This window comes from Coregonus clupeaformis, chromosome 37 (genome assembly GCF_020615455.1).
Source record: "Coregonus clupeaformis isolate EN_2021a chromosome 37, ASM2061545v1, whole genome shotgun sequence".
Taxonomy (NCBI): domain Eukaryota; kingdom Metazoa; phylum Chordata; class Actinopteri; order Salmoniformes; family Salmonidae; genus Coregonus; species Coregonus clupeaformis.
In genome coordinates, this window is record NC_059228.1 from 16,200,540 (window position 1) to 16,261,487 (window position 60,948).

The 60,948-nt window shown below is 47.9% G+C and overlaps 5 protein-coding genes across 5 annotated transcripts; all 5 read left to right on the top strand.

The window, feature by feature from the left end:
* Positions 1 to 13,773: 13,773 nt before the first annotated feature.
* On the top strand, positions 13,774 to 18,356 carry LOC121553353 (neurofilament medium polypeptide-like). The gene is made up of 4 exons (XM_045211471.1): positions 13,774 to 13,777; positions 15,649 to 16,490; positions 16,759 to 16,883; positions 17,408 to 18,356. The coding sequence occupies exons 1-4, from the start codon at positions 13,774 to 13,776 to the stop codon at positions 18,354 to 18,356; spliced, it is 1,920 nt and encodes a 639-aa protein (XP_045067406.1).
* Positions 18,357 to 26,504: 8,148 nt separating this feature from the next.
* LOC121563082 (neurofilament medium polypeptide-like) lies at positions 26,505 to 28,723 on the top strand. The gene is made up of 3 exons (XM_045211472.1): positions 26,505 to 27,398; positions 27,665 to 27,789; positions 28,315 to 28,723. The coding sequence occupies exons 1-3, from the start codon at positions 26,505 to 26,507 to the stop codon at positions 28,721 to 28,723; spliced, it is 1,428 nt and encodes a 475-aa protein (XP_045067407.1).
* Positions 28,724 to 36,261: 7,538 nt separating this feature from the next.
* Positions 36,262 to 39,120, top strand: LOC121563083 (neurofilament medium polypeptide-like). Its single transcript, XM_045211473.1, has 3 exons — positions 36,262 to 37,282; positions 37,549 to 37,673; positions 38,199 to 39,120. Exons 1-3 carry the CDS (start codon positions 36,263 to 36,265, stop codon positions 39,118 to 39,120), a joined length of 2,067 nt encoding a protein of 688 aa, XP_045067408.1. The 5' UTR covers position 36,262.
* Positions 39,121 to 39,150: 30 nt separating this feature from the next.
* On the top strand, positions 39,151 to 42,686 carry LOC123482751 (proteoglycan 4-like). Its single transcript, XM_045211474.1, has 3 exons — positions 39,151 to 40,254; positions 41,465 to 41,472; positions 41,586 to 42,686. The coding sequence occupies exons 1-3, from the start codon at positions 39,151 to 39,153 to the stop codon at positions 42,367 to 42,369; spliced, it is 1,896 nt and encodes a 631-aa protein (XP_045067409.1). The 3' UTR covers positions 42,370 to 42,686.
* Positions 42,687 to 51,825: 9,139 nt separating this feature from the next.
* On the top strand, positions 51,826 to 60,464 carry LOC123482752 (neurofilament medium polypeptide-like). Its single transcript, XM_045211475.1, has 3 exons — positions 51,826 to 52,854; positions 59,298 to 59,422; positions 59,948 to 60,464. Exons 1-3 carry the CDS (start codon positions 51,826 to 51,828, stop codon positions 60,462 to 60,464), a joined length of 1,671 nt encoding a protein of 556 aa, XP_045067410.1.
* Positions 60,465 to 60,948: the final 484 nt, after the last annotated feature.

The window sequence follows — 60,948 nt, forward strand, 5'->3', positions numbered from 1 at the left end:
TTCTTACGAAGCCACTCCTTCGTTGCCTGGGCGGTGTGTTTGGGATCATTGTCATGCTGAAAGACCCAGCCACGTTTCATCTTCAATGCCCTTGCTGATGGAAGGAGGTTTTCACTCAAAATCTCACGATACATGGCCCCATTCATTCTTTCCTTCAGTCGTCCTGGTCCCTTTGCAGAAAAACAGCCCCAAAGCATGATGTTTCCACCCCCATGCTTCACAGTAGGTATGGTGTTCTTTGGATGCAACTCAGCATTCTTTGTCCTCCAAACACGACGATTTGAGTTTTTACCAAAAAGTTATATTTTGGTTTCATCTGACCATATGACATTCTCCCAATCATCTTCTGGATCATCCAAATGCACTCTAGCAAACTTCAGACGGGCCTGGACATGTACTGGCTTAAGCAGGGGGACACGTCTGGCACTGCAGTATTTGAGTCCCTGGCGGCATAGTGTGTTACTGATGGTAGGCTTTGTTACTTTGGTCCCAGCTCTCTGCAGGTCATTCACTAGGTTCCCCTGTGTGGTTCTGGGATTTTTGCTCACCGTTCTTGTGATCATTTTGACCCCACGGGGTGAGATCTTGCGTGGAGCCCCAGATCGAGGGAGATTATCAGTGGTCTTGTATGTCTTCCATTTCCTAATAATTGCTCCCACAGTTGATTTCTTCAAACCAAGCTGCTTACCTATTGCAGATTCAGTCTTCCCAGCCTGGTGCAGGTCTACAATTTTGTTTCTGGTGTCCTTTGACAGCTCTTTGGTCTTGGCCATAGTGGAGTTTGGAGTGTGACTGTTTGAGGTTGTGGACAGGTGTCTTTTATACTGATAACAAGTTCAAACAGGTGCCATTAATACAGGTAACGAGTGGAGGACAGAGGAGCCTCTTAGAGAAGAAGTTACAGGTCTGTGAGAGCCAGAAATCTTGCTTGTTTGTAGGTGACCAAATACTTATTTTCCATCATAATTTGCAAATAAATTCATTAAAAATCCTACAATATGATTTTCAGGATTTTTTTTCCTCAATTTGTCTGTCATAGTTGACGTGTACCTATGATGAAAATTACAGGCCTCTCTCATCTTTTTAAGTGAGAGAAACTGCACAATTGGTGGCTGACTAAATAATTTTTTTCCCCACTGTATGTTGTGAAATTGTATATATTACTTGTTAGATATTACTGCACTGTCGGAGCTAGAAGCACAACCATTTCGTTACACCCGCAATAACATCTGCTAAACACGTGTATGTGACATAAACATTTTAATTTGATTTGGTTTGAGTTGTAAGTAAGAATTTCACTGTAAGGTCTACACCTGTTGTGTTCGGTTCATGTAGCAAATAAAATTAGATTTGATTTGATTTATCATGCTGAAACATGAAGTGATGGCTGCGGATGAATGGCATGACAATGGGCCTCAGGATCTCGTCACGTTATCTCTGTGCATTCAAATTGCCATCGATAAAATGCAATTGTGTTCATTCTCCGTAGCTTATGCCTGCCCATACTATAACCCCACCGCCACCATGGGACACTCTGTTCACAAAATGGACATCAGCAAACCGCTCGCCCCCAAGACGCCACACACGTGGTCTGCGGTTGTGAGGCCAGTTGGCCAAATTCTCTAAAACGACGTTGGAGGCGGCTTATGATAGAGAAATTAATATAACATTCTCTGGCAACAGCTCTGGTGTGCATTCCTGCAGTCATCATGCCAACTGCACGCTCCCTCAAAACTTGAGACATCTGTGGCATTGTGTTGCGTGACAAAACTGCACATTTTAGAGTGGCCTTTTGTTGTCCCCAGCACAAGGTGCACCTGTGTAATGACCATGCTGTTTAATCAGCTTCTTGATATGCCTCACCTGTCAGGTGGGTGCATTATCTTGGCAAAGAAGAAATGCTCACTAACAGGGATGTAAACATATTTGTGCACAGAATATGAGAGAAATACGCTTTTTGTGCCTATGGAAAATGTCTGTGATCTTTTATTTCAGCTCATAAAACATGAGACCAACACTTTACTTTTTGCATTTATATATTTTTTAGTTTTGTCAGACACCAGACAACACAATGACACAGATGTCTCAAGTTTTGAGGGATCTTGCAACTGGCATGCTGATTACAGGAATGTCCACCAGAGCTGTTGCCAGAAGTCGTTTTAGAGAACTTGGCAGTATGTCCAACCGGCCTCACAACTGCAGACCACGTGTAACAATGCCAGCCCAGGACTTCCACCTCCTGCTTCTTCACCTGCAGGATCGTCTGAGACCAGTCACCCCGACAGCGGATGAAACTGAGGAGTATTTCTGTCTGTAATAAAGTCCTTTTGTGGGAAAAAACTCATTCTGATTGACTGGCTCTGGCTCCTAAGTGGGTGTGCCTATGCCCTCCCATGGCTGCGCCCCTTCCCTGTCATGTGAAATCCATAGATTAGGGCATTATTTCAATTGACTGCTTTCCTTATATGAACTGTAACTCAGTAAAATCGTTGAAATTGTTGCATGTTCCGTATATATATTTGTTCAGTATATTATGAAAATATTAAAATTCAGAATAATTCTATGAGTAGCACCTTTCAAAGTGCAATTTGCAGAAACCGACTTGCTTTCAATGAGAATTACAGATCTATAAATCCAATCCAATTTTATTTGTCACATGCGCCGAATACAACAGGTATAGACCTTACCGTGAAATGCTTACTAACAAGCCCTTAACCAACAAGGCAGTTTTAAGTGTCACGGTTTCGGCCGAGGCTGCTCCTTCTCCTTGTTCGGGCAGGCTTCGGCGGTCGTCGTCTCCGGAGTACTAGCTGCCACCGTTCTATGTTTCTATGTTTGATTGGTTTTGTCTGTTTTCCTACACCTGTTCCTTATTAGTGTTTAATTAGGCGTCCTATTTAGTTCTCTTGTGTTTGGTCAGGTGTTGTGTTTAATTGTTCCTTGTCACGTTGTGTGTTAGTTCGTTTATTCTGTTCTCTCTGACTTTTGTGTTTTGAGAGAGAGTTCCGAACTTTGTGCGCCTTAGCTTACTTTACTGTTGTGCGTAAAGTTCGCCTGTAGCCTGTTGCCGTGTGTGGCTCGTTTTTTGGACTTTACTAAAGACGCTGTTCGAAACCTCTGTGTGTCCTGCGCCTGATTCTACACCACCTCTACACTCAACCCTGACATAATTACACACCAGTTATGGAATCAGCAGGAGCTACCGCACCCAGTGAAATAATCGAGGAGCGTCTTCGTGGACAGGAGGACAGGATTAATCAAATCGGACACGCTCTGGATAGAGTTATGAACACCCTCCATCGATGGGAGACCAGCGGGGTACCCACGCCCCCACCTACCACACCAGCACCATCGATCAGTCCGCCTGTCCAACTTCCGGAACCCAGTGGGATTCGGCTCTCGCTCCCGAGGGCGTACGACGGCACCGCTGCCGGGTGTCAAGGGTTCCTGCTGCAAGTTGAACTCTACCTCGCCACCGTACACCTGGCGCCCTCGGGACACGAGAGCGTTTCCGCCCTCATCTCCTGTCTCACCGGCAAGGCGTTGGAGTGGGCCAACGCCGAATGGAGGAGAATAGACGCCGCTACTATCACCTATGCGGAGTTCTCCCGCCGCTTCCGTGCAGTGTTTGACCATCCACCAGAGGGGAAGGCGGCGGGGGAGCGTCTATTCTACCTCCGGCAGGGGATGAGGAGCGCTCAGGAGTTTGCACTGGAGTTCCGGACTCTAGCGGCAGATGCAGGGTGGAATGAGCGAGCCCTCATAGATCACTTCCGCTGCAGCCTCCGGGAGGACGTCCAGAGAGAGTTGGCGTGTAGGGATACCACGCTGTCGTTTGACCAATTGGTGGACATGGCCATTCGGCTGGACACCCTGCTCGCCACTCGCGGGCGTCCCGGATGGGGGTCGCCCATTCCACCCTCCAGCACCTCCGAGCCGAGTCCTATGGAGCTCGGAGGTGCTGGTGCTAGAGAACGGAGGAGAAGGAGCCCGAGGGGGGCCGTCCCCTGCACCAACTGTGGCCGTGGAGGGCACACCGCGGCTAGGTGCTGGGGAGGGTCTCCTGGTGGAGGAGAAGGCAAGCCACGCATTGGGGAGTCCTCCCAGGTGAGTAGGCGCCCCACTTACCCAGAGCTTTCTGTCGTACACATAACTATACCTGTTTGTTTTCCACAGGTTGCACCTCGTTCCCAGCATAAGGCGCTAGTAGATTCAGGCGCAGCTGGGAATTTTGTAGATCGTAAATTCTGTGTAGAGTTAGGGATCCCTCTCCTTTCGGTAAATAATCCTTTCCCGGTACATGCCCTAGATAGCCGTCCGTTAGGATCCGGGTTGATTAGGGAGGTCACAGTGCCACTTAGGATGGAGACGCAGGGGGTCATGAGGAGACGATTCAGCTCTATCTGATCGACTCTCCTGCGTATCCGGTGGTACTGGGGCTTCCCTGGTTGATTACCCATGATCCTACTATTTCGTGGCAGAGAAGGCTCTTAAGGGGTGGTCTGCCCAGTGTGAGGGGCTATGTCTGGGTGTTTCCGTAGGGGCGACCTCGGTGGAGAGTCCGAACCAAATGCCCGCACTGCACATTCCCCCGAGTATGAGGATTTGGCACTCGTGTTTAGCAAGACGAGAGGCGGCGCGGTTGCCGCCTCATAGACAGGGGGATTGTGCGATAGACCTCCAGGCAGGAGCTGCGCTCCCGCGGAGCCATGTGTATCCTTTGTCACAAGAGGAGAAGAGGGCGATGGAGACATACATTGCTGAGTCTCTGAGACAGGGATACATACGGCCTTCCACTTCGCCCGCGTCCTCGAGCTTCTTTTTTGTGAAGAAGAAGGATGGAGGTTTGCGCCCGTGTATTGATTACCGCGGTCTCAATCAGATTACTGTAAAATATAGTTATCCTCTCCCTCTGATTGCGACTATGACGGAGTCATTACACGGGGCACGGTTCTTCACAAAATTGGACCTCAGGAGTGCATATAACTTGGTGCGCATTAGAGAGGGCGATGAATGGAAGACAGCATTTAGTACTACCTCCGGTCATTACGAGTATCTCGTCATGCCATACGGGTTAATGAATGCTCCATCAGTCTTCCAATCCTTTGTAGATGAGATTTTCCGGGACATGCAGGGGCAGGGAGTAGTCGTGTACATAGACGATATTCTGGTGTACAGTTCTACCCGAGCCGAGCATGTAGCCCTGGTGCGCCGAGTGTTGAGGAGGTTGTTGGAGCATGACCTGTATGTCAAGGCAGAGAAATGTCTGTTCTTCCAGGAGTCGGTCTCCTTTTTGGGTTATCAGTTGTCTGCGTCAGGGGTGAAGATGGAGGTTGACCGTGTGTCAGCCGTGCGTAATTGGCAAACCCCAACCACGGTTAAAGAGGTGCAGCAGTTCTTGGGTTTTGCGAATTACTACCGGAGGTTTATCCGGGGCTTTGGACAGGTGGCAGCTCCCATAACGTCCCTTCTGAAGAGGTGTCCGGTGCGCTTGCGGTGGTCAGCTGAGGCGGACAGGGCTTTTGGGAGACTGAAGGACCTGTTTACCTCGGCTCCGGTGTTGGCGCACCCGGATCCCGCTTTACCATTCCAAGTGGAGGTGGACGCGTCTGAAGCCGGTATCGGGGCCGTTCTCTCACAACGGTCCGGCACACCACCTAAACTCCGCCCCTGTGCTTTTTATTCGAAGAAGCTCAGTCCGGCGGAGCGTAATTATGACGTAGGGGACAGGGAGCTGTTAGCCGTGGTACAAGCCCTAAAGGTGTGGAGGCATTGGCTTGAGGGGGCTCAACACCCTTTTCTCATTTTGACTGATTGTCTCCGTGCTGCTCTGCTGTTTGTTGCTACTTGGCTACCTAACAAACTATTCACGTTTTACTTTTAATAAACGTTTAATCAATCTCTGTGTTCAACAAATTTACCAACTTTTTAGTTTTGTCCTCACTCATCTTTTTTCGTTAAACTTTTTCACCCCGGACGTTTATCCCGAGACAGAAGAGTCAGAAGAGTCTTTTTCCTGTGCGTTTTAGCTGCCAACTTTACGTTATTTTCCTTTTTCCATCGCAACTTTTTTCCCTTATTCAACTTTTTCACTCCGGACGCTTTATCTGGACATGGTTCATCAACATCTTCAACAGCCGAAGCTAAGTAGTAACATTAACATGATGTCTTCTAATTGCAGTCGCTGTACTCATAATATACAGGAGAATTCTCGCCTTCACGGCGAGAATAGCTGTGCTACAAGCCCAGCTTCAGACGCAATCGTTAGGCAAGGGTAATATCAGTGTAGGAAAGGAAGAAACAGCGTCTGTGCCACCAGTAAGTACAGACAGTAATGTTAGTATAAATCCCCCGCACAGTCCCACGGCCGGACAACTTTCTCATGGCTTCTGGAGGGAAATACTGTTGGAATGCTCAACCGGTGTCGCTCATTCAGCCGACAGAAACCTTCAACCGGTTTTCCCCATTATGTAGCGAGTCGGAGTCTGAGTCTGAGTCTTCTCTAGTCTCTACTCCTCCCGTTACGGGGTCTGAGACTCCGAAGGCTCCCACCATTAGCTCTGACAAATTGAAAACCCTAGTCATCGGCGACTCCATTACCCGCAGTATTAGACTTAAAACGAATCACCCAGCGATCATACACTGTTTACCAGGGGGCAGGGCTACCGACGTTAAGGCTAATCTAAAGATGGTGCTGGCTAAAGCTAAAACTGGCGAGTGTAGAGAGTATAGAGATATTGTTATCCACGTCGGCACCAACGATGTTAGGATGAAACAGTCAGAGGTCACCAAGTGCAACATAGCTTCAGCGTGTAAATCAGCTAGAAAGATGTGTCGGCATCGAGTAATTGTCTCTGGCCCCCTCCCAGTTAGGGGGAAGTGATGAGCTCTACAGCAGAGTCTCAGCACTCAATCGCTGGTTGAAAACTGTTTTCTGCCCCTCCCAAAAGATAACATTTGTGGATAATTGGCCCTCTTTCTGGGACTCACCCACAAACAGGATCAAGCCTGACCTGCTGAGGAGTGACGGACTCCATCCTAACTGGAGGGGTGCTCTCCTCTTATCTACCAACATAGATAGGGCTCTAACTCCTCTAGCCCCACAGTGAAATAGGGTGCAGGCCAGGCAGCAGGCTGTTAGCCAACCTGCCAGCTTAGTGGAGTCTGCCAATAGCATAGTCAGTGTAGTCAGCTCAGCCATACCCATTGAGACTGTGTCTGTGCCTCGACCTAGGTTGGGCAAAACTAAACATGGTGGTGTTCACCCTAGCAATCTTATTAGGATAAAGACCTCCTCCATTCCTGCCATTATTGAAAGAGATCGTGATACCTCACATCTCAAAATAGGGTTACTAATGTTAGATCCCTCACTTCAAAGGCAGTCATAGTCAATGAACTCATCACTGATCATAATCTTGATGTGATTGGCCTGACTGAAACATGGCTTAAGCCTGATGAATTTGCTGTGTTAAATGAGGCCTCACCTCCTGGTTACACTAGTGACCATATTCCCGTGCATCCCGCAAAGGCGGAGGTGTTGCTAACATTTACGATAGCAAATTTCAATTTACAAAAAAAAAAATGACGTTTTCATCTTTCGAGCTTCTAGTCATGAAATCTATGCAGCCTACTCAATCACTTTTTATAGCTACTGTTTACAGGCCTCCTGGGCCATATACAGCGTTCCTCTCTGAGTTTCCTGAATTCCTATCAGACCTTGTAGTCATAGCAGATCATATTCTAATTTTTGGTGATTTTAATATTCACATGGAGAAGTCCACAGACCCACTCCAAAAGTCTTTCGGAGCCATTATCGACTCAGTGGGTTTTGTCCAACATGTCTCTGGACCTACTCACTGCCACAGTCATACTCTGGACCTAGTTTTGTCCCATGGAATAAATGTTGTAGATCTTAATGTTTTTTTCCTGGACTATCGGACCACCATTTTATTACGTTTGCAATCGCAACAAATAATCTGCTCAGACCCCAACCAAGGAGCATCAAAAGTCGTGCTATAAATTCTCAGACAACACAAAAATTCATTGATGCCCTTCCAGACTCCTTCTGCCTACCCAAGGACGTCAGAGGACAAAAATCAGTTAACCACTTAACTGAGGAACTCAATTTAACCTTGCGCAATACCCTAGATGCAGTTGCACCCCTAAAAACGAAAAACATTTGTCATAAGAAACTAGCTCCCTGGTATACAGAAAATACCCGAGCTTTGAAGCAAGCTTCCAGGAAATTGGAACGGAAATGGCGCCACACCAAACTGGAAGTCTTCCGACTAGCTTGGAAAGACAGTACCGTGCAGTACCGAAGAGCCCTCACTGCTGCTCGATCATCCTACTTTTCCAAATTAATCGAGGAAAATAAGAACAATCCAAAATTTCTTTTTGATACTGTTGCAAAGCTAACTAAAAAGCAGCATTCCCCAAGAGAGGATGGTTTTCACTTCAGCAGTGATAAATTCATGAACTTCTTTGAGGAAAAGATCATGACCATTAGAAAGCAAATTACGGACTCCTCTTTGAATCTGCGTATTCCTCCAGGGCTTAGCTGTCCTGGATCTGCACAGCTCTGCGAGGGCCTGGGATCGGGAGAGACACTTAAGTGTTTTAGTACTATATCTCTTGACACAATGATGAAAATAATCATGGCCTCTAAACCTTCAAGCTGCATACTGGATCCTATTCCTACTAAACTGCTGAAGGAGCTGCTTCCTGTGCTTGGCCCTCCTATGTTGAACATAATAAACAGCTCTCTATCCACCGGATGTGTACCAAACTCACTAAAAGTGGCAGTGATAAAGCCTCTCTTGAAAAAGCCAAACCTTGACCCGGAAAATATAAAAAACTATCGGCCTATATCGAATCTTCCATTCCTCTCAAAAATTTTAGAAAAAGCTGTTGCGCAGCAACTCACTGCCTTTCTGAAGACAAACAATGTATACGAAATGCTTCAGTCTGGTTTTAGACCCCATCATAGCACTGAGACTGCACTTGTGAAGGTGGTAAATGACCTTTTAATGGCGTCAGACCGAGGCTCTGCATCTGTCCTCGTGCTACTAGACCTTAGTGCTGCCTTTGACACCATCGATCACCACATTCTTTTGGAGAGACTGGAAACCCAAATTGGTCTACACGGACAAGTTCTGGCCTGGTTTAGATCCTACCTGTCGGAAAGATATCAGTTTGTCTCTGTGAATGGTCTGTCCTCCGACAAATCAACTGTACATTTCGGTGTTCCTCAAGGTTCCGTTTTAGGACCACTATTGTTTTCACTATATATTTTACCTCTTGGGGATGTTATTCGAAAACATAATGTTAACTTTCACTGCTATGCGGATGACACACAGCTGTACATTTCAATGAAGCATGGTGAAGCCCCCAAAAATTGCCCTCGCTAGAAGCCTGTGTTTCAGACATAAGGAAGTGGATGGCTGAAAACTTTTTACTTTTAAACTCGGACAAAACAGAGATGCTTGTACTAGGTCCCAAGAAACAAAGAGATCTTCTGTTAAATCTGACAATTCATCTTGATGGTTGTAAAGTCGTCTCAAATAAAACTGTGAAGGACCTAGGCGTTACTCTTGACCCTGATCTCTCTTTTGTGAACATATCAAGACTGTTTCAAGGACAGCTTTTTTCCATCTACGTAACATTGCAAAAATCAGAAATTTTCTGTCCAAAAATGATGCAGAAAAATTAATCCATGCATTTGTTACTTCTAGATTAGACTACTGCAATGCTCTATTTTCCGGCTACCCGGATAAAGCACTAAATAAACTTCAGTTAGTGCTAAATACGGCTGCTAGAATCCTGACTAGAACCAAGAAATTTGATCATATTACTCCAGTGCTAGCTTCCCTACACTGGCTTCCTGTTAAGGCAAGGGCTGATTTCAAGGTTTTACTGTTAACCTATAAAGCGTTACATGGGCTTGCTCCTACCTATCTTTCCGAGTTGGTCCTGCCGTACATACCAATACGTACGCTACGGTCACAAGACGCAGGCCTCCTAATTGTCCCTAGAATTTCTAAGCAAACAGCGGGAGGCAGGGCTTTCTCCTATAGATCTCCATTTTTATGGAACAGTCTGCCTACCCATGTGAGAGACGCAGACTCGGTCTCAACCTTTAAGTCTTTACTGAAGACTTATCTCTTCAGTAGGTCATATGATTGAGTGTAGTCTGGCCCAGGAGTGTGAAGGTGAACGGAAAGGCTGGAGCAACGAACAGCCCTTGCTGTCTCTGCCGGGCCGGTTCCCCTCTCCACTGGGGTTCTCTGCCTCTAACCCTGTTGCAGGGGCTGAGTCACTGGCTTGCTGGTGCTCTTTCATGCCGTCCCTGGGAGGGGTGCGTCACTTGAGTGGGTTGAGTTACTGACGTGATCTTCCTGTCTGGGTTGGCGCCCCCCTTGGTTTGTGCTGTGGTGGAGACCTCTGTGGGCTATACTCGGCCTTGTCTCAGGATTGTAAGTTGGTGGTTGGGGATATCCCTCTAGTGGTGCGGGGGCTGTGCTTTGGCGGAGTGGGTGGGGTTATATCCTTCCTGTTTGGCCCTGTCCGGGTTTCTTCGGATGGGGCCACAGTGTCTCCGGACCGCTCCTGTCTCAGCCTCCAGTATTTATGCTGCAGTAGTTTATGTGTCGGGGGGGCTGGGGTTAGTTGGTTATACCTGGAGTACTTCTCCTGTCTTATCCAGTGTCCTGTGTGAATTTAAGTATGCTCTCTCTAATTCTCTCGTTCTCTCTTTCTCTCTGAGAACCTGAGCCCTAGGACCATACGTCAGGACTACCGGGCATGATGACACCTTGCTGTCCCCAGTCCGCCTGGCCTTGCTGCTATTCCAGTTTCAACTGTTCTGCCTGCGGCTACGAAACCCCTACCTGTCCCAGACCTGCTGTTTTCAACTCTAAATGATCGGCTATGAAAAGCCAACTGAGAGACCTGAGCCCTAGGACCATACGTCGGGACTACCGGCCGTGGTGACTCCTTGCTGTCCCCAGTCCGCCTGGCCTTGCTGCTATTCCAGTTTAAACTGTTCTGCCTGCGGTTATGGAACCCCTACCTGTCCCAGACCTGCTGTTTTAAACTCTAATGATCGGCTATGAAAAGCCAACTGAGATTTATTCCTGATTATTATTTGACCATGCTTGTCACTAATGAACATTTTTGAACATCTTGGCATGGTTCTGTTATAACCTCCACCCGGCACAGCCAGAAGAGGACTGGCCACCCCTCATAGCCTGGTTCCTCTCTAGGTTTCTTCCTAGGTTTTGCCTTTCTAGGGAGTTTTTCCTAGCCACCGTGCTTCTACACCTGCATTACTAGCTGTTTGGGGTTTTAGGCTGGGTTTCTGTACAGCACTTCGAGATATTAGCTGATGTAAGAAGGGCTATATAAAATAAAATTGATTGATTGATTGACTGACCACCGTAACCTGGAATACATTCGGGCAGCTAGGAGGCTAAATCCTCGCCAGGCTCGGTGGACTATGTTTCTAGCCCGGTTCGTGTTTAAGATCACTTACATCCCTGGGTCCCAGAACGGGAAGGCAGATGCCCTGTCTCGGCGGTATGACAGGGAGGAGAGGTCCGTTGAGCCCACTCCCATACTACCTAAGTCTTGTCTGGTTGCACCGGTGGTATGGGAGGTCGATACGGAGATCGAGCGGGCGTTACGCACCGACCCTAGCCCTCCACAGTGTCCGGTGGGTCGGACGTACGTCCCCGCTCGAGGTCCGGGATCGACTCATTTATTGGGCTCACACGTCACCCTCCTCTGGGCATCCAGGTATTGGCCGGACAGTGCACTGCCTTAGCACAAAGTACTGGTGGCCAACGTTAGCCAGGGATGTGAGGATTTATGTCTCCTCCTGCTCGGTGTGTGCCCAGTGTAAGGCGCCCAGACACTTGCCCAGGGGTAAGTTACAACCCCTGCCCGTTCCACAATGACCCTGGTCTCACCTCTCGGTGGATTTTGTTACAGACCTTCCCCCCTCCCAGGGGAATACCACCATCCTGGTCGTTGAGGGTCGGTTCTCAAAGGCCTGTCGTCTCCTTCCCATGCCGGGTCTTCCTACTGCCCTACAGACCGCTGAGGCTCTATTTACCCTCGTCTTCCGGCATTACGGGGTACCCGAGGATATAGTGTCTGATCGAGGCCCCCAGTTTACCTCCAGAGTTTGGAGAGCGTTTATGGAACGGTTGGGGGTTTCGGTGAGCCTTACCTCGGGTTACCAACCGGAGAGTAATGGGCAGGTCGAACGTGTCAACCAGGATGTGGGTAGGTTTCTGAGGTCGTATTGCCAGGGCCGGCCGGAGGAGTGGGCGAGATATGTTCCCTGGGCCGAGATGGCACAAAACTCTCTCCGCCACTCCTCCACTAAATTAACCCCTTTCCAGTATGTGTTAGGGTACCAGCCGGTTCTGGCACCTTGGCATGAGAGCCAGATCGAGGCTCCTGCGGTGGATGAGTGGGTGCGGCGCTCGGAGGAGACGTGGAACGCGGCACACGTCCACCTGCAGCGGGCCATCCGTCGACATAAGACGAGCGCTGATCTCCACCGCAGTGAGGGGCCAGTGTACGCACCTGGAGATCGAGTCTGGCTCTCGACCAGAAACCTGCCCCTCCGCCTGCCCTGCCGGAAGCTGGGTCGGCGGTTTGTGGGGCCTTTTAAAGTCCTGAGGAGATTGAACGAGGTGTGTTACAGGTTACAACTGCCCATTGATTACAAGAATATTAACCCCTCGTTCCATGTGTCTCTCCTCAGGCCGGTGGTAGCTGGTCCACTCCAGGACTATGAGATAGAGGAGACTCCTCCGCCACCGTTGGACATCGAGGGGGCTCCGGCGTACACTGTTCGGTCCATCCTAGATTCGAGACGCCGGATGGGGGGTCTCCAATATCTCGTGGAGTGGGAGGGGTACGGCCCGGAGGAGCGGTGCTGGGTGCCGAGGAGGGACATCCTAGACCCGTCTCTTCTGACCGAGTTCCATCGTGGTCATCCCACGCGCCCTGCTCCGCGTCTTCCTGGTCGTCCCCGAGGCCGGGGTCGGCGCACGGCTGGAGCCGCGCGTCAAGGGGGGGTTACTGTCACGGTTTCGGGCCGAGGCTGCTCCTTCTCCTTTTTCGGGCAGGCTTCGGCGGTCGTCGTCTCCGGAGTTCTAGCTGCCACCGTTCTATGTTTCTATGTTTGATTGGTTTTGTCTGTTTTGCTACACCTGTTCCTTATTAGTGTTTAATTAGGCGTCCTATTTAGTTCTCTTGTGTTTGGTCAGGTGTTGTGTGTAATTGTTCCTTGTCACGTTGTGTGTTAGTTCGTTTATTCTGTTCTCTCTGACTTTTGTGTTTTGAGAGAGAGTTCCGCACTTTGTGCGCCTTAGCTTACTTTACTGTTGTGCGTAAAGTTCGCCTGTAGCCTGTTGCCGTGTGTGGCTCGTTTTTTTTACTTTACTAAAGACGCTGTTCGAAACCTCTGTGTGTCCTGCGCCTGATTCTACACCACCTCTACACTCAACCCTGACATTAAGAAAATAGAATTAAGAAAATATTTACTAAATAAACAAAAAAAACAAGTAACACAATAAAAGAACAATAATGAGTACCGAGTCAATATGTAGGGGTACAGGTTAGTCAAGGTAATTTGTACAGAACTCCACCTACCCGGCAGGCCCAGAGAGCAAATCAAGTGCACCTATAGGCCTACCACTGGCCAATCAAATAGTTCAGATCACCTCGAGCCATAGACTGTTTAAACAGTAGCGGTGCATGGGTAAAATTTCTGGGGAAGCCAAGCCAGAAAAAAAAGCCATATTACAACCTATCTGTCGTGATAATTGCATTGTTTGCTCTATAACCTGTTAGTTCATATGCCTTGCCACCGTGATATATAGGCCTAAGGCCGAGACAATAAGAAGACAGTGGCAGAATAAATTCAACCACACCTTTTTTTCATCACAAAACCGGAGAGTAACCTCTGTCCAGTGAAGTCCTCAAAGCATATTGCATGTAACAAACAGTTAGTTACATGACCTACAGCATGGTCAAGCAAGTTAATTTTTCCGACATTTTCAGACTACTAAACAACTATTGATTTAGAGCCACCAATAATTATTGCAAGTTGCAAAGAAAACAGTTGCTGTCTCCACTATTCCAGCACCATTTCAACTTAAACATTTCAACATCATCACTTCACCTATGCTTAGTCTAATACAACTAAAAGATACCAAAAACGATTTAGTCCAATCAACGTAAGCTAAATATGATGTGGCTGTCCATGATTCCGATTTTGTGTGTGTGTGCATGAGTTCATGCAAGTAGAAAAAACATGTTGACTCAACCTACTTGTAGAGAAATGTCAATGCCATCCTCCTCTCTTTCATATTGACGAGACGGCCTATGACTGTTATACAGTACACACTTTTATATGTTGTTGTCCTAGGCTACCTAGCTAAAATGCTTGCTCGCTAGCCTAACTTCCTTTCATGGGCAAAATTAGCTAGTTAATATTAGCCTTCTACATCTAGCTACAAAATGAACTTCCATCCTCTCAGGCCTCGGGCACAACAATGTATGATTTTATGGTTAGATCAGAATTGCAGTTATAATCATTGGCCAGCACAAGAATTAAGTAAAACCACAAGTCCAAATCCCTATCTCCATCCATGGCTAATTTAGGAAAAGGTCAATGACGTATTGCTCTTGATGTGATGTGATTGGAGTGAAGCCAAATCCAAACTGGCTTCACTTGACGCTTTTCAGCCAAGCAGACCCATGCATTTTCCTCATGTAGACATTAGTAAAAGGTGCAAGATTATAGGGCAACTCCACCCCTTTTCAAGCTCATTTTCACAGGTTTGGTGCTGGAGATTATGAATGTGAGGTTGAAAAGTGGCTGGAATGCCCTTTAAAAGTGCTGCTTGACTGAGAAATGGGAGCAGTTATGTCTAGGCTTAGGGTCATTCTTAATTACTATTTTACACTTGCATTACAGTCTCTTGTATACAGTAATATACAGTTCTATTACAAGGCAAGCACATTCAGCCAAACCAGAATTTGCAGCCCCTTTCGATAATATCAAGAAAATCATCAAAACAAGGAAAGCCCCTTGGATAAAACAATAGTCTGAACACCGGACAATTTATTGAAGACATATGACTTATAATTTTGAGGCAACATTGTTGACTGCCGAAGTTTCAAAGTAAAATGGTATCCTACGCGTAACTGCTGTCTGCGACAAAACGATGAGGGAGAGAGAGAGAAAGATGGAGAGAGAGACAGGGAGGACAGGTTAAGACGCGCGCGTTGGCAGACAGTCAAGCCAACAGCTGATTCTATACATTTTCAGCACTATGGACAGTTCTATTCTGCAGCCCGAGCAGACCGAGGGGGTATAAAAGGTACGAGCCGTGCTGCTTAGCCTGCACACCAACACGGCTGAGTCTACTGAGACAATATGAGCCACAGAATGGAGTATCCTTCGGGTTCTCCGCATAGAGGAAATCAAGCTGAGTATTCCCTCTATCAACTCAAACTGACTGGATCCCCCTCTGCGTCCAGGACCGTTGGCTTTGAGTCGACTACCGCATCTATGAGCAGAGGATATGCAAAGACGCTGAAGAGCGAATTCGGATCCGTTCCAAGATCATCGGAGAGCTTTTTTGATTTATCAAACCCATTTACCCGGGGTGTTGACGAAAATGAATGAGAAAGAACTGCTCCATGGGCTGAACGATCGTTTCGCCGGATTCATAGAGAAGGTGCGTCATTTAGAGCATCAAAATGAATTGCTCGAGAGGGAAATCGAGGAAATCAAACAGAAGGCACAGTCCCCTGCTTCTCTGGCCCAGGAGCACGAGCCGGAGCTTAGGGATCTGAGGAAATTATTTCATGACATCACCCTTCAGAAGCGTCAGATCGAGATAGAGCATCAGAACCTGGAGGAAGATTTCCTCACCTTGAGAGACAAGTACGAGCAGGAGGCGCGTGACCGCTCGGACGCAGAGAACCGCATCCTTGTGCTGAAAAAGGACGCCAACGATGCATACCTCGCCAAACTTCAGTTGGACAAGAAAGCGCAGTCTCTGGTGGACGAGATCCACTTCCTGAAGAAGAACCATGAGGACGAGGTATCGGAGATGGTGGCCCAGATCCAAGAGGCTCAGGTAACGGTCAAGGCACACGACTTTTGCAAACCCGAAATCACTGCGGCTCTCCGGGACATCCGTGCACAGTTAGAAGGTCACGCTGCCTCCGACATTCAGCAGGCGGAGGAGGGCTTCCGTGTCCAGTTCGCAAGGTTAACCAAAGCGGCCGAGAGTAACAGAGAGGCCATGAAGGCGACCCAGCAGGAGATCCAGGAGAATAGAAGGCGCCTGCAGGTACAAAATATTGAACTGGACTGCGGGAAAGGAACGAGAGAGGCCCTGGAAAAACAACTACACGAGCTGGAAGAGCGTCACTATGTGGAAATGATTCATTACCAGGTAGGCTGTGGTTTATTTTGTACCTCTAATCATTGTAAATAAACATACGCATTTTTATGATTCATATTTGCATTCAGGCCTATGTTGTAGGTGTCAGCAACAAATATAGGCCCCATGTGAACTATACCATTATTGGAATATAATTTCCTCATATAGGCCTATAGGGGTAGAACATTATTTCCCCCCCTAAATTTCTCCCTGTTGTCATACCAACTAAAGTGGCTGGTGGAAACTATTATTGACTCTATTTGTGTGCTTTTCTGTCCAGGACACTATCAGGCAGCTGGAGAATCAGCTGACCAATGCTAAACTAGACATGTCTGGCTACCTGAGAGAGTACCAGGACCTGCTGAATGTCAAAATGGCTTTGGATGTGGAGATTCTCTCTTACAGGTAAGAGACATCAACTCCATCTCTCCCATATATCATATAATTGACTGAGGAAAATACCATATATTTTATAGTGTGTTCCTGGATCTTTTTCTGAGGATAACCAGGGGGTGTGCATTTTATTCTAGCCCAGCACTAACACATCTGATTCAACTTAGTGCTGGGTTAGAGCAAAACTGTGCAAAAGTGTCATAGTGTTAGTGAGGGATTACTACAAAACACAGTAAATAGTGAACAATGAAGAAAGACCAATCAAAATAAACAGTAGACATTTTATTGAAATAGTTTGATTTCATATTTAACCTGAACTGACCATAGACCATATCACAACACAGAATGACACTTTAATCATAATATGGATATTCAGACACATCCACACACATTGGTAGCGTCGCAAGCCGCCTGATCTGGCGAGCTCACATGGATGTGCACAGCGGTGATCAGTCTGGTATTTACGAGGCTAACACATTGGGACATATCCATTCATAGTCATGACGGTAATAACAGGTCTTTCTGTCTCCCTATAGGAAACTCCTGGAGGGTGAGGAGTCCCGTCTGTACACCATCTCTGACACCCACATCTCCATGCCCTGCATCTACAACCAGTTCCCCATCTACACCCTGCCTTGCCTGGCCCGGCAGGGAGGTCCCACACGTAGATCTGTGCCCCAGTACAAGTTTGTAGAGGAGATCATAACTGAGACCACCAGAGAGGTGGAGATGTCCGAGATCGAGGAGACAGGCTCCGAGGAGACAGGCTCCGAGGAGACGGTCGGGGGACAGGGAGAGGAGCTGAGACAGAAGCAGGGAGAAGAGCGTGACAAAGCTGATAGGAGGAGTGGGGAAGAGGAGGATGAAGAGAAAGAGAAAGATGGAAGTAAAGTGGATCTTGAAGTGGACGCCCCAGAGGAAAAGGGTGAACAGGAGGAAGAGTCTAAGAGACAGCAGATGGAAACATCAGCAGAGGTAGCGATGAATGGAGATGGAGTTAACCCTAGCGAGGGAGAAGATGGAGAGGAAGGAGATGACGAAAGAGAGGAGGAAAAGGGGGATGAGCCAGATGAAGTAAAAAAGACAGAGGACATTGACAGAGGTGAAAAAACACCAAGTGAAGTCAAATCAGCTGAGGCCACCCGTAAGGGAGAGAAGGAAAAACTGGACACAACCGAGGAGCTAGACACCAAGAAAAAGGAGACATTAGAAAAAGATGACGCCCCAACACATGACGAGTCCAAACCAGAGGTTCCCATGAACGGTGACAGCTCAACAGAACCCAAAACAGGAAGTTCAATAAAGGGTGAACCACAGGTCCCCATGGAGGACATCTCCAAAGAATCCAAAAAGGTGTCAGAGGAGAGAAAAAAAGGAAGTCATTTAAAAGAGAAAAAAGAGATAGATCTGAAAGAGGAGAGTGCCTCAACAGAGCAACAGCAGGATAGCCCAAAAGAAAGTCCCATCAAAGAGAAAAAAAGGTAGATCTGACAGAGCAGAGTGCCCCAACACTGGAGCAGAAACGTGATCAGAAGGAGCACAGAGAGTCAGACCAACCTCAAGAGGTAGAGAGTGCTGTGACAACACAAGAAGCAGAGTGCAATGTGAGAACACAAGAAGAGGATCTCCCTGAGACCACAGAGAAGGGCATGAAATCCCCTGATATCACTGCAGAGCTGAAGAGCAGTTCAACCAAAGCGGCAGTGGAGCAGGTGAAGTCACCAGATGATTCTGGTGTAAAAACGACACAGGATGACACAACAGTAGGAAGTAAAATTCCAGACGGAATTCCCAGCACAACAAGTGAGTGTAAGGAAGAGCCTGTGCCAAAGAATCCTGAAAAGGAGGTGGGTCCGAAAGAGCCAAACATGGGCAACAAGGATGATAGTGTAAAAAAGGTTGAGCTGAATGAATCGAATGGCAGTGAAAAGTTCACAAAAGATGTCTCAACAGCTGAGGAAAAAGTGAAAAAATCTGAGACATCCCCTAAACCAGACAAAACCGTCACCCCAAAACAAGAAACATCCCCTAAACCAGATCCCACTGTCACCCCTAAAGAAGAAACATCCCCTAAACCAGACCCCACTGTCACCCCTAAAGAAGAAACATCCCCTAAACAAGATGCCAATGTCACCCCTAAAGAAGAAACATCCCCTAAACCAGATCCCACTGTCACCCCTAAAGAAGAAACATCCCCTAAACCAGACCCAACTGTCACCCCTAAAGAAGAAACATCCCCTAAACCAGACCCCACTGTCACCCCTAAAGAGGAGACATCCCCAAAACCAGACCCCACTGTCACCCCTAAAGAAGAAATATCCTCTAAACAAGACCCCACTTTCACCCCTAAAAAGGAGACATCCCCAAAACCAGACCCCACTGTCACCCCTAAAGAAGAAATATCCTCTAAACCAGACCCCACTGTCACCCCTAAAGAGGAGACATCCCCTAAACCAGACCCCACTGTCACCCCTAAAGAAGAAACATCCCCTAAACCAGAACCCACTGTCCCCCCTAAAGAAGAAATATCCTCTAAACCAGACCCCACTGTCACCCCTAAAGAGGAGACATCCCCTAAACCAGACCCCACTGTCACCCCTAAAGAAGAAACATCCCCTAAACCAGACCCCACTGTCACCCCTAAAGAAGAAATATCCTCTAAACCTGACCCCATTGTCACCCCTAAAGAGGAGATCTCCCATAAACCAGACCCCACTATCACCCCTAAAGAACAAACATCCCCTAAACCAGACATTTTACATTTACATTTTACATTTTAGTCAATTAGCAGACGCTCTTATCCAGAGCGACTTACAGGAGCAATTAGGGTTAAGTGCCTTGCTTAAGGGCACATCGACAGATTTTTCACCTAGGAGGCTCGGGGATTAGAACCAGCGACCTTTCGGTTACTGGCACAACGCTCTTACCCACTACGCTACCTGCCAGACCCCACTGTCACCCCTAAAGAACAAATATCCTCTAAACCAGACCCAACTGTCACCCCTAAAGAGGAAACATCCCCTAAACCAGACCCCACTGTCACTCCTAAAGATTAAATATCCTCTAAACCAGACCCCAATGTTGCCCCTAAAGATGAAATATCTTCTATACCAGACCCCATTGTCACCCCTGAAGAAGAAACATCCCCGAAACTAGACCCCACAGTCACCCCTAAAGAACAAACATCCCCTAAACCAGACCCCACTGTCACCCCTAAAGAAGGAACATCCCCTAAACCAGACCCCACTGTCACCCCTAAAGAAGAAACATCCCATAAACCAGACCCCACTGTCACCCCTAAAGAAGAAACATCCCCTAAACCAGACCCCACTGTCACCCCTAAAGAAGGAACATCCCCTAAACCAGACCCCACTGTCACCCCTAAAGAAGAAACATCCCATAAACCAGACCCCACTGTCACCCCTAAAGAGGAGACATCCCCTAAACCAGACCCCACTGTCACCCCTAAAGAAGAAACATCCCCTAAACCAGACCCCACTGTCACCCCTAAAGAAGAAACATCCCCTAAACCAGACCCCACTGTCACCCCTAAAGAGGAGACATCCCCAAAACCAGACCCCAAATTCACCCCTAAAGAAGAAACATCCCCTAAACCAGACCCCACTATCAACCCTAAAGAGGAGGCATCACCTAAACCAGACCCCACTGTCACCCCTAAAGAAGAAACATCCCCTAAACCAGAACTATCTGTCACCCCTAAAGAGGAGACATCCCCTAAACCAGACCCCTCTGTCTACCCTAAAGAAGAAACATCCCCTAAACCAGAACTATCTTTCACCCCTAAAGAGGAGACATCCCCTAAACCAGACCGCACTGTCACCCCTAAAGAGGAAACATCCCATAAACCAGACTCTACTGTCACCCCTAAAGAAGAAACATCTTCTAAACCAGACCCCACTGTCACCCCTAAAGAAGAAACATCCCCTAAACCAGACCCCACTGTCACCCTAGAATCAACAACCACCCATAAACCAGACTCAACTCTCACCCCAGAATCAACGACCAGCCCTAAACCAGACTCAAACCTCACCCCAGAATCAACGACCACTCCTAAACCAGACTCAAACCTCACCCCAGAATCAACAACCTCCCCTAAACAAGACTCAACCCTCACCCCAGAATCAACGACCACCCCTAAACCAGACTCAACACTCACCCCAGAATCAACGACCACCCCTAAACCAGACTCAACCCTCACCCCAGAATCAACAACCTCCCCTAAACCAGACTCAACCCTCACCCCAGAATCAACAACCACCCCTAAACCAGACTCAACTCTCACCCCAGAATCAACGACCACCCCTAAACCAGACTCAACCCTCACCCCAGAATCAACAACCACCCCTAAACCAGACTCAAACCTCACCCCAGAATCAACAACCACCCCTAAACCAGACTCATTCCTCACCCCAGAATCAACGACCACCCCTAAACCAGACTCAACCCTCACCCCAGAATCAACGACCACCCCTACAGAAGAGAGTGAAACGATCAACAGCGGTGACAAAGCTAAGACAATCACACCACCAGAGAAACAGGTGTCTGCATTTGCAGAGAGCATGGATTCACACAGGGAGGTGCCAGAGAGCAAGACAACTCAGGAGAAACCAGAGGAAAGTATGGCCAAAGAGCCTGAGAAGGTTACAGATCCCAAAGATGAAACCCCAAAGACAGAGAGCGTGAAGACCAAGTCCTCTGAGTTAAAACCTGAACATGTGGAGATATCTATTACAAAGACATCTCCAGTGAAAGAACAGGATGTATCAGACGTAGGTTTGAAAGAGAAAACAGTTGATGGGAAGATAACAGAACAGGCGCAATTTAAAATAGACGAGAACGGCTTTACAGGAGGTGATGGAGAGAGCAAAGATGACACAACTTTGAAGAAGACAACAGGACAAGATGCTGAGCCAATCGCAGAGATGCAAGCTAAACCTAAAACTTGGGACTTAACCTCTTTTTAGAATGACTAGATTTAGAGGTCAGTAGAGGTTTTCTGTAAAACTGCATGGTTAGTGCAAGCCTTTAAAGCAATATGAGCACTGCTCCGCCTTAAAAAATGTACTGACACTTAATATGTACAGTATCATGGTTCGTGACTGTCAATTATGAGGGACAGTTAATGAACTCCTGTGAGAGAGATGCACTGTAATATTGAATGTAACAAATCAAAAGCTGTATTTTGCTGTATCTATTTACTTATGCCCAATGGATGATAATGTGCATAGGAATGATAATGTGAATGGTTGATAATGTGATTTGATCATGCTTGAATGTGCTGAGCAATAAATGCTATTTGAAGAGCACTTCTGTTTCCAGCTATTCTGACATGCTGTGCTGTATTTCGCCTGATAAAATGCATCACATATAGAATTTCTCCACTATGTGGAAGCTGGGTGAATTCCAACAGCACTAGGCTGAGTTCAAAATAAATAAATATCCCCTTCCCCCGCATCCTATTTCCCCATAACATGGCAGAGACTCACGGTTGAGCCTTTTATATTGAACAACAATATAAATGCAACATACTGAGTTACAGTTCATATAAGGATATGAATAAATGTATTAGGCCCTAATCTATGGATTTCACATGACTGGGAATATAGATATGCATCGGTTGGTCATGGATACCTTAACAAATAAGTTAGTGGCATGGATCAGAAAACCTGTCAGTATCTGTTGTGACCACCATTTGCCTCATGCAGCGTGACACATCTCCTTCGCATAGAGTTGATCAGGCTGTTGATTGTGGCCTGCTGAATGTTGTCCCACTCCTCTTCAATGGCTGTGTGAAGTTGCTGGACATTGGCGGGAACTGGAACACGCGGTCGTACACGTCGATCCAGAGCATCCCAAACATGCTCAATGGGTGACATGTCTGGTGAGTATGCAGGCCATGGAAGAACTGGGCAATTTTCAGCTTCCTGGAATTGTGTACAGATCCTTGCGACATGGGGCAGTGCATTATCATTCTGACGCTTTATATGTACAGTATCATGGTTCGTGACTGTCAATTATGAGGCACAGTTAATGAACTCCTGTGAAAGAGATGTACTGTAATATTGAATGTAAAAATCAAAAGCTGTATTTTGCTGTATCTATTTACTTCTGCCCAATGGATGAGAATGTGCATAGGAATGATACTGTGAATGGTTGATAATGTGATTTGATCATGCTTGAATGTGCTGAGCAATAAATGCTATTTGAAGAGCACTTCTGTTTCCAGCTATTCTGACATGCTGTGCTATATGTCGCCTGATGAGATGCATCACATATAGAATTTCTCCCCTATGTGAAAGCAAGGTGAATTCCAAAAGCACTAGGCAGTTAGTGAATACATCTTTTTTTTTTTTTTTTTTTTTTTTTTTTTTTAACATGGCATAGACTCACGGTTGAGCCTTTTATACTGAACAAATATATAAACGCAACATACTGAGTTACAGTTCATATAAGGAAATCAATAAATGTATTAGTGATATAGAAATTAAAATATACACAGGTTAAAAGTAATGACTAAATGTTCCACCCTTAAATATAGTTGTGAAATGTTCTTGTTTTAAGTATGATTAGTACTTTCTTAGTAGTGACTAATTATTACACTCCGCAACTGTGTGAAAAGTGTTACAATCATAAGACTATAAACTGATAATATGTGTAGCTTAGTTAGAAGTACAATGAGGCAGTCAGAATATTGTGAGAACGGCGATAACTGAGGAATGCAGAGAGTAGACTATGATAAGAACATGTGTGTGTATGTATGTGTGTTTATGTGTATGTGTGTGTGTGTGTGTGTGACCTGATGGTCAGGAGAGCAGTTTTCAAGTGGAAAACTACGACCCGCCTAAAGAGGGGTGGGATTTTTGTATGACGTGTGCGTAAAAAAATATTTTACGACCATTTTGTGGCAGAATTCTCAATGAATAAAGATCTCTGACTATGCAGACCGGGACTCTGTCCATTTCTTGATCCAAAAGCATTACAACATTTTGGGAGACGCACAGAGACACTGAAATAGTTAGTTAAATAATTCTCATAACAATAAGGCCCTAATCTGTGGATTTCACATGACTGGGAATACAGATATGCATCTGTTGGTCATGGATACCTTATCAAAAAAGTTAGGGGCATGGATATCAACGGTGTGAACAAAGTGCCCCATGGTGGCGGTGGGGTTATGGTATGGGCAGGCATAAGCTTCGGACGACAACAAACACAATTGCATTTTATTGATGGCAATTTGAATGCTCAGAGATACCGTGATGACATCCTGAGGCCCATTGTCGTGCAATTCATCACCTCATGTTTCAGCATGATAATGCACAGCCCCATGTTGCAAGGATCTGTACACAATTCCTGGAAGCTGAACATTTCCAAGTTCTTCCATGGCCTGCATACTCACCAGACATGTCACACATTGAGCATGGTTGGGATGCTCTGGATCGACGTGTACGAAAGCGTGTTCCTGTTCCCACCAATATCCATTAACGTCGCACAACCATTGAAGAGGAGTGGGACAAAATTCAACAGGCAACAATCAACAGGCTGATCATCTCTATGAGAAGGAGATGTGTCACGCTGCATGAGGCAAATGGTGGTCCGATCCACGCCCCTACTTTTCTTTTAAGGTATCTGTGACCAACAGATGCATATCTCTATTCCCAGTCCTGTGAAATCCATAGATTAGGGCCTAAGTAATTTATTTAAATTGACTCTATGAACTGTAACTCAGTAAAATGTTAGAAATTGTTGCATGTTGCATTTATATTTTTGTTCAGTGTATATACACTGAGTGCACAAAACATTAAGAACACCTTCTCTTTCCATGACATAGAATGACCAGGTGAATCCAGGTGAAAGCTATGATCCCCTATTGATGTCACCTGTTAAATCCACTTCAAACAGTGTAAATGAAGGGGAGGAGACAGGTTAAAGAAGGATTTTTAAGCTTTGAGACAATTGAGACATGGATTGTGTATGTGTGCCATTCAGAGGGTGAATGGGCAAGACAAAACATTTAAGTGCCTTTGAAAGGGGTATGGTAGTTCGTATCAGGCGCACCAGTTTGAGTTTGTCAAGAACTGCAACGCTGTTGTTTTTTTCACGCTCAACAGTTTCCCTTGTGTATCAAGAATGGTCCACCACCCAAAGGACATCCAGCCATCTTGACGCAACTGTGGGAAACATTGGAGTCAACATGGGCCAGCATCCCTGTGGAACGCTTTCGACACCTTGTATAGTCGATACCCCGACGAATTGAGTGCAACTCAATATTAGGAAGGTGTTCCTAATGTTTTGTACAGTCAGTGCATATACTGAGTGACTTTCACCTGGTCTAAAAGCACTTTATCTACACCTTTTTGGTATAGGGGGTTATGGCAGTTAGGGGCTACAAGTTAAATATTACAATGCCCCGAAATTATAAACATGTTGCCTATGAAATGTGTTAAAATATGTGAATCACTGAGTATCCTATTCTAACATACATCTATCAAGTGACATGGAGTTAATTTAGTGCTTATTTTTGTGATGATACACAATTTTACAATAAAAAATATGTTTGCTGAAACATTGCTTTGTTTTCTATTTAATACTCTCTCCATAGAGGTTTTCATGTCTGATCAAGAGTGTAAATATCATATTCTGATATCATATTCATATGATTCATTCAAATACATCATTGATTTCTGTGAGCAACCTACCGTATACTGCTTGTAGTGGGGTGTGAATGAAGGCTGTAACACTGGAACACATCCAGGCCATTTGCTTGTTTTCTGGCTTTTCAGCCAAGCAGACCCATGCATTTTCCTCATGTAGACATTAGTAAAAAGGTGCAAGATTACAGGGCAACTCCACCCCTTTTCAAGCTCATTTTCACAGGTTTGGTGCTGGAGATGATGAATGTGAGGTTGAAAAGTGGCTGGAATGCCCTTTAAAAGTGCTGCTTGACTGAGAAATGGGAGTAGTTATGTCTAGGCTTAGGGTCATTCTTAATTACTATTTTACACTTGCATTACAGTCTCTTGTATACAGTAATATACAGTTCTATTACAAGGCAAGCATATTCAGCCAAACCAGAATTTGCAGCCCCTTTCGATAATATCAAGAAAATCATCAAAACAAGGAAAGCCCCTTGGATAAAACAATAGTCTGAACACCGGACAATTTATTGAAAACATATGACTTATAATTTTGAGCTGACATTGTTGACTGCCGAAGTTTCAAAGTGAAATGATCTCCTATGCGTAACTGCTGTCTGCGACAAAACAATGAGGGAGAGAGAGAGAAAGATGGAGAGAGAGACAGGGAGGACAGGTTAAGACGCGCGCGTTGGCAGACAGTCAAGCCAACAGCTGATTCTATACATTTTTAGCACTATGGACAGTTCTATTCTGCAGCCCGAGCAGACTGAGGGGGTATAAAAGGTAGGAGCCGCGCTGCTTAGCCTGCACACCAACACGGCTGAGTCTACTGAGACAATATGAGCCACAGAATGGAGTATCCTTCGGGTTCTCCGCATAGGGGAGCTCAATCTGAGTATTCCCGCTATCAACCCAAACTGACTGGATCCCCTCTGCGTCCAGGACCGTTGGCTTTGAGTCGACTACCGCATCTATGAACAGAGGATATGCGACGACGCTGAAGAACGAATTCGGATCCGTTCCGAGATCATCGGAGAGCTTTTTTGATTTCTCAAACCAATTTACCGGGGTGTTGACGAAAATGAATGAGAAAGAACTGCTCCATGGGCTGAACGACCGTTTCGCCGGATTCATAGAGAAGGTGCGTCATTTGGAGCATCAAAATGAATTGCTCGAGAGGGAAATCGAGGAAATCAAACAGAAGGCACAGTCCCCTGCGTCTCTGGCCCAGGAGCACGAGCCGGAGCTTATGGATCTGAGGAAACGAGTTAATGACATCACCCTTCAGAAGCGTCAGATCGAGATAGAGCATCAGAACCTGGAGGAAGATTTCCTCACCTTGAGAGACAAGTACGAGCAGGAGGCGCGTGACCGCTCGGACGCAGAGAACGGCATCCTTGTGCTGAAAAAGGACGCCAACGATGCATACCTCGCCAAACTTCAGTTGGACAAGAAAGCGCAGTCTCTAGTGGACGAGATCCACTTCCTGAAGAAGAACCATGAGGACGAGGTATCGGAGATGGTGGCCAAGATCCAAGAGGCTCAGGTAACGGTCAAGGCGCACGACTTTGGCAAACCCGAAATCACTGCGGCTCTCCGGGACATCCGTGCACAGTTAGAAGGTCACGCTGCCTCCGACATTCAGCAGGCGGAGGAGGGCTTCCGTGTCCAGTTCGCAAAGTTAACCAAAGCGGCAGAGAGCAACAGAGAGGCGCTGAAGGCGACCCAGCAGGAGATCCAGGAGAATAGAAGGTGCCTGCAGGGAAAAAATATTGAACTGGACTGCGGGAAAGGAACGAGAGAGGCCCTGGAAAAACAACTACACGAGCTGGAAGAGCGTCACTATGTGGAAATGATTCATTACCAGGTAGGCTGTGGTTTATTTTGTACCTCTAATCATTGTAAATAAACATACGCATTTTTATGATTCATATTTGTATTCAGGCCTATGTTGTGGGTGTCGGCCACAAATATAGGCCCCATGTGAACTATACCATTATTGGAATATAATTTCCTCATATAGGCCTATAGGGGTAGAACATTATTTCCCCCTAAATTTCTCCCTGTTGTCATACCAACCAAAGTGGCTGGTGGACACTATTATTGACTCTTTGTGTGTGCTTTTCTGTCCAGGACACTATCAGGCAGCTGGAGAATGAGCTGACCAATGCTAAACTAGACATGTCTGGCTACCTGAGAGAGTACCAGGACCTGCTGAATGTCAAAATGGCTTTGGATGTGGAGATTCTCTCTTACAGGTAAGAGACATCAACTCCATCTCTCCTATATATAATATCATTGACTGAGGAAAATACCATATATTTTATAGTGTGTTCCTGGATCTTTTTCTGAGGATAACCAAGGGGTGTGCATTTTATTCTAGCCCAGCACTAACACATCTGATTAAACTTAGAGCTGGGTTAGAGCAAAACTGTGCAAAAGTGTCATAGTGTTAGTGAGGGATTACTACAAAACACAGTAAATAGTGAACAATGAAGAAAGACCAATCAAATTAAACAGTAGACATTTTATTGAAATAGTTTGATTTCATATTTAACCTCAAATGACCACAGACCATATCACAACACAGAATGACACTTTAATCATACTATGGATAATCAGACACATCCACACACATTGGTAGCGTCGCAAGCCGCCTGATCTGGCGAGCTCACATGGATGTGCACAGCGGTGATCAGTCTGGTATTTACGAGGCTAACACATTGGGACATATCCATATTATAGTCATGACGGTAATAACAGGTATTTCTGTCTCCCTATAGGAAACTCCTGGAGGGTGAGGAGTCCCGTCTGTACACCATCTCTGACACCCACATCTCCATGCCCTGCATCTACAACCAGCCCCCCGTCTACACCCTGCCTTGCCTGGCCCGGCAGGGAGGTCCCACACGCAGATCTGTGCCCCAGTACAAGTTTGTAGAGGAGATCATAACTGAGACCACCAGAGAGGTGGAGATGTCCGAGATCGAGGAGACAGGCTCCGAGGAGACAGGCTCCGAGGAGACAGGCTCCGAGGAGACGGTCGGGGGACAGGGAGAGGAGCTGAGACAGAAGCAGGGAGAAGAGCGTGACAAAGCTGATAGGAGGAGTGGGGAAGAGGAGGATGAAGAGAAAGAGAAAGATGGAAGTAAAGTGGATCTTGAAGTGGGACGCCCCAGAGGAAAAGGGTGAACAGGAGGAAGAGTCTAAGAGACAGCAGATGGAAACATCAGCAGAGGTAGCGATGAATGGAGATGGAGTTAACCCTAGCGAGGGAGAAGATGGAGAGGAAGGAGATGACGAAAGAGAGGAGGAAAAGGGGGATGAGCCAGATGAAGTAAAAAAGACAGAGGACATTGACAGAGGTGAAAAAACACCATGTGAAGTCAAATCAGCTGAGGCCACCCGTAAGGGAGAGAAGGAAAAACTGGACACAACCGAGGAGCTAGACACCAAGAAAAAGGAGACATTAGAAAAAGATGACGCCCCAAAACATGACGAGTCCAAACCAGAGGTTCCCATGAACGGTGACAGCTCAAATGAACCCAAAACAGGAAGTTCAATAAAGGGTGAACCACAGGTCCCCATGGAGGACATCTCCAAAGAATCCAAAAAGGTGTCAGAGGAGAGAAAAAAAGGAAGTCATTTAAAAGAGAAAAAAGAGATAGATCTGAAAGAGGAGAGTGCCTCAACAGAGCAACAGCAGGATAGCCCAAAAGAAAGTCCCATCAAAGAGAGAAAAAAGGTAGATCTGACAGAGCAGAGTGCCCCAACACTGGAGCAGAAACGTGATCAGAAGGAGCACAGAGAGTCAGACCAACCTCAAGAGGTAGAGAGTGCTGTGACAACACAAGAAGCAGAGTGCAATGTGAGAACACAAGAAGAGGATCTCCCTGAGACCACAGAGAAGGGCATGAAATCCCCTGATATCACTGCAGAGCTGAAGAGCAGTTCAACCAAAGCGGCAGTGGAGCAGGTGAAGTCACCAGATGATTCTGGTGTAAAAACGACACAGGATGACACAACAGTAGGAAGTAAAATTCCAGACGGAATTCCCAGCACAACAAGTGAGTGTAAGGAAGAGCCTGTGCCAAAGAATCCTGAAAAGGAGGTGGGTCCGAAAGAGCCAAACGTGGGCAACAAGGATGATAGTGTAAAAAAGGTTGAGCTGAATGAATCGAATGGCAGTGAAAAGTTCACAAAAGATGTCTCAACAGCTGAGGAAAAAGTGAAAAAATCTGAGACATCCCCTAAACCAGACAAAACCGTCACCCCAAAAGAAGAAACATCCCCTAAACCAGATCCCACTGTCACCCCTAAAGAAGAAACATCCCCTAAACCAGACCCCACTGTCACCCCTAAAGAAGAAACATCCCCTAAACAAGATGCCAATGTCACCCCTAAAGAAGATACATCCCCTAAACCAGATCCCACTGTCACCCCTAAAGCAGAAACATCCCCTAAACCAGACCCAACTGTCACCCCTAAAGAAGAAACATCCCCTAAACCAGACCCCACTGTCACCCCTAAAGAGGAGACATCCCCAAAACCAGACCCCACTGTCACCCCTAAAGAAGAAATATCCTCTAAACAAGACCCCACTTTCACCCCTAAAAAGGAGACATCCCCAAAACCAGACCCCACTGTCACCCCTAAAGAAGAAATATCCTCTAAACCAGACCCCACTGTCACCCCTAAAGAGGAGACATCCCCTAAACCAGACCCCACTGTCACCCCTAAAGAAGAAACATCCCCTAAACCAGACCCCATTGTCACCCCTAAAGAGGAGATCTCCCATAAACCAGACCCCACTATCACCCCTAAAGAACAAACATCCCCTAAACCAGACCCCACTGTCACCCCTAAAGAACAAATATCCTCTAAACCAGACCCAACTGTCACCCCTAAAGAGGAAACATCCCCTAAACCAGACCCCACTGTCACTCCTAAAGATGAAATATCCTCTAAACCAGACCCCAATGTTGCCCCTAAAGATGACATATCTTCTATACCAGACCCCATTGTCACCCCTGAAGAAGAAACATCCCCGAAACTAGACCCCACAGTCACCCCTAAAGAACAAACATCCCCTAAACCAGACCCCACTGTCACCCCTAAAGAAGGAACATCCCCTAAACCAGACCCCACTGTCACCCCTAAAGAAGAAACATCCCATAAACCAGACCCCACTGTCACCCCTAAAGAAGAAACATCCCCATAAACCAGACCCCACTGTCACCCCTAAAGAAGGAACATCCCCTAAACCAGACCCCACTGTCACCCCTAAAGAAAAAACATCCCATAAACCAGACCCCACTGTCACCCCTAAAGAGGAGACATCCCCTAAACCAGACCCCACTGTCACCCCTAAAGAAGAAACATCCCCTAAACCAGACCCCACTGTCACCCCTAAAGAAGAAACATCCCCTAAACCAGACCCCACTGTCACCCCTAAAGAGGAGACATCCCCAAAACCAGACCCCAAATTCACCCCTAAAGAAGAAACATCCCCTAAACCAGACCCCACTGTCAACCCTAAAGAGGAGGCATCACCTAAACCAGACCCCACTGTCACCCCTAAAGAAGAAACATCCCCTAAACCAGAACTATCTGTCACCCCTAAAGAGGAGACATCCCCTAAACCAGACCCCTCTGTCTACCCTAAAGAAGAAACATCCCCTAAACCAGAACTATCTTTCACCCCTAAAGAGGAGACATCCCCTAAACCAGACCGCACTGTCACCCCTAAAGAGGAAACATCCCATAAACCAGACTCCACTGTCACCCCTAAAGAAGAAACATCTTCTAAACCAGACCCCACTGTCACCCCTAAAGAAGAAACATCCCCTAAACCAGACCCCACTGTCACCCTAGAATCAACAACCACCCATAAACCAGACTCAACTCTCACCCCAGAATCAACGACCAGCCCTAAACCAGACTCAAACCTCACCCCAGAATCAACGACCACTCCTAAACCAGACTCAAACCTCACCCCAGAATCAACAACCTCCCCTAAACAAGACTCAACCCTCACCCCAGAATCAACGACCACCCATAAACCAGACTCAACACTCACCCCAGAATCAACGACCACCCCTAAACCAGACTCAACTCTCACCCCAGAATCAACAACCTCCCCTAAACCAGACTCAACCCTCACCCCAGAATCAACAACCACCCCTAAACCAGACTCAACTCTCACCCCAGAATCAACGACCACCTCTAAACCAGACTCAACCCTCACCCCAGAATCAACAACCACCCCTAAACCAGACTCAAACCTCACCCCAGAATCAACAACCACCCCTAAACCAGACTCAAACCTCACCCCAGAATCAACAACCACCCCTAAACCAGACTCATTCCTCACCCCAGAATCAACGACCACCTCTAAACCAGACTCAACCCTCACCCCAGAATCAACAACCACCCCTAAACCAGACTCAAACCTCACCCCAGAATCAACAACCACCCCTAAACCAGACTCATTCCTCACCCCAGAATCAACGACCACCCCTAAACCAGACTCAACCCTCACCCCAGAATCAACGACCACCCCTACAGAAGAGAGTGAAACGATCAACAGCGGTGACAAAGCTAAGACAATCACACCACCAGAGAAACAGGTGTCTGCATTTGCAGAGAGCATGGATTCACACAGGGAGGTGCCAGAGAGCAAGACAACTCAGGAGAAACCAGAGGAAAGTATGGCCAAAGAGCCTGAGAAGGTTACAGATCCCAAAGATGAAACCCCAAAGACAGAGAGCGTGAAGACCAAGTCCTCTGAGTTAAAACCTGAACATGTGGAGATGTCTATTACAAAGACATCTCCAGTGAAAGAAAAGGATGTATCAGACGTAGGTTTGAAAGAGAAAACAGTTGATGGGAAGATAACAGAACAGGCGCAATTTAAAATAGACGAGAACGGCTTTACAGGAGGTGATGGAGAGAGCAAAGATGACACAACTTTGAAGAAGACAACAGGACAAGATGCTGAGCCAATCGCAGAGATGCAAGCTAAACCTAAAACTTGGGACTTAACCTCTTTTTAGAATGACTAGATTTAGAGGTCAGTAGAGGTTTTCTGTAAAACTGCATGGTTAGTGCAAGCCTTTAAAGCAATATGAGCACTGCTCCACCTTAAAAAATTAACTGACACTTAATATGTACAGTATCATGGTTCGTGACTGTCAATTATGAGGGACAGTTAATGAACTCCTGTGAGAGAGATGCACTGTAATATTGAATGTAACAAATCAAAAGCTGTATTTTGCTGTATCTATTTACTTCTGCCCAATGGATGAGAATGTGCATAGGAATGATACTGTGAATGGTTGATAATGTGATTTGATCATGCTTGAATGTGCTGAGCAATAAATGCTATTTGAAGAGCACTTCTGTTTCCAGCTATTCTGACATGCTGTGCTATATGTCGCCTGATGAGATGCATCACATATAGAATTTCTCCCCTATGTGAAAGCAAGGTGAATTCCAAAAGCACTAGGCTGAGTTCAAAATAAATCTCCCTTCCTCCGCATCCTATTTCCCCATAACATTTACATTTTAGTCATTTAGAAGACGCTCTTATCCAGAGCGACTTACAGTTAGTGAATACATCTTTTTTTTTTTTTAACATGGCATAGACTCACGGTTGAGCCTTTTATACTGAACAAATATATAAACGCAACATACTGAGTTACAGTTCATATAAGGAAATCAATAAATGTATTAGTGATATAGAAATTAAAATATACACAGGTTAAAAGTAATGACTAAATGTTCCACCCTTAAATATAGTTGTGAAATGTTCTTGTTTTAAGTATGATTAGTACTTTCTTAGTAGTGACTAATTATTACACTCCGAAACTGTGTGAAAAGTGTTACAATCATAAGACTATAAACTGATAATATGTGTAGCTTAGTTAGAAGTACAATGAGAAAGTCAGAATATTGTGAGAACGGCGATAACTGAGGAATGCAGAGAGTAGACTATGATAAGAACATGTGTGTGTATGTATGTGTGTTTATGTGTATGTGTGTGTGTGTGTGTGTGACCTGATGGTCAGGAGAGCAGTTTTCAAGTGGAAAACTACGACCCGCCTAAAGAGGGGTGGGATTTTTGTATGACGTGTGCGTAAAAAAATATTTTACGACCATTTTGTGGCAGAATTCTCAATGAATAAAGATCTCTGACTATGCAGACCGGGACTCTGTCCGTTTCTTGATCCAAAAGCATTACAACATTTTGGGAGACGCACAGAGACACTGAAATAGTTAGTTAAATAATTCTCATAACAATTAGGCCCTAATCTGTGGATTTCACATGACTGGGAATACAGATATGCATCTGTTGGTCATGGATACCTTATCAAAAAAGTTAGGGGCATGGATATCAACGGTGTGAACAAAGTGCCCCATGGTGGCGGTGGGGTTATGGTATGGGCAGGCATAAGCTTCGGACGACAACAAACACAATTGCATTTTATTGATGGCAATTTGAATGCTCAGAGATACCGTGATGACATCCTGAGGCCCATTGTCGTGCCATTCATCACCTCATGTTTCAGCATGATAATGCACAGCCCCATGTTGCAAGGATCTGTACACAATTCCTGGAAGCTGAACATTTCCAAGTTCTTCCATGGCCTGCATACTCACCAGACATGTCACACATTGAGCATGGTTGGGATGCTCTGGATCGACGTGTACGAAAGCGTGTTCCTGTTCCCACCAATATCCATTAACGTCGCACAACCATTGAAGAGGAGTGGGACAAAATTCAACAGGCAACAATCAACAGGCTGATCATCTCTATGAGAAGGAGATGTGTCACGCTGCATGAGGCAAATGGTGGTCCGATCCACGCCCCTACTTTTCTTTTTAAGGTATCTGTGACCAACAGATGCATATCTCTATTCCCAGTCCTGTGAAATCCATAGATTAGGGCCTAAGTAATTTATTTAAATTGACTCTATGAACTGTAACTCAGTAAAATGTTTGAAATTGTTGCATGTTGCATTTATATTTTTGTTCAGTGTATATACACTGAGTGCACAAAACATTAAGAACACCTTCTCTTTCCATGACATAGAATGACCAGGTGAATCCAGGTGAAAGATATGATCCCCTATTGATGTCACCTGTTAAATCCACTTCAAACAGTGTAAATGAAGGGGAGGAGACAGGTTAAAGAAGGATTTTTAAGCTTTGAGACAATTGAGACATGGATTGTGTATGTGTGCCATTCAGAGGGTGAATGGGCAAGACAAAACATTTAAGTGCCTTTGAAAGGGGTATGGTAGTTCGTACCAGGCGCACCAGTTTGAGTTTGTCAAGAACTGCAACGCTGCTGGGTTTTTCACGCTCAACAGTTTCCCTTGTGTATCAAGAATGGTCCACCACCCAAAGGACATCCAGCCATCTTGACGCAACTGTGGGAAACATTGGAGTCAACATGGGCCAGCATCCCTGTGGAACGCTTTCGACACCTTGTATAGTCGATACCCCGACGAATTGAGTGCAACTCAATATTAGGAAGGTGTTCCTAATGTTTTGTACAGTCAGTGCATATACTGAGTGACTTTCACCTGGTCTAAAAGCACTTTATCTACACCTTTTTGGTATAGGGGGTTATGGCAGTTAGGGGCTACAAGTTAAATATTACAATGCCCCGAAATTATAAACATGTTGCCTATGAAATGTGTTAAAATATGTGAATCACTGAGTATCCTATTCTAACATACATCTATCAAGTGACATGGAGTTAATTTAGTGCTTATTTTTGTGATGATACACAATTTTACAATAAAAAATATGTTTGCTGAAACATTGCTTTGTTTTCTATTTAATACTCTCTCCATAGAGGTTTTCAAGTCTGATCAAGAGTGTAAATATCATATTCTGATATCATATTCATATGATTCATTCAAATACATCATTGATTTCTGTGAGCAACCTACCGTATACTGCTTGTAGTGGGGTGTGAATGAAGGCTGTAACACTGGAACACATCCAGGCCATTTGCTTGTTTTCTGGCTTTTCAGCCAAGCAGACCCATGCATTTTCCTCATGTAGACATTAGTAAAAAGGTGCAAGATTACAGGGCAACTCCACCCCTTTTCAAGCTCATTTTCACAGGTTTGGTGCTGGAGATGATGAATGTGAGGTTGAAAAGTGGCTGGAATGCCCTTTAAAAGTGCTGCTTGACTGAGAAATGGGAGCAGTTATGTCTAGGCTTAGGGTCATTCTTAATTACTATTATACACTTGCATTACAGTCTCTTGTATACAGTAATATACAGTTCTATTACAAGGCAAGCACATTCAGCCAAACCAGATTTTGCAGCCCCTTTCGATAATATCAAGAAAATCATCAAAACAAGGAAAGCCCCTTGGATAAAACAATAGTCTGAACACCGGACAATTTATTGAAAACATATGACTTATAATTTTGAGGTGACATTGTTGACTGCCGAAGTTTCAAAGTGACTATGCGTAACTGCTGTCTGCGACAAAACGATGAGGGAGAGAGAGAGAAAGATAGAGAGAGAGACAGGGAGGACAGGTTAAGACGTGCGCGTTGGCAGACAGTCAAGCCAACAGCTGATTCTATACATTTTCAGCACTATGGACAGTTCTATTCTGCAGCCCGAGCAGACTGAGGGGGTATAAAGGTATGAGCCGTGCTGCTTAGCCTGCACACCAACACGGCTGAGTCTACTGAGACAATATGAGCCACAGAATGGAGTATCCTTCGGGTTCTCCGCATAGGGGAGCTCAAGCTGAGTATTCCCGCTATCAACCCAAACTGACTGGATCCCCTTCTGCGTCCAGGACCGTTGGCTTTGAGTCGACTACCGCATCTATGAACAGAGGATATGCGACAACGCTGAAGAACGAATTCGGATCCGTTCCGGAGAGCTTTTTTGATTTCTCAAACCAATTTACCGGGGTGTTGACGAAAATGAATGAGAAAGAACTGCTCCATGGGCTGAACGACCGTTTCGCCGGATTCATAGAGAAGGTGCGTCATTTGGAGCATCAAAATGAATTGCTCGAGAGGGAAATCGAGGAAATCAAACAGAAGGCACAGTCCCCTGCGTCTCTGGCCCAGGAGCACGAGCCGGAGCTTATGGATCTGAGGAAACGAGTTAATGACATCACCCTTCAGAAGCGTCAGATCGAGATAGAGCATCAGAACCTGGAGGAAGATTTCCTCACCTTGAGAGACAAGTACGAGCAGGAGGCGCGTGACCGCTCGGATGCAGAGAACGGCATCCTTGTGCTGAAAAAGGACGCCAACGATGCATACCTCGCCAAACTTGAGTTGGACAAGAAAGCGCAGTCTCTAGTGGACGAGATCCACTTCCTGAAGAAGAACCATGAGGACGAGGTATCGGAGATGGTGGCCAAGATCCAAGAGGCTCAGGTAACGGTCAAGGCGCACGACTTTGGCAAACCCGAAATCACTGCGGCTCTCCGGGACATCCGTGCACAGTTAGAAGGTCACGCTGCCTCCGACATTCAGCAGGCGGAGGAGGGCTTCCGTGTCCAGTTCGCAAAGTTAACCAAAGCGGCAGAGAGCAACAGAGAGGTGCTGAAGGCGACCCAGCAGGAGATCCAGGAGAATAGAAGGTGCCTGCAGGGAAAAAATATTGAACTGGACTGCGGGAATGGAACGAGAGAGGCCCTGGAAAAACAACTACACGAGTTGGAAGAGCGTCACTATGCGGAAATGATTCATTACCAGGTAGGCTGTGGTTTATTTTGTACCTCTAATCATTGTAAATAAACATACGCATTTTTATGATTCATATTTGTATTCAGGCCTATGTTGTGGGTGTCGGCCACAAAAATAGGGCCCCATGTGAACTATACCATTATTGGAATATAATTTCCTCATATAGGCCTAAAGGGGTAGAACATTATTCCCCCTAAATTTCTCCCTGTTGTCATACCAACCAAAGTGGCTGGTGGACACTATTATTGACTCTATTTGTGTGCTTTTCTGTCCAGGACACTATCAGGCAGCTGGAGAATGAGCTGACCAATGCTAAACTAGACATGTCTGGCTACCTGAGAGAGTACCAGGACCTGCTGAATGTCAAAATGGCTTTAGATGTGGAGATTCTCTCTTACAGGTAAGAGACATCAACTCCATCTCTCCTATATATAATATCATTGACTGAGGAAAATACCATATATTTTATAGTGTGTTCCTGGATCTTTTTCTGAGGATAACCAAGGGGTGTGCATTTTATTCTAGCCCAGCACTAACACATCTGATTAAACTTAGTGCTGGGTTAGAGCAAAACTGTGCAAAAAGTGTCATAGTGAAGTGAGGGATTACTACAAAACACAGTAAATAGTGAACAATGAAGAAAGACCAATCAAATTAAACAGTGGACATTTTATTGAAATAGTTTGATTTCATATTTAACCTCAAATGACCACAGACCATATCACAACACAGAATGACACTTTAATCATAATATGGATATTCAGACACATCCACACACATTGGTAGCGTCGCAAGCCGCCTGATCTGGCAAGCTCACATGGATGTGCACAGCGGTAATAAGTCTGGTATTTACGAGGCTAACACATTGGGACATATCCATATTATAGTCATGACGGTAATAACAGGTCTTTCTGTCTCCCTATAGGAAACTCCTGGAGGGTGAGGAGTCCCGTCTGTACACCATCTCTGACACCCACATCTCCATGCCCTGCATCTACAACCAGCCCCCCGTCTACACCCTGCCTTGCCTGGCCCGGAAGGGAGGTCCCACACGCAGATCTGTGCCCCAGTACAAGTTTGTAGAGGAGATCATAACTGAGACCACCAGAGAGGTGGAGATGTCAGAGATCGAGGAGACAGGCTCCGAGGAGACAGGCTCCGAGGAGACGGTCGGGGGACAGGGAGAGGAGCTGAGACAGAAGCAGGGAGAAGAGCGTGATAAAGCTGATAGGAGGAGTGGGGAAGAGGAGGATGAAGAGAAAGAGAAAGATGGAAGTAAAGTGGATCTTGAAGTGGACGCCCCAGAGGAAAAGGGTGAACAGGAGGAAGAGTCTAAGAGACAGCAGATGGAAACATCAGCAGAGGTAGCGATGAATGGAGATGGAGTTAACCCTAGCGAGGGAGAAGATGGAGAGGAAGGAGATGACGAAAGAGAGGAGGAAAAGGGGGATGAGCCAGATGAAGTAAAAAAGACAGAGGACATTGACAGAGGTGAAAAAACACCAAGTGAAGTCAAATCAGCTGAGGCCACCCTTAAGGGAGAGAAGGAAAAACTGGACACAACCGAGGAGCTAGACACCAAGAAAAAGGAGACATTAGAAAAAGATGACGCCCCAAAACATGACGAGTCCAAACCAGAGGTTCCCATGAACGGTGACAGCTCAACAGAACCCAAAACAGGAAGTTCAATAAAGGGTGAACCACAGGTCCCCATGGAGGACATCTCCAAAGAATCCAAAAAGGTGTCAGAGGAGAGAAAAAAAGGAAGTCATTTAAAAGAGAAAAAAGAGATAGATCTGAAAGAGGAGAGTGCCTCAACAGAGCAACAGCAGGATAGCCCAAAATAAAGTCCCATCAAAGAGAGAAAAGAGGTAGATATGACAGAGCAGAGTGCCCCAACACTGGAGCAGAAACGTGATCAGAAGGAGCACAGAGAGTCAGACCAACCTCAAGAGGCAGAGAGTGCTGTGACAACACAAGAGGCAGAGTGCAATGTGAGAACACAAGAAGAGGATCTCCCTGAGACCACAGAGAAGGGCATGAAATCCCCTGATATCACTGCAGAGCTGAAGAGCAGTTCAACCAAAGCGGCAGTGGAGCAGGTGAAGTCACCAGATGATTCTGGTGTAAAAACGACACAGGATGACACAACAGTAGGAAGTAAAATTCCAGACGGAATTCCCAGCACAACAAGTGAGTGTAAGGAAGAGCCTGTGCCAAAGAATCCTGAAAAGGAGGTGGGTCCGAAAGAGCCAAACGTGGGCAACAAGGATGATAGTGTAAAAAAGGTTGAGCTGAATGAATCAAATGGCAGTGAAAAGTTCACAAAAGATGTCTCAACAGCTGAGGAAAAAGTGAAAAAATCTGAGACATCCCCTAAACCAGACAAAACCGTCACCCCAAAAGAAGAAACATCCCCTAAACCAGATCCCACTGTCACCCCTAAAGAAAAAACATCCCCTAAACAAGATGCCACTGTCACCCCTAAAGAAGAAACATCCCCTAAACCAGACCCCACTGTCACCCCTAAAGAAGGAACATCCCCTAAACCAGACCCCACTGTAACCCCTAACAAGGAGACATCCCCAACACCAGACCCCACTGTCACCCCTAAAGAAGAAACATCCCCTAAACCAGATCCCACTGTCACCCCTAAAGAGGAGACATCCCCAAAACCAGACCCCACTGTCACCCTTAAAGAAGAAATATCCTCTAAACAAGACCCCTCTGTCACCCCTAAAGAGGAGACATCCCCTAAACCAGACCCCACTGTAACCCCTAAAGAAGAAACATCCCCTAAACCAGACCCCACTTTCACCCCTAAAAAGGAGACATCCCCAAAACCAGACCCCACTGTCACCCCTAAAGAAGAAATATCCTCTAAACCAGACCCCAATGTTGCCCCTAAAGATGAAATATCTTCTATACCAGACCCCACTGTCACCACTGAAGAAGAAACTTCCCCGAAACTAGACCCCACTGTCACCCCTAAAGAACAAACATCCCCTAAACCAGACCCCACTGTCACCCCTAAAGAGGAGACATCCCTAAAACCAGACCCCACTGTCACCCCTAAAGAGGAGACATCCCTAAAACCAGACCCCACTGTCACCCCTAAAGAACAAACATCCCCTAAACCAGACCCCACTGTCACCCCTAAAGAGGAGACATCCCTAAAACCAGACCCCACTGTCACCCCTAAAGAGGAGACATCCCTAAAACCAGACCCCACTGTCACCCCTAAAGAACAAACATCCCCTAAACCAGACCCCACTGTCACCCCTAAAGAGGAGACATCCCTAAAACCAGACCCCATTGTCACCCCTAAAGAACAAACATCCCCTAAACCAGACCCCACTGTCACCCCTAAAGAAGGAACATCCCCTAAACCAGACCCCACTGTCACCCCTAAAGAACAAACATCCCCTAAACCAGACCCTACTGTCACCCCTAAAGAACAAATATCCTCTAAACCAGACCCAACTGTCACCCCTAAAGAGGAAACATCCCCTAAACCTGACCCCACTGTCACCCCTAAAGAGGAGATCTCCCCTAAACCAGACCCAACTGTCACCCCTAAAGAGGAAACATCCCCTAAACCAGACCCCACTGTCACTCCTAAAGATGAAATATCCTCTAAACCAGACCCCAATGTTGCCCCTAAAGATGAAATATCCTCTAAACCAGACCCCACTGTCACCCCTAAAGAAGAAACATCCCCTAAACCAGACCCCACTGTCACCCCTAAAGAACAAACATCCCCAAAACCAGACCCCACTGTCACCCCTAAAGAAGAAATATCCTCTAAACAAGACCCCACTGTCACCCCTAAAGAGGAGACATCCCCTAAACCAGACCCCACTGTCACCCCTAAAGAGGAGACATCCCCTAAACCAGACGCCACTGTCACCCCTAAAGAAGAAATATCCTCTAAACCAGACCCCACTGTCACCCCTAAAGAGGAGACATCCCCTAAACCAGACCCCACTGTCACCCCTAAAGAAGAAACATCCCCTAAACCTGACCCCACTGTCACCCCTAAAGAGGAGACTTCCCCTAAACCAGACCCCACTGTCACCCCTAAAGAACAAATATCCTCTAAACCAGACCCAACTGTCACTCCTAAAGATGAAATATCCTCTAAACCAGACCCCAATGTTGCCCCTAAAGATGAAATATCTTCTATACCAGACCCCACTGTCACCCCTGAAGAAGAAACATCCCCTAAACCAGACCCCACTGTCACCCCTAAAGAAGAAACATCCCATAAACCAGACCCCACTGTCACCCCTAAAGAGGAGGCATCCCCTAAACCAGACCCCACTGTCACCCCTAAAGAAGAAACATCCCCTAAACCAGACCCCACTGTCACCCCTAAAGAGGAGACATACCCTAAACCAGACCCCTCTGTCTACCCTAAAGAAGAAACATCCCCTAAACCAGACCCTACTGTCACCCCAGAATCAACAACCACCCATAAACCAGGCTCAACTCTCACCCCAGAATCAACGACCACCCCTAAACCAGACTCAACCCTCACCCCAGAATCAACGACCACCCCTAAACCAGACTCAATCCTCACCCCAGAATCAACGACCACCCCTACAGAAGAGAGTGAAACGATCAGCAGTGGTGACAAAGCTAAGACAATCACACCACCAGAGAAACAGGTGTCTGCAGTTGCAGAGAGCATGGATTCACACAGGGAGGCGCCAGAGAGCAACACAACTCAGGAGAAACCAGAGGAAAGTATTTCCAAAGAGCCTGAGAAGGTTACAGATCCCAAAGATGAAACCCCAAAGACAGAGAGCGTGAAGACCAAGTCCTCTGAGTTAAAACCTGAACATGTGGAGATATCTATTACAAAGACATCTCCAGTGAAAGAACAGGATGTATCAGACGTAGGTTTGAAAGAGAAAACAGTTGATGGGAAGATAACAGAACAGGCGCAATTTAAAATAGACGAGAACGGCTTTACAGGAGGTGATGGAGAGAGCAAAGATGACAAAACTTTGAAGAAGACAACAGGACAAGATGCTGAGCCAATCGCAGAGATGCAAGCTAAACCTAAAACTTGGGACTTAACCTCTTTTTAGAATGACTCGATTTAGAGGTCAGTAGAGGTTTTCTGTAAAACTGCATGGTTAGTGCAAGCCTTTAAAGCAATATGAGCACTGCTCCACCTTAAAAAATTAACTGACACTTAATATGTACAGTATCATGGTTGGTGACTGTCAATTATGAGGGACAGTTAATGAACTCCTGTGAGAGAGATGCACTTTAATATTGAATGTAACAAATCAAAAGCTGTATTTTGCTGTATCTATTTACTTCTGCCCAATGGATGATAATGTGCATAGGAATGATAATGTGAATGGTTGATAATGTGATTTGATCATGCTTGAATGTGCTGAGCAATAAATGCTATTTGAAGAGCACTTCTGTTTCCAGCTATTCTGACATGCTGTGCTGTATTTCACCTGATAAAATGCATCACATATAGAATTTCTCCCCTATGTAGAAGCTAGGTGAATTCCAACAGCACTAGGCTGAGTTCAAAATAAATAAATCTCCCCTTCCCCCGCATCCTATTTCCCCATAACATGGCAGAGACTCACGGTTGAGCCTTTTATACTGAACAACAATATAAATGCAACATACTGAGTTACAGTTCATATAAGGATATGAATAAATGTATTAGGCCCTACTCTATGGATTTCACATGACTGGGAATATAGATATGCATCGGTTGGTCATGGATACCTTAACAAATAAGTTAGTGGCATGGATCAGAAAACCCATCAGTATCTGGTGTGACCACCATTTGCCTCATGCAGCGTGACACATCTCCTTCGCATAGAGTTGATCAGGCTGTTGATTGTGGCCTGCTGAATGTTGTCCCACTCCTCTTCAATGGCTGTGTGAAGTTGCTGGTCATTGGCGGGAACTGGAACACGCGGTCGTACACGTCGATCCAGAGCATCCCAAACACGCTCAATGGGTGACATGTCTGGTGTGTCACGCCCTGGCTCTGGGTACTCTTAATTGTTGAGCCAGGGTGTGGATTTTCTATGTTTAGTTTTCATTGGTTTTTGTTCTAGATCGTTTAGTTTCTATGTTGGCCAGGGTGGTTCCCAATCAGAGACAGCTGTAGCTCGTTGTCTCTGATTGGGGACAATACTTAGGCAGCCTTGTGGCATGTTAGGGTGTGGGATCTTGTTCCGTAAGGTTTTGTGTATAACCTAGGACTTCACGTATCGTTTCATTTGTTATTTTGGTTCGTGTGTGTACTAAATAAAGAATGTACGCTTATCACGCTGCGCCTTGGTCCGCTTCATCAGTCGACGATGACAGAAGATCCCACCACCAGAGGACCAAGCAGCGTGCCCAGGAGGAGAAGAGGGCGATGGCTCAGGTGGGCAAATGGTGGTCATGGGAGGACATATTCGCGGGCAGAAGGCCATGGGCAAAAGTAAATGCCCAGGCAGGAGAGGAGAAACGGCGCCAACCGTGCCGACGACGGACACGCGAGAGGCAACCCCAATAAATGTTTTGGGGGGGGCACACGCCGTGGACGACGGCGCTGCTGGAGGCAGCTACAGGGCGAATCGGCGGACTAGGAGAGGAGACCACCAGGTTACGGGGGCTTTTGGTCACGAGGGAGAAGGAGAGTGTAGAGGCACGGCGAGAGGAACTGGTTAGGCAGCAGAGGGAGCGGAGGTTTATGAGGAAACCCAGTCCCGCTCCTCGCACCAAGCAAGTCCGGTCCGGTCCGTTCCTGATTCCCGCACTAGGCCAGTGGTGCGTGTTCCCAGTACGGCCCGACCTGTTCCTGTCCCCCGCACCAAGCCTGTGGTGCGCGTCGCCAGCCCGGTCCGGCCTGTTCCTGCTCCCCGCACCAAGCCCGTGGTGCGCGTCGCCAGCCCGGTCCGGCCTGTTCCTGCTCCCCGCACCAAGCCCGTGGTGCGCGTCGCCAGCCCGGTCCGGCCTGTTCCTGCTCCCCGCACCAAACCAGTGGTGCGCGTCGCCAGCCCGGTCCGGCCTGTTCCTGCTCCCCGCACCAAGCCAGTGGTGCGCGTCGCCAGCCCGGTCCGGCCTGTTCCTGCTCCCCGCACCAAGCCCGTGGTGCGCGTTGCCAGGCCGGTCCGGCCTGTTCCTTCTCCCCGCACCAAGCCAGTGGTGCGCGTCGCCAGCCCGGTCCGGCCTGTTCCTGTTCCCCGCACCAAGCCAGTGGTGCGCGTCGCCAGCCCGGTCCGGCCTGTGCCTGCTCCCCGCACCAAGCCAGTGGTGCGCGTCGCCAGCCCGGTCCGGCCGGTTCCTGCCCCCCGCACCAAGCCAGTGGTGCGCGTCGCCAGCCCGGTCCGGCCTGTTCCTGCTCCCGCACCAAGCCAGTGGTGCGTGCCGCCAGCCCGGTCCGGCCTGTTCCTGCTCCCGCACCAAGCCAGTGGTGCGCGTCGCCAGCCCGGTCCGGCCTGTTCCTGTTCCCCGCACCAAGCCAGTGGTGCGCGCCGCCAGCCCGGTCCGGCCTGTTCCTGCTCCTCGCACCAAGCCAGTGGTGCGCGTCGCCAGCCCGGTCCGGCCTGTTCCTGCTCCCCGCACCAAGCCAGTGTTGCGCGTCGTCAGCCCGGTCCGGCCGGTTCCTGCTCCCCGCACCAAGCTAGTGGTACGCGTCGTCAGTCCGGCACGGTCCGTGCCTGTTCCACCGGTGCCTGGTCCAGCACCGGTCAGCTGCTCCACTCCGGAGCCAGAGCAATCCGCTCCACCGGTGTCCAGTCCAGCTCCGGCCAGCAGGGCCAGACCAGACCAGGGGCGCAACGGGGGGGTAGAGAGAGAGTGGTGGTCACGCCCGGAGCCAAATCCACCTCCGAGGCGGAATGCCCACCCGGCCCCTACCCTGTTGTGTTGGTGTGACGCAGTCGCAGTCCGCGCCTTTGGAGGGGGGGATACTGTCACGCCCTGGCTCTGGGGACTCTTAATTGTTGAGCCAGGGTGTGGATTTTCTATGTTTAGTTTTCATTGGTTTTTGTTCTAGATCGTTAAGTTTCTATGTTGGCCAGGGTGGTTCCCAATCAGAGACAGCTGTAGCTCGTTGTCTCTGATTGGGGACAATACTTAGGCAGCCTTGTGGCATGTTAGGGTGTGGGATCTTGTTCCGTAAGGTTTTGTGTATAACCTAGGACTTCACGTATCATTTTGTTTGTTGTTTTGGTTCGTGTGTGTACTAAATAAAGAATGTACGCTTATCACGCTGCGCCTTGGTCCGCTTCATCAGTCGACGATCGTGACATCGTGAGTATGCAGGCCATGGATGAACTGGGCAATTTTCAGCTTCCTGGAATTGTGTACAGATCCTTGCGACATGGGGCCGTGCATTATCATTCTGACGCTTTATACGTACAGTATCATGGTTCGTGACTGTCAATTATGAGGCACAGATAATGAACTCCTGTGAAAGAGATGTACTGTAATATTGAATGTAAAAATCAAAAGCTGTATTTTGCTGTATCTATTTACTTCTGCCCAATGGATGAGAATGTGCATAGGAATGATAATGTGAATGGTTGATAATGTGATTTGATCATGCTTGAATGTGCTGAGCAATAAATGCTATTTGAAGAGCACTTCTGTTTCCAGCTATTCTGACATGCTGTGCTATAAGTCGCCTGATGAGATGCATCACATATAGAATTTCTCCCCTATGTGAAAGCAAGGTGAATTCCAAAAGCACTAGGCTGAGTTCAAAATAAATCTCCCTTCCTCCGCATCCTATTTCCCCATAACATGGCATAGACTCACAGTTGAGCCTTTTATAATGAACAATAAATAAACGCAACATACTTGTCACGATCGTCTGAAGGAGGAGACCAATGCGCAGCGTTGCGAGTGAACATGATGACTTTATTAACTTAAAGCAACCACGAAGAAAACAACAAATGACGATCCGTGAAGTTCTATACTGAATACTACTAACAGCAGCAAAGAAACAATAACCCACAACACAAAGTGAACTCACACAGTATAAATATGGCTCCCAATCAGAGATAACGAGCCGACAGCTGACACTCGTTACCTCCGATTGGGAGTCATACGACTAATCAAGAACAATTAACCAAACATAGAAAATGCACAACCAGAAATCCCCAACATAGAAATACACCCAAACAATGAAACTAAACAACCCTGGCTCAAATATCAAGGTCCGTGGAGCCAGAGTGTCACATTACCCCCCTAAAGGTGTGACCTCCGGGCGCACCAGCAACAGTCTCGGGGAGGGTCTGGGTGGGCGTCTGTCCCTGGTGGCGGCTCTGGCCCAGGTCGTGGTCCCCACCCCACCTTAGTCACTATCCGCTTCCGTATTCCCTTCCTCATGACCACCCCCAACTAAACCCCACTGGATTAGAGGGCGGCACCGGACTACGGGCAGTACCGGACTAAGGGGCAGTACCTGACTAGATGGCGGATCCTGGCTGGCTGGCTCTGGCGGATCCTGGCGGGGACGGCTCTGGCGGATCCTGGCGGGACGGCTCTGGCGGATCCTGGCTGGGACGGCTCTGGCGGATCCTGGCTGGACGGCTCTGGCGGATCCTGGCTGGACGGCTCTGGCGGATCCTGGCTGGACGGCTCTGGCGGATCCTGGCTGGCTGACGGATCTGGCGGATCCTGGCGGGCTGACGGATCTGGCTGCTCGTGGCTGGCTGACGGATCTGGCTGCTCATGGCTGGCTGACGGATCTGGCTGCTCATGGCTGGCTGACGGATCTGGCTGCTCATGGCTGGCTGACGGGTCTGGCTGCTCATGGCTGGCTGACGGGTCTGGCTGCTCATGGCTGGCTGACGGATCTGGCTGCTCATGGCTGGCTGACGGATCTGGCTGCTCATGGCTGGCTGACGGATCTGGCTGCTCATGGCTGGCTGACGGATCTGGCTGCTCATGGCTGGCTGACGGATCTGGCTGCTCATAGCTGGCTGACGGATCTGGCTGCTCATGGCTGGCGGAAGGCTCTGGCTGCTCATGGCTGGCGGAAGGCTCTGGCTGATCCTGTCTGGCGGAAGGCTCTGGCTGATCCGGTCTGACGGAAGGCTCTGGCTGCTCCTGTCTGGCGGAAGGCTCTGGCTGCTCCTGTCTGGCGGAAGGCTCTGGCTGCTCCTGTCTGGCGGAAGGCTCTGGCTGATCCTGTCTGGCGGAAGGCTCTGGCTGATCCTGTCTGGCGGAAGGCTCTGGCTGATCCTGTCTGGCGGAGAGCTCTAGCGGCTCCGGTCTGGCGGACGGCTCTGAAGGCTCATGGCAGACGGGCGGCTTTGCAGGCTCAGTACAGACGGGCAGTTCAGACGGCGTTGGGCAGACGGACAGTTCAGACGGCGTTGGGCAGACAGGCAGTTCAGACGGCGTTGGGCAGACGGGCAGTTCAGACGGCGTTGGGCAGCCGGGCAGTTCAGGCGCCGTTGGGCAGACGGGCAGTTCAGACGGCGTTGGGCAGACGGGCAGTTCAGACGGCGTTGGGCAGACGGGCAGTTCAGGCGCCGTTGGGCAGACGGCCAGTTCAGGCCGGCTGGCGACGCACATCGTGGACCTGGTGCGTGGAGTAGGAACAGGCCGGACCGTACCGGGAACACCCACCACTGGCCTTAACTGGGGATCAAGAACGGACCGGACCAGACTGGGAACACACTTCAGTCTCTCATGCCGTGCCACAACAACTTCCCTCCCTCTACTCGCCAATGGCTCCCGTAATCCGATAGCCTTCTCTCCTTTTCTCCCTGTGGCAGCCTCCTGCTGCCCAGGCGCCTAAGCCATGTGCCCCCCAAAAAATTTTTGGGGAGTAACCACGGGCTTCCAGCCTCGACTCCGCGCTTCCTCTTCATACCACCTCCTCTCGGCTGCAGCTGCCTCCAGCTCTTCACGAGGGCGGTGATATTCCTCCTCAGACCACCTCCTCTCGGCTGCAGCTGCCTCCAGCTCTTCACGAGGGCGATGATGTTCCTCCGGTTGTGCCCAAGGACCCTTTCCAGCCCGAATCTCCTCCCATGTCCAAAAGTCCTTAGGAGGCATCCATAACTCCTGTGTCCAGACCCCTTGCTCCTGGACGCGCTGCTTGGTCCCTTTTTTGGTGGGTTATTCTGTCACGATCGTCTGAAGGAGGAGACCAATGCGCAGCGTTGCGAGTGAACATGATGACTTTATTAACTTAAAGCAACCACGAAGAAAACAACAAATGACGATCCGTGAAGTTCTATACTGAATACTACTAACAGCAGCAAAGAAACAATAACCCACAACACAAAGTGAACTCACACAGTATAAATATGGCTCCCAATCAGAGATAACGAGCCGACAGCTGACACTCGTTACCTCCGATTGGGAGTCATACGACTAATCAAGAACAATTAACCAAACATAGAAAATGCACAACCAGAAATCCCCAACATAGAAATACACCCAAACAATGAAACTAAACAACCCTGGCTCAAATATCAAGGTCCGTGGAGCCAGAGTGTCACAATACTGAGTTACAGTTCATATAAGGAAAGCAATAAATGTATTAGTGATATAGAAATTAAAATATATACAGGTTAAAAGTAATGACTAAATGTTCCACCCTTAAATATAGTTGTGAAATGTTCTTGTTTTAAGTATGATTAGTACTTTCTTAGTAGTGACTAATTATTACACTCCGAAACTGTGTGAAAAGTGTTAGAATCTTAAGACTATAAACTGATCATATGTGTAGCTTAGTTAGAAGTACAATGAGGCAGTCAGAATATTGTGAGAACGGCGATAACTGAGGAATGCAGAGAGTAGACTATGATAAGAACATGTGTGTGTATGTATGTGTGTTTATGTGTATGTGTGTGTGTGTGTGTGTGTGTGACCTGATGGTCAGGAGAGCAGTTTTCAAGTGGAAAACTACGACCCGCCTAAATAGGGGTGGGATTCTTGTATGATGTGTGCATATAAGAATATTGTATGACCATTTTGTGGCAGAATTCTCAATGAATAAAGATCTCTGACTATGCAGACCGGGACTCTGTCCATTTCTTGATCCAAAAGCATTACAAACTTTTGGGAGACGCACAGAGACACTGAAATAGTTAGTTCAATAATTCTCATAACAATCAGGCCCTAATCTGTGGATTTCACATGACTGGGAATACAGATATGCATCTGTTGGTCATGGATACCTTATCAAAAAAGTTAAGGGCATGGATGTCAACGGTGTGAACAAAGTGCCCCATGGTGGCGGTGGGGTTATGGTATGGGCAGGCATAAGCTACGGACGACAACAAACACAATTGCATTTTATTGATGGCAATTTGAATGCACAGAGATACCGTGATGACATCCTGAGGCCCATTGTCGTGCCATTCATCACCTCATGTTTCAGCATGATAATGCACGGCCCCATGTTGCAAGGATCTGTACACAATTCCTGGAAGCTGAACATTTCCCAGTTCTTCCATGGCCTGCATCCTCACCAGACATGTCACACATTGAGCATGGTTGGGATGCTCTGGATCGACGTGTACGAAAGCGTGTTCCAGTTCCCACCAATATCCAATAACTTCGCACAACCATTGAAGAGGAGTGGGACAAAATTCAACAGGCAACAATCAACAGGCTGATCATCTCTATGAGAAGGAGATGTGTCACGCTGCATGAGGCAAATGGTGGTCCGATCCACGCCCCTACTTTTCTTTTAAGGTATCTGTGACCAACAGATGCATATCTCTATTCCCAGTCCTGTGAAATCCATAGATTAGGGCCTAAGTAATTTATTTAAATTGACTCTATGAACTGTAACTCAGTAAAATGTTAGAAATTGTTGCATGTTGCATTTATATTTTTGTTCAGTGTATATACACTGAGTGCACAAAACATTAAGAACACCTTCTCTTTCCATGACATAGAATGACCAGGTGAATCCAGGTGAAAGCTATGATCCCCTATTGATGTCACCTGTTAAATCCACTTCAAACAGTGTAAATGAAGGGGAGGAGACAGGTTAAAGAAGGATTTTTAAGCTTTGAGACAATTGAGACATGGATTGTGTATGTGTGCCATTCAGAGGGTGAATGGGCAAGACAAAACATTTAAGTGCCTTTGAAAGGGGTATGGTAGTTCGTATCAGGCGCACCAGTTTGAGTTTGTCAAGAACTGCAACGCTGTTGTTTTTTTCACGCTCAACAGTTTCCCTTGTGTATCAAGAATGGTCCACCACCCAAAGGACATCCAGCCATCTTGACGCAACTGTGGGAAACATTGGAGTCAACATGGGCCAGCATCCCTGTGGAACGCTTTCGACACCTTGTATAGTCGATACCCCGACGAATTGAGTGCAACTCAATATTAGGAAGGTGTTCCTAATGTTTTGTACAGTCAGTGCATATACTGAGTGACTTTCACCTGGTCTAAAAGCACTTTATCTACACCTTTTTGGTATAGGGGTTATGGCAGTTAGGGGCTACAAGTTAAATATTACAATGCCCCCGAAATTATAAACATGTTGCCTATGAAATGTGTTAAAATATGTGAATCACTGAGTATCCTATTCTAACATACATCTATCAAGTGACATGGAGTTAATTTAGTGCTTATTTTTGTGATGATACACAATTTTACAATAAAAAAATATGTTTGCTGAAACATTGCTTTGTTTTCTATTTAATACTCTCTCCATAGAGGTTTTCATGTCTGATCAAGAGTGTAAATATCATATTCTGATATCATATTCATATGATTCATTCAAATACATCATTGATTTCTGTGAGCAACCTACCGTATACTGCTTGTAGTGGGGTGTGAATGAAGGCTGTAACACTGGAACACATCCAGGCCATTTGCTTGTTTTCTGGCTTTTCAGCCAAGCAGACCCATGCATTTTCCTCATGTAGACATTAGTAAAAAGGTGCAAGATTACAGGGCAACTCCACCCCTTTTCAAGCTCATTTTCACAGGTTTGGTGCTGGAGATGATGAATGTGAGGTTGAAAAGTGGCTGGAATGCCCTTTAAAAGTGCTGCTTGACTGAGAAATGGGAGTAGTTATGTCTAGGCTTAGGGTCATTCTTAATTACTATTTTACACTTGCATTACAGTCTCTTGTATACAGTAATATACAGTTCTATTACAAGGCAAGCATATTCAGCCAAACCAGAATTTGCAGCCCCTTTCGATAATATCAAGAAAATCATCAAAACAAGGAAAGCCCCTTGGATAAAACAATAGTCTGAACACCGGACAATTTATTGAAAACATATGACTTATAATTTTGAGCTGACATTGTTGACTGCCGAAGTTTCAAAGTGAAATGATCTCCTATGCGTAACTGCTGTCTGCGACAAAACAATGAGGGAGAGAGAGAGAAAGATGGAGAGAGAGACAGGGAGGACAGGTTAAGACGCGCGCGTTGGCAGACAGTCAAGCCAACAGCTGATTCTATACATTTTTAGCACTATGGACAGTTCTATTCTGCAGCCCGAGCAGACTGAGGGGGTATAAAGGTAGGAGCCGCGCTGCTTAGCCTGCACACCAACACGGCTGAGTCTACTGAGACAATATGAGCCACAGAATGGAGTATCCTTCGGGTTCTCCGCATAGGGGAGCTCAATCTGAGTATTCCCGCTATCAACCCAAACTGACTGGATCCCCCTCTGCGTCCAGGACCGTTGGCTTTGAGTCGACTACCGCATTTATGAACAGAGGATATGCGACGACGCTGAAGAACGAATTCGGATCCGTTCCGAGATCATCGGAGAGCTTTTTTGATTTCTCAAACCAATTTACCGGGGTGTTGACGAAAATGAATGAGAAAGAACTGCTCCATGGGCTGAACGACCGTTTCGCCGGATTCATAGAGAAGGTGCGTCATTTGGAGCATCAAAATGAATTGCTCGAGAGGGAAATCGAGGAAATCAAACAGAAGGCACAGTCCCCTGCGTCTCTCGCCCAGGAGCACGAGCCGGAGCTTAGGGATCTGAGGAAACGAGTTAATGACATTACCCTTCAGAAGCGTCAGATCGAGATAGAGCATCAGAACCTGGAGGAAGATTTCCTCACCTTGAGAGACAAGTACGAGCAGGAGGCGCGTGACCGCTCGGACGCAGAGAACGGCATCCTTGTGCTGAAAAAGGACGCCAACGATGCATACCTCGCCAAACTTCAGTTGGACAAGAAAGCGCAGTCTCTAGTGGACGAGATCCACTTCCTGAAGAAGAACCATGAGGACGAGGTATCGGAGATGGTGGCCAAGATCCAAGAGGCTCAGGTAACGGTCAAGGCGCACGACTTTGGCAAACCCGAAATCACTGCGGCTCTCCGGGACATCCGTGCACAGTTAGAAGGTCACGCTGCCTCCGACATTCAGCAGGCGGAGGAGGGCTTCCGTGTCCAGTTCGCAAAGTTAACCAAAGCGGCAGAGAGCAACAGAGAGGCGCTGAAGGCGACCCAGCAGGAGATCCAGGAGAATAGAAGGTGCCTGCAGGGAAAAAATATTGAACTGGACTGCGGGAAAGGAACGAGAGAGGCCCTGGAAAAACAACTACACGAGCTGGAAGAGCGTCACTATGTGGAAATGATTCATTACCAGGTAGGCTGTGGTTTATTTTGTACCTCTAATCATTGTAAATAAACATACGCATTTTTATGATTCATATTTGTAATCAGGCCTATGTTGTGGGTGTCGGCCACAAATATAGGCCCCATGTGAACTATACCATTATTGGAATATAATTTCCTCATATAGGCCTATAGGGGTAGAACATTATTCCCCCCCCACCCTAAATTTCTCCCTGTTGTCATACCAACCAAAGTGTCATGAGCACTCTCTCTCCCTGGTAGCAACATTAATTGCATTCAATTATCTTCCACTCTGCTCACCTCCCTCTCTCTACTCAGCCTAACTAGCTCCACCTGCCCTGCTCTGCTCTTGTTACCTGGCCAGCTGCACTGCATTTCCCACTCACCATCCTCACCTTGCCTCACTCTGTTCTAATTACTCTGCCAGCTGAACTGCATTTCCCCACTACCTCTCCCAGTATATCAAGCCCTGGTTTTCAGCCAAGCCCTGTCAGATCGTCTTCAAACCCGGACCAGTAACCTGCCTGTCTGCGCTCTGACTCCTGTTTGTGATACCGATCCTTTCTTGACTGCCTCCTTGTTCTACTGCCCCGTCTATCCCAACCTGCCTTCTGGACCTCGACTACTCTCCGATCTTCAGCCCCTCCGGTAACTCGTTTCTGCCTTCTGTCTCTCACCACGATATTTGCCCAGCCCTGATCTGTACTTCTGCCTGCCATTCATATTGCTGTTGTGTGTGTGTGTTCCCCCAGGTCTCCGACCACCAGATGAGCGTGCCCAGACGTTTCACCACCCTCAGCCCGATACGCCGCTCCATCACTGGGGAACACACACACTAAGCACTTGGACTGGACACCCCCGGACATTTGGTGACCCCCGGAGCACAGGTACCCACAGGAGGACCCTGAAAGACCCCTGACACCCCTGGGACTCCTCTTCCCGCCTGTAACCTTGAATAAAGAACTCTGAATTTGAACTTGCGCTCTTGGGTCCTCTTCTGTTCGTGACAGAACGATCTGACCATCATGGACCCAGCGCACTCCCTGACCACGATGGAGGAGGAGCCAGAGAGGACTGCCCTACAGCGACTGGAACGCTCTGAGGGAGACATAAATCGGATGGCTGGCGACATCGCTTCCCTTCTCCAGCTATTCAACCAGCAGCAACAACAGTTCCAACTGCAGCAACAACAGCTAGCCCAAGCCCTGCAACTACTCTCAAGCCCGGCTACTCCACCTGCACCCCCCCTGGTCCTTTTGTTCCTGTACCACCGATACTCCTTCATCCCTCCGCTGGAGGTCCCAATGCTGCAGGTCCGGCAGTGCTGCCACCAGATCCCCACGCTCCTGAACCAAGGATTGGGAACCCGGAACGTTTTGATGGCAACCAGAAGCAAGTAAGACCATTCTTGAGCAGCTGCCGAATCCAGTTTGCACTACAGCCCAGGACTTTCTCAACAGAGGGAGCCAAGGTGGGGTATGTCATCACACATCTCACCGGTCGAGCTCGGTTGTGGGGAACGGCGGAATTCGACCGGCAAACCCCAGCCTGTGCCTCCTTCAGTGCCTTTGAGGAGGAGATGTTAAAGGTCTTTGACCTAGGCTCGCCAACAGCCGAAGCGTCACAAGCTCTGCTCACCATCCGTCAGGGCAATCGGACAGTGGCAGACTTCTCCATTGACTTTCGTACCCTGGCCAGTCAAAGCTCGTTTAACCCAGAGGCACTGGTGCAAGCCTTCCTCCATAGCCTGGCGGACTATATCAAGGGACGAGCTTGTTTCCCATGACCCGCCCCTCAACGCTTGATGCCGCCATTGACCTTGCCGTTCGCATTGACCGCCGTATACAGACCCGGAGGAGGGAGAAGGGCCGTCTCAGTCAACCTGCCATCCGTACTCGGGTCGATACCGCTTCTGTCCAGCCCCTGCCTGTCAAGTCCCATAGCCAACTCAATCAGCCTGAGCCCATGGAGATTGGCCGTGCCTCTCTGACTCCCGAGGAGCGTCGGCGCCGTCTAAGCTCCAACCTTTGCCTCTACTGTGGTGGCGAGAATCACCGTGTCGCTACTTGTCCGGCAAAAGCCGCAGCTCACCAGGTGTAGGGGGAGATCCGGGGTGAGCTCAACAAGCCTTCAGTCTCCCTCCATCCGAAAGACCCTGCTTCATCTCCGCCTTCAGCTTTCTGACAAGACTCATACATTGGCCGCCCTTGTGGATTCCGGAGCCGAAGCAAACATCATGGACCCTGAGCTTGCACAGCAACTGGGCGTGAACCATCATCAACTGACACAACCCATTCCTGCACGAGCCCTGGATGGGCATCATCTTGGCACTGTCACTCAGATCTCCGCCCCTGTGACAATCCTGCTGTCAGGAAACCACCAGGAGTCCATCCAGTTTCACCTCCTACACTCACCTGGCCAACCACTCATTCTTGGATACCCGTGGCTCCGTCAGCACAACCCCCACATCGACTGGGAGACAGGAACAGTCCGTGAGTGGGGAAGGAGTTGTCACCAGACCTGTTTAAGGGGGGCCACCCTGCCCGTTCACCGGGAAGGATCTAGCGCTACCTCCGACATATCCAATGTTCCGGCCTGTTACCACAGCCTGAAAGAGGTGTTCAACAAATCCAAGGCGACATCTCTACCCCCACACAGACCCTATGACTGCGCGATTGATCTCCTGCCTGGCACAGCACCTCCCAAGGGTCGTCTGTATTCACTGTCAGCCCCGGAAAGAAAGGCCATGGAGGACTACATTAATGACTCTCTTGCCTCCGGGATAATTAGACCGTCGTCTTCCTCTCGCAGGAGCGGGATTCTTCTTTGTCGGCAAGAAGGACGGTTCTCTTCGTCCATGCATAGATTACCGGGGTCTGAACGACATCACGGTTAAGAATCGCTACCCACTGCCCTTACTTTCGTCTGCCTTCGAACTGCTGCAGGGAGCCACTGTATTCACTAAGCTGGACCTTCGCAATGCCTACCATCTGGTGCGGATGAGGGAGGGAGACGAATGGAAGACAGCGTTCAACACACCAACCGGCCACTATGAATATCTCGTCATGCCCTTCGGCCTCACCAATGCCCCAGCAGTTTTTCAAGCCCTAGTGAATGATATCCTCAGGGACATGCTAAATACGTTCGTATTTGTGTACCTTGACGATATTTTAATATTCTCAAAGACTCTGTCAGAACACACGCACCACGTCCGGTTGGTCCTGCGCCGCCTGCTGGAGAACTCTCTTTTCGTGAAGGCAGAGAAGTGCGAGTTCCATGCCAAGACCGTTTCATTCCTGGGGTATGTGGTGACCGAGGGCAGCATTCAGATGGATCTCACGAAGGTGTCGGCTGTCACTTCCTGGCCAGTTCCTGAGTCTCGGAAGAAGTTGCAACAGTTCCTGGGCTTTGCCAACTTTTATAGGAGATTCATCAGAAACTATAGCACAGTGGCTGCACCCCCTCACGGCGCTAACCAGCACTAAACAACCGTACCAATGGACATCAGCTGCTGATAAGGCCTTCAATATCCTCAAGACATGTTTCACTTCTGCTCCCATCCTCCAGATGCCAGATGCAGCAAGGCAGTTTGTGGTGGAGGTAGATGCTTCGGACGTGGGAGTGGGTGCAGTGCTTTCTCAAAGAGCAGCTGAGGATGGCAAGATGCACCCCTGTGCCTTCTACTCCCGTCGGCTAACCCCTGCCGAATGCAACTACGACATTGGGAACCGCGAGCTGTTGGCTGTCAAGCTCGCCCTTGAAGAATGGCGGCACTGGTTAGAGGGGTCAAAGGAACCATTCGTAGTGTGGACAGACCACAAGAACCTGGAGTATATCCAAACAGCCAGGAGGCTGAACTCCCGTCAACAGCGGTGGTCTCTGTTCTTTACGCGCTTCAATTTCACGCTCTCCTACCGCCCGGGATCTCGCAACATCAAACCTGATGCTCTTTCCCGGATGTTTCAGAAGGACGAGACCACCGCCATGACAGCTCCCATTCTTCCCAGCCACTTGGTCGTAGCGGCCCTCACCTGGGAGATCGAGAAGCAGGTCATGGAGGCTCTTCGGGACCAGCCAGGTCCAAGCACCAGCGCCCCCAACCGTCTGTTTGTTCCAGCAAATCTCAGGTCACCTGTGATTCAGTGGGGGCACGAATCCCGTCTGGCCTGTCATCCCGGCATCACTCGCACCCTTCATCTGGTCCGCCAGCGGTTCTGGTGGCGGGGGATGAGACGGGATGTCCGAGAATTCATCCGAGCTTGTCCCACTTGTAACCGAAACAAGACTCCCAACCAGCCTCCTGCTGGGTTGCTGCAACCCCTACTCATACCCAAGAGGCCCTGGTCCCACGTTTCACTGGACTTTGTTACGGGCCTTCCGCCCTCTGACGGACACACAGTCATCCTTACCATTGTTGACCGCTTTAGTAAGATGACCCACTTCGTGCCCCTTCCCAAACTACCCTCTGCTAAAGAGACCTCCCAGGTGGTCCTGGAACATGTGTTTCGTATCCATGGCCTACCCCAGGATATAGTGTCAGACCGGGGCCCGCAATTCTCAGCAACCTTTTGGAAGGAGTTCTGTCATCTCCTTGGGGCCACCGCCAGCCTATCGTCTGGATTCCACCCGCAGTCAAACGGCCAGACTGAACGCATGAACCAGGAGCTGGAGAAGGCACTGAGGTGTGTGGCTTCCCAAAATCCCCGGGCCTGGGCTCAACACCTGCTCTGGGTGGAATATGCCCATAATTCACTCACCAGTTCCTCCACCGGGCTCTCCCCCTTTCAGTGTGTCTACGGGTATCAACCTCCACTGTTTGCCAGCCAGGAGGCGGATGCCACCTGTCCGTCTGCTCTTGCGTATGCCCGCCGCTGCCGCCGCACTTGGGCCCAGGCTCGCACTGTGCTCCTGAAGTCTGGAACCAGCTACGCCGTCGGTGCCAACCGACGGAGGACCCCAGCACCTACTTACCGGGTTGGTCAGAAGGTCTGGCTGTCTGCCCGGGATCTGCCGCTGCGGGTTGTATCACGAAAGCTGGCCCCTCGCTTCATTGGTCCTTTTCCTGTGCAGAAAGTCATCAGTCCAACGGCGGTCCGACTTCAGTTGCCCGCTTCCATGCGGGTCCACCCCACCTTCCACGTCTCCAAGGTCAAGCCGGTCCATGAAAGTCCCCTGGTCCCTGCAGCTCCGGCGCCACCTCCTCCGCGCCTCGTAGATGGCGGTCCTGTCTTCACCGTCCCGGCGGCTGCTCCGCTCTAGGCGAAGGGGTAGGGGTCTCCAGTACCTCGTTGATTGGGAGGGATATGGTCCAGAGGAGAGGACCTGGATCCCGGCCAGGAGGATAGTGGACCGGACCCTTATCACTGACTTCCACCGACTACATCCTGATCAGCCTGCAATCCGTAGGGGGCCGTCCAAGAGGGGTTCCTAGCCGTCCGGCCCGCCCTGCTCCTGTCTCAGTGCCTGTCCTGTCTCCCGACCGTGACCCTCCAGCTCCTTCTGAGGATGAGGAGATTCACTCGGACCGCTCGGAGGAGTTCTGACCCGCCGCCTGCTCCCCTCCACCCTCCCGGCATGATGTTGTTCTTGGGACTTCTGGGGCCGTCCCTTGGAGGGGGGGTCCTGTCATGAGCACTCTCTCTCCCTGGTAGCAACATTAATTGCATTCAATTATCTTCCACTCTGCTCACCTCCCTCTCTCTACTCAGCCTAACTAGCTCCACCTGCCCTGCTCTGCTCTTGTTACCTGGCCAGCTGCACTGCATTTCCCACTCACCATCCTCACCTTGCCTCACTCTGTTCTAATTACTCTGCCAGCTGAACTGCATTTCCCCACTACCTCTCCCAGTATATCAAGCCCTGGTTTTCAGCCAAGCCCTGTCAGATCGTCTTCAAACCCGGACCAGTAACCTGCCTGTCTGCGCTCTGACTCCTGTTTGTGATACCGATCCTTTCTTGACTGCCTCCTTGTTCTACTGCCCCGTCTATCCCAACCTGCCTTCTGGACCTCGACTACTCTCCGATCTTCAGCCCCTCCGGTAACTCGTTTCTGCCTTCTGTCTCTCACCACGATATTTGCCCAGCCCTGATCTGTACTTCTGCCTGCCATTCATATTGCTGTTGTGTGTGTGTGTTCCCCCAGGTCTCCGACCACCAGATGAGCGTGCCCAGACGTTTCACCACCCTCAGCCCGATACGCCGCTCCATCACTGGGGAACACACACACTAAGCACTTGGACTGGACACCCCCGGACATTTGGTGACCCCCGGAGCACAGGTACCCACAGGAGGACCCTGAAAGACCCCTGACACCCCTGGGACTCCTCTTCCCGCCTGTAACCTTGAATAAAGAACTCTGAATTTGAACTTGCGCTCTTGGGTCCTCTTCTGTTCGTGACACAAAGTGGCTGGTGGACACTATTATTGACTCTTTGTGTGTGCTTTTCTGTCCAGGACACTATCAGGCAGCTGGAGAATGAGCTGACCAATGCTAAACTAGACATGTCTGGCTACCTGAGAGAGTTCCAGGACCTGCTGAATGTCAAAATGGCTTTGGATGTGGAGATTCTCTCTTACAGGTAAGAGACATCAACTCCATCTCTCCCATATATAATATCATTGACTGAGGAAAATACCATATATTTTATAGTGTGTTCCTGGATCTTTTTCTGAGGATAACCAAGGGGTGTGCATTTTATTCTAGCCCAGCACTAACACATCTGATTAAACTTAGAGCTGGGTTAGAGCAAAACTGTGCAAAAGTGTCATAGTGTTAGTGAGGGATTACTACAAAACACAGTAAATAGTGAACAATGAAGAAAGACCAATCAAATTAAACAGTAGACATTTTATTGAAATAGTTTGATTTCATATTTAACCTCAAATGACCACAGACCATATCACAACACAGAATGACACTTTAATCATAATATGGATATTCAGACATATCCACACACATTGGTAGCGTCGCAAGCCGCCTGATCTGGCGAGCTCACATGGATGTGCACCGCGGTAATCAGTCTGGTATTTACGAGGCTAACACATTGGGACATATCCATATTATAGTCATGACGGTAATAACAGGTCTTTCTGTCTCCCTATAGGAAACTCCTGGAGGGTGAGGAGTCCCGTCTGTACACCATCTCTGACACCCACATCTCCATGCCCTGCATCTACAACCAGCCCCCCGTCTACACCCTGCCTTGCCTGGCCCGGCAGGGAGGTCCCACACGCAGATCTGTGCCCCAGTACAAGTTTGTAGAGGAGATCATAACTGAGACCACCAGAGAGGTGGAGATGTCCGAGATCGAGGAGACAGGCTCCGAGGAGACAGGCTCCGAGGAGACAGGCTCCGAGGAGACGGTCGGGGGACAGGGAGAGGAGCTGAGACAGAAGCAGGGAGAAGAGCGTGACAAAGCTGATAGGAGGAGTGGGGAAGAGGAGGATGAAGAGAAAGAGAAAGATGGAAGTAAAGTGGATCTTGAAGTGGACGCCCCAGAGGAAAAGGGTGAACAGGAGGAAGAGTCTAAGAGACAGCAGATGGAAACATCAGCAGAGGTAGCGATGAATGGAGATGGAGTTAACCCTAGCGAGGGGAGAAGATGGAGAGGAAGGAGATGACGAAAGAGAGGTGGAAAAAGGGGGATGAGCCAGATGAAGTAAAAAGACAGAGGACATTGACAGAGGTGAAAAAACACCAAGTGAAGTCAAATCAGCTGAGGCCACCCGTAAGGGAGAGAAGGAAAAACTGGACACAACCGAGGAGCTAGACACCAAGAAAAAGGAGACATTCGAAAAGATGACGCCCCAAAACATGACGAGTCCAAACCAGAGGTTCCCATGAACGGTGACAGCTCAACAGAACCCAAAACAGGAAGTTCAATAAAGGGTGAACCACAGGTCCCCATGGAGGACATCTCCAAAGAATCCAAAAAGGTGTCAGAGGAGAGAAAAAAAGGAAGTCATTTAAAAGAGAAAAAAGAGATAGATCTGAAAGAGGAGAGTGCCTCAACAGAGCAACAGCAGGATAGCCCAAAAGAAAGTTCCATCAAAGAGAGAAAAAAGGTAGATCTGACAGAGCAGAGTGCCCCAACACTGGAGCAGA

Excerpts from the sequence above, each read along its gene's own strand:
- LOC121563082 (XM_045211472.1), top strand. The coding sequence starts at position 26,505 with ATGAACAGAGGATATGCGACGACGCTGAAGAACGAATTCGGATCCGTT. Across the intron at positions 27,399-27,664 it reads TGGAAATGATTCATTACCAG|GACACTATCAGGCAGCTGGA; the intron begins GTAGGCTGTGGT and ends TTTTCTGTCCAG. Across the intron at positions 27,790-28,314 it reads GTGGAGATTCTCTCTTACAG|GAAACTCCTGGAGGGTGAGG; the intron begins GTAAGAGACATC and ends GTCTCCCTATAG.
- LOC121563083 (XM_045211473.1), top strand. The coding sequence starts at position 36,263 with ATGAGCCACAGAATGGAGTATCCTTCGGGTTCTCCGCATAGGGGAGCT. Across the intron at positions 37,283-37,548 it reads CGGAAATGATTCATTACCAG|GACACTATCAGGCAGCTGGA; the intron begins GTAGGCTGTGGT and ends TTTTCTGTCCAG. Across the intron at positions 37,674-38,198 it reads GTGGAGATTCTCTCTTACAG|GAAACTCCTGGAGGGTGAGG; the intron begins GTAAGAGACATC and ends GTCTCCCTATAG.
- LOC123482751 (XM_045211474.1), top strand. The coding sequence starts at position 39,151 with ATGACAGAGCAGAGTGCCCCAACACTGGAGCAGAAACGTGATCAGAAG.
- LOC123482752 (XM_045211475.1), top strand. The coding sequence starts at position 51,826 with ATGAGCCACAGAATGGAGTATCCTTCGGGTTCTCCGCATAGGGGAGCT. Across the intron at positions 52,855-59,297 it reads TGGAAATGATTCATTACCAG|GACACTATCAGGCAGCTGGA; the intron begins GTAGGCTGTGGT and ends TTTTCTGTCCAG. Across the intron at positions 59,423-59,947 it reads GTGGAGATTCTCTCTTACAG|GAAACTCCTGGAGGGTGAGG; the intron begins GTAAGAGACATC and ends GTCTCCCTATAG.
- LOC121553353 (XM_045211471.1), top strand. Across the intron at positions 16,491-16,758 it reads TGGAAATGATTCATTACCAG|GACACTATCAGGCAGCTGGA; the intron begins GTAGGCTGTGGT and ends TTTTCTGTCCAG. Across the intron at positions 16,884-17,407 it reads GTGGAGATTCTCTCTTACAG|GAAACTCCTGGAGGGTGAGG; the intron begins GTAAGAGACATC and ends GTCTCCCTATAG.